This window comes from Dermacentor silvarum, chromosome 1 (assembly GCF_013339745.2).
Source record: "Dermacentor silvarum isolate Dsil-2018 chromosome 1, BIME_Dsil_1.4, whole genome shotgun sequence".
Lineage (NCBI taxonomy): Eukaryota > Metazoa > Arthropoda > Arachnida > Ixodida > Ixodidae > Dermacentor > Dermacentor silvarum.
Genome location: NC_051154.1, coordinates 322,479,992 through 322,552,080, shown reverse-complemented (window position 1 = coordinate 322,552,080; position 72,089 = coordinate 322,479,992). Strand labels below are relative to the sequence as shown.

The following is a 72,089-nucleotide window of genomic DNA, read 5'->3' as shown; positions in this document are numbered from 1 at the left end:
AGGACCTCATATTTTCTTGCCCTGTATTACAGCTAATTATAGGCTATGCTGTTTGTCGTGCCTCGTGGTGCTATTGGTATGGCAGAACATTGCAGTAGTCATGCCAGTGCAAAGCTTGTACTTTTTAGTCTTCAAGTGCACATTATTTCTTGTTTCTTCTGCAAGTGCACTTTTTTACTATTGGAGAACATGTGACTTTTCATTTGTTGTTTGCTGCAGTATATTGCAATGTTCAATTTTAATACATGCATATAGTGCAGTCTTTTTTTACACTGTGCCTTTTACCTCGTACCTTGCACAAAGTTAGTGCATATGATTTAGGTGATTTTGGTGCAATAGTTGACTGAACCACATTTTGTTAGCAGTACATGTGTAATTTGTTTCATTAGTCCTTCTCACTTTGCAAAGTTGAACACAATTTCTCAAGGCATTTCTCCTGTTCACAATACTTATAAACAATAGTTACTGACAATGCTCATGAGCTTTAAGCAAGAACTTTTTTCAATGCCATTTTTTGGGCAGAACGATTTATACATAAACATTTATATGCTTATTGAGTGAGAAGGTGTCTTGTCTAGTCATGTATATATGCCCTGTTAAGTAAAAAGTTATTTTTATATATATCGTCCAATCAAAATTTGATTGGAACTGAAGATATTTCTGCTATTCTGACATTGAAGGAAATGTGTTTTGATCAATGCTGTGATACTTTTGTCCGTTAATAAAGTTTCCTTGAATATTTTTTTGTGTGTGTGTCTCATAAGTTCAAATAAAAAGTATGAAAACCACATTATAGCTCAGTTGAAAACTGCAGACCATCATTTTTTGCATTTAGTACTATCCTGCAGTACATTCTTATTGCCATGGCTTTTACACCAATTCAGTGCTGTGCGCATGCTTCGAGGACACTCCTGCCCTTGTAAGGTTTTCTATATGCAATTTGTCAGCATTTGAAAGTTTGGCATTTTCTTGAACCTATGTCTCGTGTAGCTTCGGCTCTTCTGCTGTGTACTAGTAAGCAATGCCGTGTGGTTTTTGTGCTCAAGAGATGACTGTTCTTTCACACACAAAACATACTCATAAAGGAAATAGTGCATCACTGAGTATGGTGGCCTTGCAGAGCGTTGCTAGCTTTGGCGTATCTTCTTTCTGCCTATTGATAAATCAAGTGCCTGGAATATTTGCTTGGTTTGTTTCCAGTTCAGCAGTAACGGCTGCCACAGCTGAAAAATTCTCACAATTCACTGTGAGTGATATGCTTCTTTATAGTTTTGATCTGCATTTTTCATTTTCAGCATGCATTGTGGTCACTGCTTGCGTTTATTCCTTCTAGTCATGCGATGAGTTATTATCAGTAATCTACAGGTCTCGTCAAGTGAAAGTTCCCTTGCAGGTCGTCGAGATACATATATAGAGTTATCTTTTTTTGGGGGGGGGGGGTTAGGCTATTGTCAGCAATGTTGACCTGACTCATTTTGAGGAGTCGCTCGACAATGTTGCAAAGAGTCCACTGGCTCATTTTGAAGAGTCACTTGACAGTGTTGTCAAGAATCAGCTGACACATTTTGAATGGTCACTTGACATTCCAGTTAGTGTCACTTGACCCACTTAGAATAGTTACTTTTTTCCGTTCTCAAGAGTCTTTTGACTTCCATTCAAAGGTCACTTGACACTCTCAGCAAGTCATCTTACTACCTCAGCAGTAGTTACGTGACCCCTTAGTTAAGAGTTCTTGTGATCCTTATAAGAGTGTCCAGGTGACTATTACAACAGTAGTCGGCATGACTATTGTGTAAAGAGTTATTCGACCACCTTTTATACAGCACAGATAGTCTTGGGACTCTTTGCCAAAAGGTACTTCGGGTGTCTCCCCCAAAGTGTGTCGTATATGTGACGAGTCCAGACTCTTCGAAAGGAGTACGGGATACTCTTTTTTTTTCTTAGCGTGTAGTGAGCATCCCATCCCAATCGCATCTCATCCTTATTAAATAAACTACATGAAAACGGCGTCGATATAACTGACATTACTAGGAAAACGATACTAGACTTCCTAATTTAAACTGAATAATTATTCTCATCAAATACGTTTGGCTATGTGAAGTCACTACTTACTTCCTTTAATTAAGTGTTCTTGCATTTCAATAACATACATGCTAGAATACTAGTACTTTACATGTGTACGTCAACAAAACGTTTTTTTTTACTTTTTTTTTACAATGTGTAACATTTTCGCACATAGGATGTAACCTGCAAGACCATTTATAGACGCCTTTATTTTCTGTCTGCGTTTTCGTATGTCAATAGAATGTAATATAATGCTTTTTATCTTCAGCGAATGAAAATAATCATGTATGTCTCTTATATACTGTATATCCATACATGCCATTTGTACTGACTAAATACACCGCTTTGCAACACTTATTGCACATTTCACCTTACACATTTTCACCTATACTCTGTCATTGATTGTACAGTGCACACACTAAAGTGTACAATTACGTCCCCGTTGTCATGAATAGCGGCAAGAACCTTATCAAGCTGCAAACAAGCAGTTTTAGTTATTATCCCAGCGTTAATTTTTCTAAATGAATGAATGCGAAATAAAGATTGAGATTGGGCCTTCCTTTGGGCTTCGGTGCAAGTTAGTAGCATACTATTTTTTACGACTTTCAGACAAGTTTTCCGCATATTCTTTTGCATCACATGAGCGCTGTGGCCGACGTGAATATTCATACCGGCCCAGAAACCTTTCCACTTCCTACCACGTCCGTGTGCCTTGGCGACCAGGAAAAAGAGACAAATATCTAAGGACCAAGAAAAAGCGCCGCATGCCTTGAATAAGCAAGATGCGAGCAAATATTTTATTGCGAACGCTTTGTTGAACGATGCATGCAGCTCAGACATACAAATCTCGAGATGCATACAGCTCGGACATACAAAATACCGAGTGCTTTTCTGTCACTATATGCTTTGCTCAAAGTTACATGTATTCACGTGAACAAGTTCACGGTACTTACCCGCACACCATGTCTGGGAACCTGCGTGACCTCTTCAAATCGTTTTTTTATTGCATTTTTCGCCTTTTTTGACATCATTGCACGTCAAGAGCATCGTGCAATCACGGTCGCTCAGCTTTAGGCTCAGGTCGACGACCACAACACCAAGAAGGTTTAAAATACGGCCACGCTGCACGACAAAAACCGACAAAAGCAATGCACCTGACTTGCGATCCCAGCGGAGGTAACGTAAAGACGTTAGTACAGACGGAGACGCGGGCATGCGACATGAGTCAGGAGCTAGTCTACGTCGGTGGCACCATCTCTCGGTGGAAACGACCAATAGGGAGAGAGAAAAGCCACGGCCGCTCGAGCACCGTTTGATAGGCACAGAGTTTATCAAGCAGTATGGTTAAACATGCAGACATCAAAAGTGAGATTCTTGAAAGTTAATCCTCAGCTCTGTGCACTTCTGCATAATACATCTTTTTTAAACCATTTTTTGTACACAGTCGTTGTCCTGAGCAGTTGGATTACGTAGGTTTGCAGCTTTTGCTAGAAGCCAGTTATCTGCAAATAAAAATAGGACATTGTGAACATTTTTACCGGCCCATAATAATCATAATATTTAAACAATGGATTTAAACACGAACAAAATTAACTAATGATGGTGCCAGGAAGTTATCTTCCCACTATATCTGTGGACTATAGTTGAACTGTAGCCCTAAACTTTACCAGAAGTTAAGACTTTCAAAGCGACTACTTTCACCAAATGACGAAATGTAAAACAGCGAATATTGGCAGTTAACGACGGTTTGCTATATAAATATTTCTCATTATAATTGCTTCGAGCGGTTGTGTGCGAACGATGCCCCAGTGCTTAAAAAGGTAATGGAAGCTTGCAAGGTAAACGTGGCAGCAAAAGAACTCGCAGTTTCGCCCGAAAGGTGAAGCATTGAGTGCGATAGCAAATTAGTAGACAGTTCTACAAAGTAAGGATACTAGTTTTATCGGCCTTATAAACTTGCGAACATTCGCTTACTGACTCAATTAACAAGCACGGTGTCGCGCGCGCACAGGTAAACAGGAATACATCACGCTCGATGACCGCGGAAACTCGCTGTCAAAACGCTGGAGCGAAGAAGCACGGCACCGCAGCGAGCAAATTGACCTTTGTGGTGTGTCTCACTTCAACGCGAACTAAACGTTGAAAGCACAGCGCATACGAAGCTACCAGCACTCGGTCTGATGTACTTTGTCCACATCGCAGATCGCTGTGAAGGGGAGACCCGCCGCAGTCGCGCACTTTCTGCACGTCGCATATCGATCGCTTTCAAGCAAGATACGGCGGCTGTACGGGTGCGCCGTAAGCAGCAGCCGCTGGAGTAGAACGCCCTACCCTCCTCCATCGCTCCCCCCCCCTCATGCCTCACCCTCCATAGAAGATGGCACGCTTCCGCCCCGCCTTCCTCCCTCGCAGGCGCTAGATTGAGCCGCGATCGTCGGCTGACCCTGACAAGCTTTCACTCGCATATACGGCGCGTGGCGACGACGTTATTGTGTTTGTACTTTATGCGGAATATTGCGGCGACGGCAGCAAATGCGCTTGGAGTGTCCATATAATAGCCATCGCAATAAAAGCAACTCGTAAACACGGCGAACTCCAGCGGGTGCAGCATCGCGATTTGGCCAATTAACAGTCTATCTGCTATACGCGGTTGGCAGGACTTGCGTCAGATCGACGTGTGCGTACGTTGTGCGAATAGCGATTATTGCTTCATGCCGCCATTTTATTCAGCACGATCCCACTGTTCAGCGGTAAAATCATTAGGCGGGTCAGCTTCATAGTTTCCTGTTTCTACGCTGGTTGGTATTGTACTATTTCATAATGGTCCTATATTAAGCTTATTAATGCGTAACCTGTAGATTAAGTGCTATGCAGCGCGAAGCAATACAATTGGCGAGTATAATCTTCGTTTTTCGGTGGCAGTAAACGGCAGTAAATTTAGCGCACAGTATAAAGGTGACGAGAAGGTTTATTTTCTTGTTTATTTATAAACAAAAGCTTTCCTCGTCAATCTAAGCGGTTGCCACAAGCAGGGTACGCGTGCAGAGCTGCGTTGCCGAACCTCTGCTACGAAAAGTGCGCGGGCCAAGTGATAGTCATAGCTCGCATCATCTGACAGACATCGAAAAGTTGCTGTCATTCCGTACATTCACAAGTTGTCTCTTAATATCAGGAATACTGCAGAACGCTTAAAAGATAAAGTTGTGTTTTCTGCGCCTCAGAAACTTATCATATACTGTGAAGTCAAAGGAAGAGTTTCCAGACGAAACATATCTGTAACAAAAAAGGACAGAGCTGCTTTAGTGCTTAGGACACGCTTGAATAGCTCAGCAATTTATTTCGTGGCCTCTGCTAGTAACGTGGTCTATTGCATCCCCCTTTCTTGTGGTAAACCATATGAGGACACAGGGAACGTTGCGCAAATGACCGGCTAAGAGGACGCTTAATGTCGAGAAAGAAGTGCATGATGGTTGGCTTTTATTTCACTGCAGTTCTTGTGACTGTGAACCGTGTTTCGCCCAGAGTATTTTTGCCAGCAGGAGCGGTTCCAAGCCTTCACGTGAAATAATAGACGCAGACAAAAAATTCCGTGACTGATTTGTTCTCAAAGAGCGCATCTGGGCTTGGCTGGACTAAGCAAAAATTAGCGGTAAAGGGGGGTTTGTTGTGGTTATGCCAGTCGGAAGTATTTTCAAATGTGAAACGTTTCGTTACGTAGCCAGATCCAAGGTAAAACGCGAGCCCGCACAAGGTTGCAGAGTTTGTAACCAATGCGCGCGCACAACCATGCGTCCGCTAACTCGCCGCTATTGGCCCGGCGCTCTTCTCGCGGGCACGGGTGTTCGCGCCACAAATATACGTGGCTCGGTTGCGGTAGGTATGCCATGTGGTGCATAGGCCTCTACTTCCACATGGAACAATGGGCCCTCGAAAGTATCAAGCGGAAGAAAAGCGTAACAGTGCAAAGGATCTGCAGAAAAAAATTAAATTATGGGGTTTTACGTGCCAAAACCAGTTCTGATTATGAGGCACGCCGTAGTGTGGGACTCCGGAAATTTGGACCACCTGGGGTTCTTTAACGTGCACTTAAATCTAAGTACACGGGTGTTTTCGCATTTCGCCCCCATCGAAATGCGGCCGCCGTGGCCGGGATTCGATCCCGCGACCTCGTGCTCAGCAGCCCAACACCATAGCCACTGAGCAACCACGGCGGGTAAAGGATCTGCAGAGACGACAGATGTTTGCAATGCGTACCGAAAAGAGAAAACGACGAGATACGCGCGGCAGTGAAACGCGCGCAAGAGAAGCGACGCGCGGCCAAAGAACAGCGGAACGCCGAGCGAATGTGCGCTTGAACAGGACACCGAGACCAAGCGGCACCGATTGGTGTGCTGCCACTCGCAGGACTCGGACGCGCACTTCCAAAAGTGCTTCATCGAAAAAATATTTAGCCAGCTTCACAGACTTGACGTCGCGAAGACTGATTAAAGAGCGGAGCTGGTGGTTTATACTAGCTCTTACTTAGCGTGAACTTGAATTTTTACTTAGCTTCAACTTTTGCTTTTACTTAGCTTTAATTCTTGCTTTCTTAGCTTTAACTTTGCTTTAACATCGATTTGTCTATCTTCACGGTGAGCTACTTCGTAGCGTTGCCGAGAAGCCGCTTCTCTCTCCGTAAACTCTGGATCTCCAACCCTCCTCCGTCGCTTAGCTTCAGCAGCCCTTACTCGGAACTCCGGATCTGCGCGCATCGTTGAAGATTGGGGAAGTGGGTCCAATGAGGGCTCTGCGCTGAGGCATTTTTTATTTAAAATCCAGGTGGCGCCACCATCACTTTCTCCCGAGTGAGCGGCCCCGCTCGTCGGCCGGACGCTTGTCGCGTCGGAGACCCTACCGCAGCTGCATGGTGCTTTGACAGGCGGATACTCGTGGCGGTAACACTGAGATTATTCCCCACCGATCTATTGTAAATAAAATGGTAAAAGAGCGGCGGGAAAAAACGCAAACGACGCAATAACGACGGTGCGTCGAGCAGACGACAGCTACACAGCTCGCGAGCTCACCTCAGCCAATGAGCGCTGCTGAAACAGCCGGAGCGAACGTTTATAGGCCGGAGATTCAGAATAAGGCGACGGCAGCGCCGCCACACTTTCCGCGTTTTTTGCTTCACCCTCGGCGCTTGCTAAGGCGTCCGCTGGACCCACTTCCCCATTCTAGTGCACTCTAACGCCGTAGATGCCGCGCCTCTTCTTCTTCGTCCTATAATGCTCATGGCAGAATGACGCCGCAGTTAGCGCACGCTCTCTTCAGCTCAGGAGAACCCTGCACGTCATGGTTACGTCATTCCTTAATTCTCTATTAACCTCCGCCTCAACTAATGCTTGGCGCAAACTCTCCATCGATCTCTCCACCGCTACGTCATCGCTGCCCTCTTTTTAGCTCCATCTACCTGCTGCTCAGCGCGCGCCTTCCTCCCCTCTCACCCTGGCCCCTCTCCGAACAACTGCGACCCGGCTCGCGCGCCTCCCCCAGCTAGTGCCTTCCTCCTCTCTCACCCTTACCACTCTCTGAACATCTGCGCCAAGTTTCGCGCTACGTTCGGCACGGCTGGTGCTCTGCTGCTGCTGCTGGTGGTGGTGGTGGTAAAAACTTTAATTCGTCAACAGAAAATTATTTATGCGATTACATGTGGGAAGTCTTGATGGCTTCGTGAGGTGGCTGTCAGACCGTGTCTTACGGCGACTTCTAAAGCCCAGGTCACGGCCTGCAGTTGAACCGCAGGTTCCGAGCTGGTCACCGCAGCCTCCCACTGCTCTCGGTTGGATAGCTGCCATTCGGCTCTAGGTTTGAGCTCAGGGCATTCATGCAGGATGTGTGCTAAATCGGCTTTGTCGGCCTCGCATAGCGTACATTCGGGGGAGTGTATCCCTGGGTAGACTATGGATAGCTTGTACGCGTTGGGGAAGGTGTGTGTTTGGAGTTGCCTTCACCTTGCCTGCTGGTTTTTGTAGCTTTAGCTACACTGGCCTAGCCAAGCCCGTTTCCCGCGGCACATAAGGAGCCGTGCTGCGCATGCGCAAGGATCAGTGATGTCACACGGCTTGCGCACCGGAGCCACCGGAGCCGGCACCTCTCGCGCACCCCGCCGCCGCCGCGCGCGACTCACCGCCGCCGGTCTGCGCATTCCAGAGGAGTGACGTCGTAGCCGTGGTAGACGCCCTGGCGCCGGCGCGCGCTCGCTGTGTAGTCGCCGTCTGACACTGCGCTGGAGCCGCTGCGCTTCTGACTGGCGTTTGCCAGTGTGGTATAGCCATGGAGAAGGAGAGCGCAAATGCTGCTCAACAGCGCAGAAGAACGCAGAAGCTTGACTAATCGGATCCCGAAGTAGTTGCCTGGCAATTAGCGGTTGAGCGTAGGAGGAATGAATACATGTGCCACATAATACGTATACCGCGTGTGTGTCATTGGAGCAGCAGTAAGCATGACAATCAAGCTAATCCTTGACAATCTAGACAACCAGGAAAGCTAAGAATAATCAGCTGAAGCTTTGCTAACGCTACGTATATCCTGGCATAGCCGAGCTAAGCCACTGGAACTTTTTTGGTTAAGGATTTGTCAGGGAGTGGGTATTCGAGTCTTTCGTTTTTATTGTATTGCGTAATTTCGTGGTAGGTTATCATGCACTCTTTAGCTCCTCACAGGATCGGTTGGCTCACTGCCCGGTTGACGAGTGCTCGGGCGAAATTGTGAGCCGCTTCGTTCCCGGGATGGGACGAGTGTGCAGGGATCCAGATGATTTTGATCTGGCGGGGCGTGAAATGTGTTTTCTTCAGGATTTGTAGCGCCGGTTCGTGGATTCTGCCTTTGGCAAAATTACGCACTGCCGTCTTGGAGTCACAGAAAACTATTTTGGCTGCGGTATTTGTGATAGCTGTTGCTATCGCGGCTTCTTCCACGTGCCTTCCGAAAATGGCGAGCGCGGTGATTGGTTTGAGGTCGTTTCCTACCACCCCTGCGGAGAAAGCGTCGCGTTCTCCGAGTTCGGCTACGTCTACGTAGACCGCCTCCTCGTGGTTTGCGTAGTGTTTCTGGAGTGCTTTGGCCCGGGCCTGTTTCCGTTTGCTTTGATACTCCGGGTGCATGTTCTTTGGGATTGGGTCGACCATGAGGCGACTGAAGATGTATCTGGGTATGTGCTCGACGTTTGTTTGGGTGCTCTCGTACGGGATGTTTAGTTTCCTTAGGATGTGTCTTCCCATAGGTGTCTTGGTTAATCTTTCGTATTGGGCTGTTCTGTGTGCTTCAACTAGTTCGTCGAACGTGTTGTGGATGTCCATTTTCAGGAGTCTCTCGGTGGATGTGTATGTCGGCAGGTGGAGCGCCGCCTTGTAGGTTTGTCTTATGAGGCAGTTTACCTTTTCCTTCTCCGCTTTATAAAGGTTGAGATATGGGAGGGAGTACACGAAACGGCTGAGCACGAAAGCTGCTAATTTTTTTTTCGTTGCGATAGCAATTATTTGGACTCTGTAAAGCGGATTTCTGCTGTCGCCGTGAGGTTCCGTATGATGTCAACGGCGATAAAATTGTCGCCGAGCTCCGGACGCTGTATGTGCGAGTGAAAGGGCGGGAGGGACGCGCGCTTTCACGGAGAGCGAACGCATCGGAGAGCAAACGCGCGTTCTGCGCCGTGCTCCCTGAAGGGCTGCAGAACTACGCGTCTTTTTCCTCCTTTACAAACACCATATTATAGAAAGCAAACGCTACTTTTTCCGTCGCGCGAAAGGCCGTGGGGGGACGGGAGGGAGGGAGCCGAGGCGACGTTTGGCTGCGGCACCGAATGCGTATTTATATAAAAACGTTGTGAGGCGAGAAGGTGGGTAATATTTCCGATGCAGTTCGACGAGTGTCCCGTTCTAATCTCGTCTAAAACCTCCGAGCCGCCCCCAGAGGCACCGGCAACAGTCACCAACGCCGCGCGTGATCGGTGCGAACTGTTGTGCCATAGTACGTGCCAACCCTATCATCTAGGCGACAGGAACTCCGATTTATCCGCGTCGAATGGATTCGTCGCGGGTAATTGCAAGCAGCACCGGCCATCATCGCCACGCGTCCCTCTCGGTCCTGTCGACGAGTCGCCAAGGGGACGTGACGACACAATACGACGCGGGTGCGTCAGCAACCGCACCGTCTGGGTCCTGACGACGAGTCGCCAAGGGGACGCGACGGCGCAATGCGACGTGGGTGATGTCAGCAACCGCCCCGTCTGGGTCCTGACGACGAGGAGCCGCGGCCAAGGAGATTTAAGGAAGAACGGGCCCTTTGTTAAGGGAGAGAGTCGCCACCGGCCGCCCCGTCGGTCTGGTGCACTCTTACTGCTTTTACCAGCTAATGGCAGCTATTACCAGCTATTACCTGCTATATCTGTACATATTTGTACATTATAAAAGCTTTCGTCTCCTCTTCGTCTGTTCCAAGCCATCGTCGAAGCCTCTCGTCCAAGCCTCTCCTCCTCGACCCCAAGTCACAATAGTGGTGGCAGCGGTGGGATTTGCGAGCCAGTATATCAACAGCAGATGGCAAGCTGCGAGATACGACGACCGAAGACGCCTGCTATACCACTCGATGGCATCTACCGGACCGACCGGCGTCAACCACTTTAGCTGGGTGAGTGCCCGATGTTTGATTTTTATGTCGCCAGACCTCTCTAGCACAGGCAGATGTTAGGAGAGTGTTTTTTTTGGCAGACTATGATTTATGCATTTACCTTCTTAGACAGTGGATTCTTGTTTAAAGTAGGGTAAATTTAGCGCGCCAGCAACACGAGGAACAAGATCGCGATGGAGGAATTCCAAGTTCAGGACCTCATTCAAATTTGCGAGGAGTTGGGCATTTCCAACGGCTCCGAAAAAGCAAGGAAAGCGATTCTCGACGTGATGCGAGCAGAGGACGTGACGACCGAGGAAGGCGAAGAGGCTTGGGAAATGATTGTGGAGCGAAAGCTCGAGGCAAAGGAACGCGAGAGGCGTGAGAGGTGCGAGAGGCGAAAGAGCACGCAAGTCCCGAGGAAAAGGCAAGGCGAGATCGCCGTCGAGAAATTCAAACATGGGCATGGTGCACAGCGTGATACCATCTCCATAGTTAAAAGGCAGGCGAAAGTATTGTTACTTTTCTTGCTAACTTGGAAAAGGTGCGAAGAAGGAGTCAACCGGGACCTCTGGTCCGAGCGGTTGATCCTGCTGCTCCCTTGTAATCTCGCGTGCGTTTTGGAACGCCTGCTTGATGAGAAGCGGGACTACGATGAAGCTAAGAAGGCTTTGTTGAGTCATTTTGATGCTGTAAGTCAGGCCGACTGCCAGGACCAATTTGATAGCCACAATGCCGAGCCTGTCGAGGAGAGACCACGTATTGAGATGGCTACTAGCTCAGTACTCCAGGGAAATGCTATGGTGCCATTGTTGCACACGCTTATCGACGAGCGCGAACACGTTGTGTCGCCCTCTAAAGAAGCCGCTTTGGAAATTGTGGCCGACGACGAAGGCCAGAGAGAAATTCTGCGCCCTTTTGATGTCAGCGATACACTCAAGCTAGTCAAGGAGAGACCGCAGGGCAAGCCGGCTAGCTGAGATGGCGTCGGGTGCAGTCATGTTCTGTTAGAAGTACAGACATCTGCGACGACCACGAGGCTAGCTTGGTTTTGCCGCCCGGAGCTATGTCGTTGCGACGAGAAGGCAGGGCACCTGCGAGTACGAGTGCCGAGACCGCGAGCTTTGCGAGCCGCGCCCAGGGCAAACGACGAAGGCGCAAGCCGAGGAAGTCGGACGAAAGTAGGAGAAAGTAGGAGAAGCGCGCTAACCGCCAACACGACAGGAAAACGTGGAAGAATGTAGCGAAGCGCCGGGTGTGCTCGAAAGCTTGCTTGAATGGCCGCTTCCTTCCTGGAGGAAAGAACGGCGACGGCCTAGCGACGGCCGTGGATGCGCCGCACCCCGAGTGTTTTGGAGGCAGTAGTGTGAATGTCACGGCTACTATAGGTACTTCGTGCAAATCAGCTTTGTTCTGGTGTCGCGAGTGGACAACTCGTAGACCCGAGAATGGTCGACCGGCCTGAGCGCGTCTCAAAGGGTGTGGTTGAGAGCACAAAGTGATTGTGAACGTGCCATGGTAGTTTGAAAGCCCATTCTATTAATTGTCCTTTTAGCGATCATTTTGTTTTTCTGTGTTTTCTTGGGATAAAGTTGAGTCGCGTGTTGAGCGTAGGAAAGGGTGGATATGCCAAGAGCGCATTTTTTAATGCTTTGGTCCTTTCTTTTCGCGAGACACCTTTGCTTTCATGAGTTCGCGTGAGTTTAAGTATTTGTTACTTAGTTTGTGAGGACCCCTTCCGTGCTTCAAAAATGTGGTGCTCGTTTTGCCGAGTGCATTTACACAGCACTAAGCGGCGGGCTCTTTCGGTCGGCATTTGCAAATATCGGATTTCGTTCCGTATACTTCTGCGAAGTGGCGCCAAAGTGCCTAGAATAGCTACGCTTAGCCTTTGCGCCACGGCTTTCGGGGAAAAATTGTCATCTTCGGCAATCTGGAACTAAATTTACTCTACTTTAAACAATAATCCACTGTTTAAGAAGGTAAATGCATAAATCATAGGCTGCCAAATAAACAAAACACTCTCCTAACATGTACCTGTGCTAGAGAGGTCTGGCGACATGAAAAGCAAACATCGGGCACTCACCCAGCTAAAGTGGTTGACGCCGGTCGGTCTGGTAGCTGCTATCGAGCGGTATAGCAGGCGCCTTTGGTACTCCTATCTCGCAGCTTGCCATCCGCTGTTGAGATACTGGCTCGCAAATCCCACCGCTGCCACCACTATTGTGACTCGGGGTCGAGGAGGAGCAGCTTGGACCAGAGGCTTGGACGAGAGGCTTGGACGATGGGTTGGAGCAGACGAAGAGGAGACGAAAGCTTTATACAATATGTACAAATATGTACAGATATAACAGGTAATAGCTGCCATTAGCTGGTAAAAGCAGTAAGAGTGCACCAGACCGACAAGGCGGCCGGTGGCGAATCTCTCCCTTAACAAAGGGCCGGTTCTTACTTAAATCCCCTTGACGGCGGCTCCTCGTCGACAGGACCCAGACGCGGCGGTTGCTGACGTCCTCCGCGTCGCATTGTGCCGTCGCGTCCCCTTGGCGACTCGTCGACAGGACCCAGAGGGACGCGTGGCGATAATGGCTGGTGCTGCTTGCAATTACCCGCTACGAATCTATTTGACACGAATAAATCGGAGTTCCTGTGATGATAGGGTTGGCACGTACTATGGCACAACAGTTCGCACTGATCACGCGCGGCGTTGGTGACTGTTGCCGGTGCCTCTGGGGGCGGCTCGGAGGTTTCAGACGAGATCAGAACGGGACACTCGTCGAGCTGCGTCGGAAATCTTACCCACCTTCTCGTTTCACAACGTTTTTATATAAATACGTATTTGGTGCTGCAGCTTAACGTCGCCTCGGCTCCCTCCCTCCCGTCCCCCCACAGCCTTTCGCGCGACGGAAAAAGTCGCGTTTGCTTTCTATATATGGTGATTGTAAAGGAGGAAAGAGACGCTTAGTTCTGCAGCCCTTCAGTAAGCACGGCGCAGAACGCGCGTTTGCTCTCTGACGTGCGTTCGCTCCAAGTGAAAGCGCGCGTCCCTCCCGCCCTTTCACTCGCACATACAGCGTCCGGAGCGCGGCGACGATTTCATCGCCGTTGACATCATACGGAACATGACGGCGACGGCAGAAATGCGCTTTACAGTGTCCATATAACAAAAAAATTTAGCAGCAGAGCCCCAGCCGTGCCGAACCTAGCGCAAAACTTGCCGCAGATGTTCAGAGAGCGGTAAGGGTGAGAGAGGAGGAAGGCACTAGCTCGGGGAAAAGCGCGAGCCGGGTCGCAGTTGTTCGGAGAGGGGCCAGGGTGAGAGAGGAGGAAGGCGCGCGCTGAGCAGCAGGTGGGTGGAGCTAAAAAGAGGGTAGCGATGACGTGGCGGTGGAGAGATCGAGGGAGAGTTTGCGCCAAGCATTAGTTGAGGCGGAAGTTAATAGATAATTAAGGGATGACGTAACCATGACCTGCAGGGTTCTCCTGAGCTGAAGAGAGCGTGCGCTAACGGCGGCGTCATTCTCCCATGAGCATTATAGGACGAAGAAGAAGAGGCGCGGCGTCTACGGCGTTAGAGTGCACTAGAATGGGGAAGTTGGTCCAGCGGACGCCTTAGCAAGCGCCGAGGGTGAAGCAAAAAACGCGGAAAATGTGGGGGCGCTGCCGTCGCCTTATTCTGAATCTCCGGCCAATAAACGTTGGCTCCGGCTGTTTCAGCAGCGCTCATTGGCCGAGGCGAGCTCGCGAGCTGTGTAACTGTCGTCTGCTCGACGCACCGTCGTTATTGCATCGTTTGCATTTTTCCGCCGCTCTTTTTCCATTTTATTTACAATAGATCGGTGGGGAATAATCTCAGTGTTACCGCCATGAGTATCCGCCTGTCAAAGCTCCATGCAGCTGCGGTAGGGTTTCTGACACGACAAGCGTCCGGCCGGCGAGCGGGGCCGCTCACTCCGGAGAAAGCGATGGTGGCACCACCTGGATTTTAAATAAAAAATGCCTCAGCGCAGAGCCCTCGTTGGACCCACTCCCCCAATCTTCAACGATGCGCGCAGATCCGGAATTCCGAGCAAGGGCTGCTGAAGCAAAGCGCGAAGGAGGGTTGGAGATCCAGAGTTTACGGAGAGAGAAGCGGCTACTCGGCAACGCTACGAAGAAGCTCACCGTGAAGATAGACAAATCGATGTTAAAGCAAAGTTAAAGCTAAGAAAAGCAAGAATTAAAACTAAGTAAAAGCAAAAGTTGAAGCTAAGTAAAAATTCAAGTTCACGCTAAGTAAGAGCTAGTATAAACCACCAGCTCCGCTCTTTAATCAGTCTTCGCGACGTCAAGTCTGTGAAGCTGGCTAAATATTTTTTCGATGAAGCACTTTTGGAAGTGCGCGTCTGAGTCCTGCGAGTGGCAGTACACCAATCGGTGCCGCTTGGTCTCGGTGTCCTATTCAAGCGCCCATTCGCTCGGCGTGCCACTTTTCTTTGGCCGCGCGTCGCTTCCTTTGCGCGCGTTCAACTGCCGCGCGTATCTCGTCGTTTTGTCTTTTCGGTACGCATTGCAAACATCTGTCGTCTCTGCAGATCCTTTGCACTGTTACGCTTTTCTTCCGCTTGATACTTTCGAAGGCCCATTGTTCCATGTAGAAGTAGAGGCCTACGCACCACATGGCATACCTACCGCAACCGAGCCACGTATATTTGTGGCGCAGGGCCAATAGCGGCGAGTTAGCGGACGCATGGTTGTGCGCGCGCATAGGTGACAAACTCTGCAACCTTGTGCGGGCTCGCGTTTCACATTGGATCTGGCTACGTAACGAAACGTTTCGCATTTGAAAATACTTCCGCCTGGCATAACCACAACAAACCCCCCTTTACCGCTTATTTTTGCTTAGTCCAGCCAAGCCCAGACGCGCTCTTTGAGAACAAATCAGTCACGGAATTTTTCGTCTCCCTCTATTATTTCACGTGAAGGCTTGTAACCGCTCCTGCTGGCAAAAATACTCTGGGCGAAACACGGTTCACAGTCACAAGAACTGCAGTGAAATAAAAGCCAACCATCATGCACTTCTTTCTCGACATTAAGCGTCCTCTTAGCCGGTCATTTGCGCAACGTTCCCTGTGTCCTCATATGGTTTACCACAAGAAAGGGGGATGCAATAGACCACGTTACTAGCAGAGGCCACGAAATAAATTGCTGAGCTATTCAAGCGTGTCCTAAGCACGAAAGCAGCTCTGTCCTTTTTTGTTACAGATATGTTTCGTCTGGAAACTCTTCCTTTGACTTCACAGTATATGATAAGTTTCTGAGGCGCAGAAAACACAACTTTATCTTTTAAGCGTTCTGCAGTCTCCCTGATATTAAGAGACAACTTGTGAATGTACGGTATGACAGCAACTTTTCGATGTCTGTCAGATGATGCGAGCTATGGCTATCATTTAGCCCGCGCACCTTTCGTAGCAGAGGTTCGGCAACGCAGCTCTGCACGCGTACCCTGCTTGTGGCAACCGTTTAGATTGACGAGGAAAGCTTTTGTGTATAAATAAACAAGGAAATAAACCTTCTGGTCACCTTTGTACTGTGAGCTAAATTTACTGCCGTTTACTGCCACCAAAAAACGAAGATTATACTCGCCAATTGTATTGCTTCGCGCTGCATATTACTTAATGTACAAGTTACGCACTTAATAAGCTTAATATAGGACGATTATGAAATAGTACAACACAAACCAGCCTAGAAACAGGAAACTATGAAGCTGGCCCGCTTTATGATTGTACCGCTGAACAGTGTGATCGTGCTGAATAAAATGGCGGCATGAAGCAATAATCGTTATTCGCACAACGTACGCACACGTCGATCTGACGCAAGTCCTGCCAACCGCGTATAGCTCTAGACTGTTAATTGGCCAAATCTCGATGCAGCACCCGCTGGAGTTCGCCGTGTTTACAGGTTGCTTTTATTGCGATGGCTATTATATGGACACTCCAAGCGCATTTTCTGCCGTCGTCGCGATATTCTGTATAAAATGCAAACACGATAACATCGTCGCCACGCGCCGTATATGCGAGTGAAAGCTTGTCAGGGTCAGCCGACGATCGCGGCTCAATCTAGCGCCTGCGAGAGAGGAAGCGTGCCATCTTCTAAGGAGGGTGAGCCATGAGGGGGGGAGAGCGAGGGAGGAGGGTAGGGCGTTCTACTCCAGCGGCTGCTGCTTACGGCGCACCCCTACAGCCGCCGTATCTTGCTTGAAAGCGATCGATATGCGACGTGGAGAAAGTGCGCGCCTGCGGTGGGCCTCCCCTTCACAGCGATCTGCGATGTGGAGAAAGTACATCAGGCCGAGTGCCGGTAGCTTCATATGCGCTGTGCTTTCAACGTTTAGTTCGCGTTGCAACCCTTACCAAAAAAATTGTTGAAAAGTTGTTGAAAAGTCATTGGTCAATGTCAACAAATTGTGAAAGCACATTGAGGCTTTGTTGAAACATTATGGAGGAAATTGTTGACAGGTGTTGAAAATTGGCCCGCGACATTTTGTTGAAACATCATTGGGTCGTTTCAATTTGAGAAGTCATTGATGGATTCTTGAAACCATGTTGAATTCTAATATTGAAAGCCCATTGAAGAACTGTTGAAGATGTGTTGAATGTCAATATTGAAAACCTGTTCAGACATTGTTAATATATGTTGAATGCCAATATTGAAACCCCATTGACATAATGTTGTAACTGTGTTGAATGTCAATATTGAAACCCCACTGAAACATTATTGGAGCAGTATTGAACATCAATATTGAAACCCCATTGAGATATTATTGAATCAATGTTGAACATCAATATTGAAACCCCATTTAAGTATTATTGAATGAGCGTTAAACGTCAATGTTGCTTGATGGAGGCAAAAGGTGCTAGGTATCAAAAACAGGACACAAGAGGAAGAACACTGACAACACACACGTTAAGCGCCAAACGTGTGTTGTCTGTGTTCATCCTCTTGTGTCCTGTTTCTGATGCACTACGCCTTTTGCCTCTATTACGTTATAACAACTGGCATAATGTGCAATGTTAGTCAATAGTGCAACACCATTTAAATATTATTGGAGCAGTGTTGTACATATCACTTTTGAAATCACTTGAGAGCCCACTTAAATATGCTGTTTGGTGAGTAGTGTTGAAAACTGCACTAGACTTTTCTTTAAATACCGCTGAGCTACGTTGAGTCTCATAGCATTACCATTGATACCATATTGATGTGGTCCTTGCATACTAGAGGACAAGGGCAAACTTAAATGCAGGCACTTCTGTATTGCAGACCTGGGTCACCCAGGGATCAAAACCACTTTTAGATATAGTGTGTAATAAAACATATTATAGAGCTGCTAGCAGAACCATTATGCCAGTTTTTGAATTGGCTTAACACACAAAATCAATACTCCTTCACGAAATCAACAGCTCAAAATTGATGTGGACAAAAAGCATTTTTTTCTAGATGAATTGTTTATTGAAGCCAAACATTTGTTAACTGTACAGCCATGTGTGGCTTGAGATCAAAAAATCCTAACGCAATCTACAAACTGCCAGCAACTTGATACAATAACGAAATTGAATACTGATGGATGTACAATTTGCGTGGCCCTAAAGTAAAACATTTCTCAAAATTGAAATAAATAGAACATAAATAATATACAAGCCTTACAGTAAAAAACATTTAAAAAGTACTTGCTTTCTCTATTTGGTAGCCAGTAACTTAATAATCATGGCACTATTTGCATGAGCCCACTGAGACTCTTATTGGTTAAATGCTGTGTGCCCATTTTACTAAACGTTATCTACCTCTGAAACGACATGGTAATTACAATAAGTTGTGCCATGGCAGCAGTTTATTGTGCTGTATTGCTTGTTGCACGATCCAGTTGCATTTTCTGCCATCATTACTAGGTTCCTAGGCAGGTCACTACATACCAAGCGATTTATTCACTTTGACTACTTAAGATTTTTATCTGATAGACAGTGGCCATTAGTTAGCTGCTCCCCGCAGGGGTGTCTGCGTGAGCAGGCGTTTGGTGAGTTGCGACACCACGTACCCGAGCACATGGGGGTTGGACCCTCCCGCGTGTAGCCTTGCGCGGCTTAGCCGTGTCTGGGGAAAGGGGGATCCTGGGGGTTGAGCCGATGCCGGGTGTTCGGACCTTTAAGGCCCCCCGGCGGAGGCAACACACCTCTTCGGCCTCTGCTTCACATAGACGGCACCCCTGGGCTGACCCACCCAGGGGAAATCGGCAGTCGCCTTTTCCTGTCCTCCTCTCCACCTTTCACTTTCCTATCCTCTTTCCCTCAACTCTCCTGTCTCCTCCTCTCTTCTTAGTTCTTCTTTTTCCTGGCGGCTAGGGTTAACCTTGTGTGGCTAACTACCCTGAGTTACGCCATAGTGGGTTATAGTTGCGGTATACAGCTGGCGTGGGCGGTACTTGCTTGCAAGTTCCCGACGCGTCCCCTCGTTGGGCTCCGTGGTGGGCGGCTGGTACCGTGGCCGAAAAAGGCATAATTTTTATGGCTAGTTCTTTTTCTTCAACCGATCGCCCTCCGCACAAAAGGGGGCGCACCGATGTCACTGCTCAGTTCTTCACGAAGAACAAAACCAACTTCCCCAGATTCCACGTAATCCATAGTGAGCACTCAGAAATTACTGCACGACATGTCTCTCCTTTCAATGTTACAAGAACCCTAATTGACGCCATAGGACAAGGATATAAAATAAAGAAGTTAGCCAATGGGGACCTTCTTTTGGAGGTGTTGTACCAGCATCAATACGAGAAGCTTTCAGGAGTAACAGCCTTTGGGTACATTCGTATAGCTCACCGATCACCGATCAGTGCTCACCGATCACTGAATACTGTTCGTGGCGTCATTTCTGACGATGGCCTAAAGTATGTGACCGAAGAAGAACTCCTAAACGGACTCAAAGAACAACATGTCACAAATGTGTACAGAATAAAAACCAGACGGGAAGGCAAGGAAATCGAAACAAAGCACTTCGTCCTAACATTCGCATTGAGCATACTGCCTGACTCTGTGGAGGTAGGCTACTCCAAACTGAAACTTCGACCATACATCCCCAACCCGCGACGCTGCTTCAAATGCCAAAGGTATGGCCACGGCTCACAGAGCTGCCGGGGCCAAACCACATGCGCTAAGTGTGCTTCCCATGACCACCCCTCAGACAATTGTGAAGTTCAACCACACCTCTGTGTAAACTGCGAGGGCAGTCATCCTGCTTACTCGCGTGCTTGCCCAACATGGAAACAAGAGAAAGAGATCATCACACTCAAAGCAAAAGAAAATATCAATTTCAAATAAGCGCGGAAGAGACTTTCGTTGGTGCAGAAAAAAAGTTATTCCGTTGTGCTGCAAAATGGCGCGGCAGCACAGCGGCTCCCAGGGCCTGCCCAAGTCACACGCAGTGAGGTTGAGGCAGAGCCTCCAGCGCCTCCAGGTCAGCAAGCCTCAAGGCCTCTCTCCACACGGCGAGGCCCAGCTCGAACACACCCGTGCGTCCAGCACGGACGTCCAGCGTATCTGAGGATACAATGGACACATGTCAAGGCAGCCCTGTGCCGTCGACGTCGAATGAACGGCGGGGCTCCCTAGAACGCCACAATAGAGAGAAGCCCCGAATCACGGGGCCTAACACACTACCTAAGTCTTCTTTTACTCGACACATATAATTGCAAGATGGCTTTCATACACTGGAATTGCAGGGGACTTTTACATAACCTAAATGACACAAAAGACATACTAGCCACACACTCACCCGTAGCCTTGTGTCTACAAGAAACAAACTTAGGTCCTAAACACGAAAACATACTCAAAAACTATAAAGTCTTCCGCCGCGACCGAGAGCAGGCAAGCAGGCTCTCGGGTGGCGTTGCTATTATAGTTAAAAATGGGGTCGCAGCTCGAGAACATCAGCTTAAAACCAGACTAGAAGCTGTGGCAGCCATCCTGCACGCATTCAAAACAATTACAGTATGCTGTGTATACCTGGAGCCACATCTTGGAATAACTATGCATGAATTGGAAGACCTTTTAGAACAGTTACCGAAGCCATATTTGATAGTCGGAGATTTTAACGCACACTCCAGCTTTTGGGGCAGTGACAAAACCGATACAAGAGGCCAAGTTATTGATGATCTTATACTGAGTAATAACCTCTGTCTACTAAACACGGGAAAACCAACCTATTGTTCACCTAGCTCAGGAAAATGAGCTGTATTGATTTATCGTTTAGTTCACCCTCAATTTTTACCGACCTTAAGTGGGATGTCTAGACAACCCATATGGAAGCGATCACCTACCTGTACTAATCAGCCTAACATCTTCACCGGAAGTAATCCCGACGAAACCACGACGGTGGATGCTCCGTTTAGCCGACTGGGCACTGTTTCGAGAAAAGGCCTGCCTAGAAAAAATAAATTCGAATAATCTGAGTATAGACGAACTTAATGAAGCTTTCACTACTGTATTGCCGCAGCGCACCAAGCTATCCCTCAATCCTCTGGAGTAGTAAAACAAAACCACAAAATTTGGTATACGCAAGAATGTAAAGAAGCGAAAAAGAAACAAAACAAATCCTGGGGGACTTTTCGCAGAAACCCAACGGAGGAAAATTTTATCAGTTTTAAAAAAGCAAGAGCAAAAGCCCGATACATCCGCCGCAATGCCGAAAAATCTTCGTGGCAAAGCTACCTGTCTTCCATAAACAGCTCAACTACATCAAAACAAATGTGGGAGAAGGTTCGAAACCTAAATGGCAGCTACTCCCCATTCACAATTCCCCTCCTCACAGCCCCAGGTATACAGACAAGTATTCAAGAACAGGCAGACATTTTGGGGGAATACTTCTCGGCAGTTTCCAGTTCATCACACTATACAGAATCATTTTTAAAATTCAGAAATACCGCTGAGAAACAAAGACTGCCGGTAAATGGCAGCACAAATGAGCCCTACAATAGTTTAGTTACAGTTCATGAAATCCATACAGTACTGTCCGCTGGTAAACAAACTGCACCGGGTCCGGATGAGATACATTATCAAATGTTAGCTCATCTCTCCGAACCTGCCGTAGATGCCTGTTTAGGAGTTTTTAACAAAGTTTGGGTGACGGGGAATATACCTGAAGCCTGGAAGAAATCCATTATCATTCCATTTTTGAAACCCGGAAAACCACCAACTTCCCCCAGTAGTTATAGGCCCATAGCCCTCACCAGCTGTCTTGCAAAGGCATTTGAAAGTGTCTTGAATATTAGACTAACCTTTGTGCTAGAAGTTCGTGAACTTCTCGACATTCATCAATGTGGTTTTAAAAAGGCATGCTCTACAACTGACCATCTTGTTCGATTTGAAAATACAGTTCGAGAAGCTTTTATACACAAACAACACTGTCTTGCTGTCTTTTTCGATTTAGAGAAGGCATATGACACAACCTGGAGGTTTGGAATTCTCAAAGACCTGGCTGAGCTTGGCATCCGCGGCAGTATGCTGAACTGCTTAAAAGACTTCCTATCTAATCGCTCGTTCCATGTACGCCTAGGATCAACCCTTTCAAAGAATTTCATTCAGGAAAACGGAGTACCCCAGAGATCTATTTTAAGCACAACACTCTTTGTAGTAAAAATGAACTCTAGTGGCAAAATTATCCCAAGATCCATTATGTATTCAGTCTACGTCGACGATCTTCAGATAGCCTGCACGTCCTCCAACATATCAACATGCGAAAGACAAGTACAGTTAACAATAAATAAACTGGCAACATGGGCAGACAGAAATGGGTTCCGCTTTTCTCCACAGAAAACAGTGGCCATTATTTCTCACTCAAACGAGGCTTACAGACAGACCCCACCTTACACCTGAACGAAACTGAATTACCTGTCCAAAATGAGCACAAATTTCTCGCTATAACTTTTGACAAAAAACTGACTTTCCTTCCGCACATAAACGCGCTTAAAAAGAAAGCATCTCGATCCCTGAACATACTTAAAGTCCTTTCACACAAACACTGGGGTTCTGATAGGCTATGCCTTCTACAAATTTATCTCTCCGTTATACGCTCCCGCTTAGACTATGGTTCCATAGTGTATGGTTCAGCAAGGAAGTCATACTTGAACCGCCTGGACCCAGTACATAACTTAGGTTTACGTCTTTCAACTGGTGCATACAAGACCTCGCCCATAAACAGTCTGTATGTAGAAACCAATGAACCACCAATTTCAGACAGAAGAACTATGCTCACATGCTCATACATTCTAAAAATCCGTTCACTGCCAAAACATATCTGTTACCAAATAGTTACAAGGTGCCCATCGCGAACACTGTTTACCAACAAACCCCATGCAATAAGACCACTCCTTCTCCGCTTTGAAGAGAGATGCCAAGAATTAGATATAATGGACACATTGCCTCATATAGCCCAGAATACCGATCCACTCCCGCCTTGGTATCGCCTGCCCTCTGTGTGCGACTTCACATTAACACAATTTCAGAAAAAACAAACACCGCATGAACATATATTACAAAAATATTTAGCACTAAACGAAAACTACGCGGAACACTCAGCATTTTATACCGATGGTTCGAAAACAGCAGGCTACGTTGGAAGTGCCGTGATACAAGGCAATTGGGAAAAACCTGTACGCCTACCTCAGTGTGCATCCATTTTCACCGCCGAGTGTTACGCAGTCTCTGTGGCTGTAGAAAAAATAATAAATGAGAACATTGAAAACAGCATCATTTACACAGACTCACTAAGTGTACTCACAGCACTTCAGCCTAGAAATGCAATTACACCATTAATCGGCAACATCCTACATAACATAAGAAGAGCCACAAGCCAAGGACACAACATAAAATTTTGTTGGGTGCCGAGCCACGTCGGAAACAGTGGCAATGAGAAAGCAGATGAATGTGCTGCGAAAGCGCGGCATAAAGAAATCATAAATATGAGAATTCCTTACAAAGATTCCATGAAATTAGTGTTCCATAAACTGCGAAATAAATGGCAGTCTACATGGAAAAAAGAAGTAAACAATAAACTGCATCTAGTAAAACCTAACATAGAAGAATGGAAGTCATGCTCACAGCAAAAACGCTTCATCGAAGTCATATTATGTCGCCTCCTTATTGGACACACGCATCTTACAATTTCCAACTGACAAAACAAGACAAGCCTGTTTGTGAAAAATGCGGAGATGAACTTACCGTAATTCACATATTAATATCATGCACGAAACTCGAAACACTGAGAAAAAAATATTTTACTTTGTTTTACAATGAACACATTCCTTTTCATCCATCATTAATTTTAGGCGAAGACGCACTAGTAAATATGGCATACGTTTTTAGCTTCTTAAGGGAAGCAGGTGTCCTCGAAAAACTATGAATCTGACCCTGCGCTTCATTTCACATTATGATACACCTCATTCACCTTCTCTTCTCCGAGAAGAAGACTGAGGTTTTTTAATTTGTTGGGATCCTGGGGGTCCTTGCCTAGACAAGGACTGTTGATCAGGTGACCCAACTGTCGAAAAGAAACTTCACCTTGTGGTTGGCGCATGATAGCCTTAGTTGCTTATGCGCCATTAAACACAACACACACAACACACAGTTACCGGCTGGAAGACTTAAATGGAACTGGCATGACGAATTTTTTTTTTAATTTTTGAGTGCCGCAAAACAAGTTAGAATGAAAGAATTTTCAAGAAATCAGATTTCATGCGTACATGAAAGAAAGCACATCGCTGCCTTGCCCGAGAACTGTTGTTGCACTCTGAATTTAAGCAAACTTTTACCTCTTAATTCTTACTGTTTTGAAATAGCAAAATAAACCATTACTACAAACATATGTCAATATGTAGTTTTTCTTAAACAGAACCACTCTGACAATAGCACAGATTCCACTTTCCGGTGTAAGTATGAAACCTAATTTTCTGTAAAATTTCTCACTGTGCCTACTTTTACTTTATCAAACAAACTTGAAATGGTGTGCCGTCATGGAACAGTCTTGGCATGAGATGACTCGAGATACCTATGAAATAAAATAGTCAACAAACACTATCTTTTGTAGAAATATATTAAAAATTTACGTAAAATGTACTAAAATACAAAGCGCAACACTTGTGCAATTTATTATTAATCACAACACAGTATTTTTGTCTGAACCATCCAACCTGGGCTTTTCAGGCGACCAGAAACATCATAATAATAAAAAAATGTTGAGGGCTGCAAGTGCACAACACTTGAACTTGAGCTCTTCTGGACACTTCAGGTCCTTTGCGAGAAGTGAGGCCAGAGTGTTCTTAATGTAGGCCATGTTTGTCCCAGGAAACTTGTGACAGGTAAAGCCTGTAAAAAAAGGAAAAACAGCATGAGGTTTAAGATCAATGTTCCACATGCAAAAGTGCGACATACAGTACACCCTGTTATAATGAAACTTTCATTTGTTTTGTTTATTTAAAGTTTTCACGAGTTCAATTCTAGAGAATGACCAGCTTTCAAAGTGGAGTGGCGCCGGAGGACTCCACTTAGTACAATATGCAGAAGGCAAACAGGAAAAACCCACTGTGGCAGAATAACTTCATGAATATCCTTGGTGTGAAAAATGTGAATGTTGCTTGCTTAGGAACAAAATGGTGGAAAAAAGACTTCATACTGTTGGTGAAAAAACAAAGGTAGACTACTGGCAACTAAACAATAAGGTGCTGCACATTTTGATTATGATTGTTGAGTTCTCTCAACAATCATAATCAAAATGTGCAGCACTTTATTGCACTTTTCCTTGCAGGAGTTGCTCCAAATACGGTTATGCGGCCAGAATTGAGTACGGTATATCTCAATTTATTTTACGAGCTCATATGATACTGGAGTGCACTTCTCGCATTATGATGGCCATTCTTATGCCTCTCTACTTAAAAGCAAATACTGCTTATAACGAGGATTTACTGCAGTTGCACGCCAACCTGGTTGCACTAACACAAATAAATGCGAAGAAGAAATACGAAGAAATGTTCAGTCTTACAAGAGAAATATGCAAGTGGACTGGCTCTGCTAATCCTTTGAGGGTCACTGCCATGCATGTAGAGTGGCGGAAAGAAATCGTGTGGTCACGACCATAAATATGAGGCGGCGAAAGAACATATAAATAAGCATACCTTTTAAGAATGAAGTGTCCCCAAGCATCACATTACAGATTCTGTAACCTTCTGCGACTTCTACAAAAATCCTGATTGGGCTGTTGCCCCTTGACTTCTTCTAAAACTGATATTTCTTTTTACTCTATGGTGCCCATCACTGAAGTAGTTTGGGAGTATTCACCTAGTTTAATGTTTTGTGAGTGTCATTACATTTAAAAAAATGTGATTATGCTAGTTTGCCCTGCATGCTACAATAAGCATGGTGTAAAACAGCGGACACTAAGAAACCTTTGTCACTTTGTGACCGAAAAAATTATTTCAATGGGTAAAATTATTTACCCATTATTTTCTCGAAAGGTCACTCTGAAGAACAATCCAGAAAAAAAATATAACGCTTAAATTGGGGGACGTATTTCCATAAAATATGTGATCCTCAAAGGGTTAAACATGAACACCTACAAAGCTCATTCAATATTTGATAAATCTAAACCCATAGTACTTGAGCACTGGTTTATAATAACGCTGAAAACAGGCAATTGCGTCCTTGAAGTAAGAAAGCAGGAGACATTTCCAACAATTTCACAGTGGGAGCTGTGGACATGCCTCATGTTCTGTAAGAAGCTTTATATACTAGCTACCAAGGGCCTATTGAGTACTGATCATTTTATGGGAACGTGAGGAAAGGTCAAACAAATACCTTTATTTTTTCCACATCCTAGAATACAATGTCATAAATTGGATCTTAATAGGTTGAGTGCCTAGAATGGACATTGCTAAACATAGCAATGTTGACAACGAAGTTGGCAACTGTTCCTATTGTTGCTTTGATAGAAACAACCAAACAATTATGCCCCATAACTTAAGCTCCTTCTGCTGAAAGGCTACTGTCTGCCACCACATGGACCTCCTTCAAGACTGGAGCAACTTTAATTCAATGTGGTCTGTTGAAATAGGGGAAACCACTATGTTTTGCGTTACAGAATCTGGAGGGCCATTTTGATTGCTGAAGTTTGGTGGAAGTGCTGTCCCTCTAGTTGAGCAGTAACTGCACTTGAGCATAGCTTCTCCACAATTTCTATATTATAACAACACTTTCAGGCTACTTAAGCACACCTGCTATACCACCAGATTGGTAGCATGCTTCACAGATTGGTACTACAGATTGGTAGTTGCTTCATTGCAACTGTTCATTGCAATGACAGTCAAGTAGTGCAACTAATGTGCAAATACACCTAACTTTGTCAGTTGTAGCCACCAATCACTTCTGGCAGTTAAGGCTGCTTTTAAAATTTAGCACTTTAGTATGGAGGCGTTAGAGACTTGAGATCAAATGAACATTCATTCCAAATAGTAGGCTATTGTAGCACGTAGTGGCAGACACAGGCTATTTGAAAGTCATCTGTTGTGCTAATAGCAAGCTGGTAATTCCAAGTACAAAATGTGAATGCAAAAATGCAATGGGAGAAAGGATTACGGTACCTGTCTATAACAGCGTTGACCCTGATAAGGCCAAGAGCCTCTTTTTGCCTATTGGTGGTGTTGTTTTCGAGAAGTGAGTGGCCCATGAGGTTCTTCTCTGTGAACAAATGGTGAATCAAGGCCCTTGCAAACTTGCCTGGTCCACTATGGCAAGCTGTGCCAGGATCATCTGAATGAGCACTTCTCCAACCTATGTTAAACGGCACATTTAGCTAAATATTAGTGAGGTAGTTTACGGATTTTAGGCACATTTACACAACAGCCACACTCCAAATAAATCACAGAAATACTGCCTGCTTCAGACCTAAAATGTCAACTAATGTCACTAATAAAAACAACTGAAACTAATGTCATAGCTTGTTATCCTGTTAGGATGCCATGTACTTCAGAAAAACAAGGATTCACCCAGTACAAAATAAAATAGTAAGTAAACCAAACCATCGAAAACTTTAATGCAAGTAACATTTTTAGGATACTTCACATACTTTCGGGTGTCTGTCTCTAACTATTTTCGAGCCAATTTGTGTCACTTGGTGGTCAATGGCCTAATGGGTAGGGCTGCTATGTTGAGGGAAGTGGGTTAATAACCATCTCATGGACCAGCTTGGATCTCTGGGTATGACTCAGAGTATGTACCACTCTTCAATGAACCTCTTTCACTCCATCTTGGGCAACTGCTGCTTGTGTTGGCAATCAGCAGTAGCAGCTCAAACACGAAGATAACTGTCGACGTTAATGCGATTACCACTACACATCAGATTCGCTTGCTGTGTCCCAGACCTACTCAGCTGAATGTGTACATAAGACACAAAGGCAGGGTGTGCCAACTGCCCACCTCATCAAATAAATGAATCGACTCGCAAATGAAAGGCTATGCAATATCGCAAAGGACACACTTAATGCTACCAGTTTTACTAAATCTTAAGGAGAATACCTCCCGGCAATACATTCTCCTGGCAACAGCGCATTTGATCATGGTGACGCTAGACGATGAATGGCCAAAGAATTCACCTTTCGCATTCCGGCTGTGGCGTCTCCAGGCTCATTTTGGTTCTGAAAACAGATGGCAGTATTAAAATGTGACGCCACGATAGCTCAAAAGCAACAATCAAAACATCTACATGGACGATTAGGCCGACATAAATGGATGGATATAAATGACTGTTTGAAAACATCAAAGCATGGCTACTCTTGCCAGTGGCAGTGTGAGGTGGGCAAATAATTTATTTTTAATTTCTCTCCTAAATTTTTAAATTATTTTTGCTCATCTACTGAACTGTTGCGGTCACATCTTAAAGGTAGCTCGTTCATATAAAACCAGTGTTGCATTTTTTTACTCCCCGTCTAACTGTTGCTACTGTAGTTTGCTTATTCTCTAAGTATTCCACAGAACTGCTCCACCAACAAACCATTGTTCCAAGCTTATGTCAAAGCGTCATTTAGTTCACAAGGATACGCTCCCCTTTCACTCTCTCTCCTCTTTAGTGTGTGAATTCAAAGCAAAAATAACTTATTGACATAGCTGCCTACTTCTATCTCATAAAAAGCCTTGCTAATTTTTGACATTTGTCGATAACGCCTACATGCCACTGGAAGCACAGTGGGACGACACAGCAGATATGCCCAAGCATCTCGCTCCTTTACTGATTTTCGAACTTAGTTAAATCAATCAGTTACTGAAGGGCCAAAGGCTGAAACTTCACACGATGGCGTTACATGAATGTTTCATCCCACTAAAGCAGAACATAGAATCCCACAGAATCTGCCTTTTCGGTGAATAACAGCGCCTACGCGAAGGCGTTAGCGCGAAGTACTCGATGGCGTCGAAGGGACATAATGGATAAAAAAAAGTTCACCGCGCGCATACCGGCGGAAAACAAACCACACATAACCTGATGATTTCACAGCATTTGCTGGCATCAGCCCTTCTTTATCTCACCTATCACATAGAATCACATATACGCCCTTGCAATTCTTTATTGTTATCGCTCCACAGCGCGTGTCTACCGCACGGCGTGTCAGCGGACTTTGGGCACTCGATCCTGAAGCGAATAGCGCACCAGAATACATTCGAACGGCGAAACGCCCCGCGCACATTTTCGCCGATCCCGACACGCCATGTAGTAGATGCACGTCAATGGACGGCGTTGCGCGAACGAAATATACTTGATTACTGTACAGTTCGGATTATTTCACGTCGCATTGTTTCCACCAAAACGGCAAAGCCCCCACGAGCACTCATTAATAAGGCCATATTTCAATCGGTGCTGGAACACCGTACCAAAAATCGTGGCGCGCACAACATGCCCTGTTTTAGCTGGCTCCACATAGCTGCTTTACGTCGCCGCAAGCGCGCTGTGAAGTTAAATCAGGACAAAACTTCATGCTCAATATCACAAATCTAGTGCTGCACAACCAATTCTCGCAAGGGAAGGATAGTACTAGCAGAGTCCTTCCATGTTTTTTTTTTCTGGTCACGGGACGAAAAAAAAAACGCTAATAACATGGACTTTGCGGCAGTCTCACTCAAAAAAAAAAAATTCTGGGATTTTAAGAGCCAGAACCGCGATACGATTATGAGGCACGCCGTAGTGGGGGACTCAGGATTAATTTGGACCACTTGGGATCCTTTAAAGTGCACCTAAATGTAAATAAACGAGAGTTTTGCATTTCGCATCCGTCGAAATCTATCCGCTGTGCACTGCCGAGCGGTCTCGGTTCGGATTTCTTCTTCATTGCCGTGCGCCTCAACACTTCGGTAGCCTCCGATTTTTAATATTTGCCTGAAAATAAACACCGCGCATTGGCAACAAAGCGCCAGTGGTCCCACTTATCACCCGATGCAAACCTATGGGCTGTTGCACCCCTGCAAGTAAGCGCCTACTCTCGGTTGCGCATAGCGCCAGATTAAGGCCAGTATCTTATCAGATCAAAAACATGAAATTGTTATTGCAAAGGGCTACTTCCGTAGAATACTTAAATTAAAATTAAATTGTGGGGTTTTACGTGCCAAAACCACGATCTGATTATGAGGCACGCTGTAGGGGGGGACTCCGGAAATTTGGACCACCTGGGGTTCTTTAACGTGCACCTAAATCTAAGTACACGGGTGTATTCGCATTTCGCCCCCATCGATATGCGGCCGCCGTGGCCGGGATTCGATCCCGCGACCTCGTGCTCAGCAGCCCAACACCATAGCTACTGAGCAACCATCCGTAGAACACTTAATGACAAAGAAGAGGAAATTGAGCTGCTCCGTGCACTTCCAATTTCTCTGCACAGCGATGCCATTTCTCAATGAGATTTAGGTAGGACAAATGCAGGTCAAACTTCACTACTAAATGTCTTCGGTGCGGCTTTTAGCAACGTATTAAGGCGAACGTGAAGTGTTAGGTGATGCACAGTTGAAAATTTATTGTAATTAGGCAATTGCCTTAGCAAGCAGTCGTTTAGAAGCGTCAGTAAGCCCAGCACTTATTCACGCTGCTCGTGGTTTCGACGCAGAAACGACGAGACTAGGTATTTTGGTTCTTAATGCGCAACTATTTCCATGATGTTAAAATAGTGTAATCGTCAGTTCTGATATTCTGATCATGGCCGAAAAAAAACAGCTTTATAATTCGATTAAGAAAAAAAAATAAAACGTGTTGGTGCAAAAACAACATACAAGCGCGATCATTTATCATGTAAAATAAGCGAAATACAGACAGCACAAAGAGGCGCTTGTATCCGGAACGGCACCCCGGCACGCAACACTTGTTCGGCATCGTTGTCCCACCCAGGCACATCAACTAAACAGTCCAGCAATCGAAAAATAGCGCAGCACATGCACAGAACGCACCCGATCACTCAGCTCGCTTCGAACCGCTCAAGCGTTTCGGTACGCGAGCGATGCCCTCTGTGGCACAGTGGCGCTGCTTCGCGGCAGCTTTGGGCAGCGTATGAACCTCTCCCATAGCGTGACGGCGAAGTTTCGTGACCAGATAAAGATGGAAGGACTCTGGTACTAGTAATGAAAACGAGCACAGAAGCGCGTGGAAGACACGCACGGGCTCTGTACGCACTTTTGCTGAAAGCGTCGCAATGAACGAGCAAGTGGAATTCGAAACACTCACTCACCTTCGATTTGGCTGAGTCGGAGGCGATCATGGTGATCTTCGAGGCAACGTGTAGCCCATAAAGAGCGAGCAACTAGTTGGAATATACCAAAGATGTCACAGCGAGGCAAAGGGCACAGAAAACGCAGCAAACTCATCACGCAACCCGCACACCATACGCCGCACGCATAAACTTCCGGAATGCGCCAAAGAGTCAACAGCGCAAGCGCGCATTCACACAAAAACGCGCATACAAATCCACGCTTTCATAGGCATGAATTGCAATATTTATTAACAATTTTTTAGTATAATGGTATTTCTTAACAATTTATGTGGTTTGCAAGAGTATGAAAGTTTTCTGCTTAGCTTCCTTGAGGAACTATTTTCTTTATCGCGGTAACGCAGTGCGCCGGCCGTCACGTACGGAGCGCGCGGGAAATAGTGCAAAATTCAAACGTCGCAAATGTCGCGCCCTGTGTGCGCGCACAGTTTTCATCGTTTGTATTAAAAAGAAATATTTATTTTAGTACGTGAAGCAACCGACGCGAAATGAACTACGGACCAGCAACGTACACAATTGTCGCTGTTCGTGCTTGTTAGTTTGACATCATGACAAACGGTAGACAGCATGCCGTCCCATTGATTAAACATTTGTACCTGTGCTTCTGCGCTACGATTTGCCACCGGCAAAGTATAACAGCGTAGATTGTGCGTGGTGGCCAAGCAGTTTCCCAGCACACTGGCCAGCACCCCGTCTCTACGTTTTACAGAATAGACCTAGGCTTTCATGTAAAATATGGACACCACGTCGCAGAGATCACCCAAACTTGTTTCATTCTATTGTGCGCTAAGGGCGAACAACTAAACGAAACGCACTCTTTAAAACATATTTATTTATTATGCTTACATACTACTTTTCCCACCATCTAGCCCATATTGAACATGGAGGCAATGCCGTTTTCTGACACAGACAGGGCACTGGCCACTTACAATAAAAGCCGATGGGAATCCAGCAGGTGCCCAATCATCGGTCATTGGTCACTGCTTGTTGGGACGTTTGTCTTGTGCTCCAATTTTGTGTCTACATATATATATATATATATATATATATATATATATATATATATATAGGAAAATCAGAAGCACAACTTCGGGGTTATCTTAGGTTTATTATTTTCCCAACAGTTTCGGTCGGTGGACCGACCTTTATCAATTTTGCGGTCCACCGACCGAAACTGTTGGGAAAATAATAAACCTAAGATAACCGCGAAGTTGTGCTTCTGATTTTCCTAAATACGCTTGGCCCATTGAAAAATCCAGTTACTATATATATATATATATATATATATATATATATATCCAGGGTGGTCATTTTTATGTCTTACGGAATTCTTAGAAATCGCCTGTGGCAGGTAGCATAATTCTTATCATTGAGCTGGGTGAAGCGCTGAGGCGGACATTAGTAGCACGAGCAATCGAAACATAGGTTCAACTAATTAACAATCAATCACTAATTATCTTCTTATTTTATTACTTTACGACACATATTGCGATTTACGAATTTGAGCCGGTGAGCTTGTCAGGCGTATCTACTTGGAATGAATTTCCAGAATGACACCAATTTGGAGATATGCGCCATCAAACTCGCCGTAAAAATGCACTGTTGTTACACTTACTTTGTTACCAAAATGCTGTTTTATATATTAAAGCACAAAAGTAACTAAAACGCCCATGTATTTCGTCCCACACTTTGGGCAATAATATCTCGAAACTGGTGTTATCCTGGAAATTCATTTTAGGTGGATGCGTCTTGCAAACTCACCGGCCACAATTCATATATTGCAATATGTGTCGTAAAATAATTAACTAAGAAGTTCATTAGTCATTTTTGTTAATTATTAGAATATTAGCTTCAATTTCTTGTGTTACTAATGTCCGTTTCTTCGAATAACCAAGCTAAGCGATACGAATTATGGTACCTGCTACAAGCTATTTATGAAAAAAATTTTTAAAGCTTATAATTTTGAACACCCAGTATATATAGAGGGTGTCCCAACTTTCTTGCACCGACACGTAAATATATGCAAATGCCACATAGCTGGACAGAACCAAGGTAATGTTGTTTGCCGTCGCCTACAGATACTCAATTTTTGCATGAGATAAATAATTCGATAATCATTATAATTAATAATTATTATTCAATTATAATAAATAATTAGCTTCTCGGATATTATATTCAGATGAAAAGTGTCAATCAGAAAATTATATAGCAACAGGAAAAACTCCCTATAAAGCTTTCTATTGCCCAATACGTGGTACATAAAAGTGTTTTCCGAGCGTGAAAGAAGCCCGCGGATACACGCATAGTGCCTCGAGCGGCTAGTTTTGCGGCAATTTTGCGTGTATTCGCGGGCTTCTTTCACGCTCGGAAAAAAAAAGAAAAAGAAAAAAATCAATTTTATGCTGCACGTATTGAACAATAGAAAGCTATATCGCGAGTTTTTAGTGACAGGAGCGTCGAGTGCCATTTGTTCTTTGGACAGTACTTCCGCTTCACCTCCCGAGATGATCAGGTGAAAATAAATCGAAAAAATAGTACAGTACAAAATTCACGAATTTCATTATAGATATAATATAAGAGCATAAGTTTAGCTATAAGTTGAGTTACTCAAGTGTCTGGAATAATTAGAATTAATTAGCTGAGACGACCGGGGACGCAATCCAAGTAAATCAGAAAAATAAAAAAAAAATGGTTCAGTTCAGAATTCATGACTTTCATTATAGATATGATATCAAATCATAAGTTTTGTTGCAAGCTGACTTGCTGAAGTGTCTGGGATAATTATAACTAATTAGCTGAGACGAGATTAAAAATAAATCAGGAAAAAAAAGAAAAAAGTAATACAGTGCAAAATTTAAATTAAATTATGGGGTTTTACGTGCCAAAACCAGTTCTGATTATGAGGCACGCCGTAGTGGGGGACTCCGGAAATTTAGACCACCTGGGGTTCTTTAACGTGCACCTAAATCTAAGTACACGGGTGTTTTCGCATTTCGCCCCCATCGAAATGCGGCCGCCGTGGCCGGGATTCGATCCCGCGACCTCGTGCTCAGCAGCCCAACACCATAGCCACTGAGCAACCACGGCGGGTTACAGTGCAAAATCCATCGGTTTCTTTATAGACATGATATCAAAGCATAAGCTTAGTTCAAATTGAGTTACTGAAGTGTCTGGAATAATTATAATTCATCAGGAATCAATTATTACTGCTTACCAAAGCACAGAACACCAACGCTGGGATGCGAGTGCCAAAAAGAAACACCTAAGTCAAAGTTTAAGGTTGCCTACTCTTTTAAGCATGAAATGCTTTAGCTCCCGTTGTCGGCGATCTTCAAGTGACCTTGAGCCAAAAGCCAAAGCTCATATCCAGGCGCTCAAAACGAGAACATGCCGGCAAGTTGAAAATGAAATTTAGTCACCCGCAGGCACGAGTACAACTGTGGTATGGACGTAGAGTGAAACAACGTACCGTACATGCAATACATTGTACTTGATATAAACAAAACATATGAGCAAACAAAATAGTAAATAATGTCTGCTTGACACTGGCTTTGCCACACATCAAAAACCACTATGACAAGTTGCGAGAACAAAACGAGATCATCCGAGCAACCAGTCAAACTTGAAAAAATGCGGTCTCTGGCACAAACCCTTTACTAAACATGCTAGTTACTCTCCAAACAACTTACAAAAAATATTGCTTGCGAGTTCTTCCCAATGTTTCTTGGCAAAAAATTAAATTAATTAAATTATGGGGTTTTACGTCCCAAAACCAGTTCTGATTATGAGGCACGCCGTAGTGGGGGACTCCGGAAATTTGGACCACCTGGGGTTCTTTAACGTGCACCTAAATCTAAGTACACGGGTGTTTTCGCATTTCGCCCCCATCGAAATGCGGCCGCCGTGGCCGGGATTCGATCCTGCGACCTCGTGCTCAGCAGCCCAACACCATAGCCACTGAGAAACCACGGCGGGTTATTTCTTGGCAAGCTGTAACTTCTATTACGCTGAAGTTTTATTTGTAATTTCCAATAGCGACGTTCAAAAGGCAGATAGATACAGGGGCAAATAAAGTGGGCCGATCCTGGAGGCAGTGCAGAAAGGGTCCAAGATCAATGGCACCCCTTTCATGTGGGCCAATCCTGGAGGCAGTGCAGAAAGGGTCCAAGCTCAATGTCACATATCCCCTGTGGGCACGGGGACCTGTAACGCTTCTTTGAACTACCCTGTCATACGTGGGACCCAAACAAAGTGAACAGCCCTTCCTCTGTCGAGAAAATGAGTGCCCTTATAAAAATGACTATTGATATGTTGTTGGCATATTGTTGAGGAATTGTTGACACAATATCCTTTCAATAATGCCTCAATAGTTATTGAACCTACACAACAATACCTCAACAATAAGTTGTTGAACGCTTCACAACAGTAAAGTCATTGACTAATTGTTGTTGACTTATTGTTGAATAATGTTGAGTATTATTGAGAATTGTTGAGCAATATTGACATTGAATATATATCTGAAACACAAACACGTAGACGTGTGTGTGTGTGTGTTTTACACATATATATTGTTTTATTGTTCACTTAATTACCACAAAATATATAGAGTGTCACATAACTTGAACCAAAGGTCTATCTCTCGAGTCGTAACTGGGGGAGCTTGTGGCAAGACGACGCTGTCGCAGGCTTTCTTTTCTTATATTGCAGATAAAATGCTTATGATAGTGTGACAGGCAGAATGCGACGTACTTTTTTCAGAAAAAAAATATGTAACTTCATCGTCATTACAGAAGGTTGTCTGTCTTGTGGTACTTTAAAATCAACTTTTGTCAAAATAAAAACACAAAATGATTGCACATTATGTTTCAACTTTATTTATTTTTTCACATAAGTACGTTCACTATAATATGAGGAAGCTGTAACGCCATGCAAAACTAATGTAGAAATCATTTCTTCAAGTAATATACAAAAATCATACGAAAGATTCACAAAACTGCCGCACGTACCTTTCGTTTTTTTTTTCTCTTGAGTGCACGCGCGATACTGGCGATCATGTCATCATACGCCAGGACAGAAAAAAAGAAATGAAGTTCTATTACAACACAACAGATCATTGGCCTCGTTTTAATGACATGCTAATGATACACGCTCAGAAAATGCACTGAAGTGAATGTCATAGGCGACATTTTCATGACTACACTAATTAGCACAAATGAAGAGCAGGACGTAACTGTACGTTCACCTCTTGTCTTTAAAGACACGGAAGACCATCTTCGAAGTGTTATTGCACCAGAGCACGATGTGCGATCGGGGAGAGCCGTGAGACATCGTTCGAACAGCAGCAGGCCACGAACGGTGCCATCCTTTGCCAATTAACACTCCTTTACTTTTCCCCTCGGTGGCATCGGGTGCCACACCACAGGACGCACAAAAACCAAAGGGACTGCTTCTCACACCACACACTGCGAGCGAGTACCAGCAGCGCGAGTCTGCCCACACCGGCCACCATTCGTCGGTCAGAAATCGTAACCCAGCAGAAGACCCAGCTCTGACGGAACGGTTCGGCACGCCTCATTCAAGGAGAGCGAACCGGCTTCCTCACTCCGAAAGAAACGCCGTTCACTTACTGAACTACGGCTCAATCACTCTTCAAAAGAGCGGCTCAAAAGATCCAGCTCGTTCCTGAGCGCTTTCTAGGAACGGTTCCTCACGCTCACTGAACGAGAGAGAGCCCAACCGGCTTCCTCTCTCCGAAAGAAACGCCGCTCACTTACTGAACCACAGCTCCCTCGCTCTTCAAGAGAGCGGCGCGCTCCTGAGCGCTCAGGAGCGAGCCGGATCTCTTGAAGAGCGAGGGAGCCGTGGCGAAAAGAGCAGCGCGCTCAGGAGCGAGCTGGATCTCTTGAAGAGCGAGGGAGCCCTGGCGAAAAGAGCCAACAAAAGAGCGGCTCGCTCCTGAGCGCTCAGGAACGAGCCGGACCTTTTGAGCCGCTCTTTTGAAGAGCGAGGGAGCCGTGGTTCAGTAAGTGAGCGGCGGTTCTTTCGTTCTTCAGCCGAAGGCGAGGGGGTGAAGGCGACTCTTGCGAGGAAGCGTGGGTGGGCAGTTGCTTTCTCGTACCGCTAATAGATCGCGCGGAAGTCGCATCCAGCAGAAGACACGGCTCTGACGGAACGCATCGGCATGGCTCTCTGAACGCGAAATAACCGGCTCCCTTTCTCCAAAAGAACCGCCGCTCATTTTTACTGAACCACCGCTCACTCGCTCTTTAAAAAGAGCCGCTCACAAGATCCGGCTCGCTCCTGAGCGACCCATCTCTATTATATAGACTGTTAATTGGCCAAATCGCGATGCAGCACCCGCTGGAGTTCGCCGTGTTTACGAGTTGCTTTTATTGCAATGGCTATTATATGGACACTCCAAGCGCATTTGCTGCCGTCGCCGCAATATTCCGCATAAAGTACAAACACAATGACATCGTCGCCACGCGCCGTATATGCGAGTGAAAGCTTGTCAGGGTCAGCCGACGATCGCGGCTCAATCTAGCGCCTGCGAGGGAGGAAGGCGGGGCGGAAGCGTGCCGTCTTCTGTGGAGGGCGAGGCATGAGAGGGGGGGGAGAGCGAGGGAGGAGGGTAGGGCGTTCTACTACAGCAGTTGCTGCTTACGGCGCACCCGTACAGCCGCCGTATCTTGCTTGAAAGCGATCGATATGCGACGTGGAGAAAGTGCGCGACTGCGGCGGGCCTCCCCTTCACAGAGATCTGCGACGTGGACAAAGTACATCAGGCCGAGTGCCGGTAGCTTCGTATGCGCTGTGCTTTCAACGTTTAGTTCGCGTTGAAGTGAGACACACCACAAAGGTCAATTTGCTCGCTGCTGTGCCGCGCTTCTTCGCTCCAGCGTTTTGACAGCGAGTTTCCGCGGTCATCGAGCGTGATGTATTCGTGTTTACCTGTGCGCGCGCGACACCGTGCTTGTTAATTGAGTCAGTAAGCGAATGTTCGCAAGTTTATAAGGCCGATAAAACTAATATCCTTACTTTGTAGAACTGTCTACTAATTTGCTATCGCACTCAATGCTTCGCCTTTCGGGCGAAACTGCGAGTTATTTTACTGCCACGTTTACCTTGCAAGCTTCCGTTACTTTCTTTAAGCACTGGGGCATCGTTCGCACACAACCGCTACAAGCAATTATAATGAGAAATATTTATATAGCAAACCGTCGTTAACTGCCAATATTCGCTGTTGTTACATTTCGTCATTTGGTGAAAGTAGTCGCTTTGAAAGTCTTAACTTCTGGTAATGTTTAGGGCTACAGTTCAACTACAGTCCACAGATATAGTGGGAAGATAACTTCCTGGCACCATCATTAGTTAATTTTGTTCGTGTTTAAATTCATTGTTTAAATATTATGATTATTATGGGCGGTAAAAATGTGCACAATGTCCTTTTTTTTCAGATAAATGGCTTCTAGCAAAAGCTGTAAACCTACGTAATCCAACTGCTCAGGACAACTACTCTGTACAAAAAATGGTTTCAAAAAGATATATTATGCAGGAGTGCACAGAGCTGAGGATTAACTTTCAAAAATCTCAGTTTTGGAGTCTGCATGTTTAACCATACTGCTTGATAAACTCTGTGCCTGTCAAACGGCGCTCGAGCGGCCGTGGCTTTTCTCTCTCCCTATTGGTCGTTTCCACCGAGAGATGGCACCACCGACTAGCTCCTGACCACGGTGGAAGAATATTTAGGTGTTGGACACTGCGCGCGAGCGAGCGTCCAGATTATGTTCGGCCGCGCGCGGGCGCACCGAGTAGCTCTGCTGCGAGCAGATGTTTCGTCCAGTCTAGCCGTTCATCCAAGCATAAAAAAAAATGAAAGTGTTAGCCCACGTGCATCCCCTCGATCAGATGAAAATAGTGACTGCACCAGAAAATGTATTTCATGCTTATCGCTGCTTCCATTCACACTCAGAAAACCGTTCGATCATCGCTGCGCAAATTCAATGTGGCCGCGATATAAATTAAGAAATGAAATGGCGCAAGCTTCCGATATGCAATGCACTAGAACAAAGCGGCTGTTCATGGCTAGAACTTAAGATGAGAATGCACATCAGCTATGTAAAAACTCTTTCAAATGGGTATTAGGCGGGACGAAGGCAGGCGTCAATCTTGATCGAATTAGAGCATCACTACCACAGTTTACTGATGAAAACCTGAGCAAATGCGTTTTTTTATTGCAATCCCACTTAACATAGACCGTGTATATTATTCATTGAGCTTTCGTCCATTGAGGACTGAGTGGCTCTTGCAAGATCTAAAAAAAGAGGTGACTTCCTTTTTTCTTAAATTGCATATGAGAATGTGCCAATGTTAGCGTGTTTGCAATGCATGCTACAGCCTGTCCACAAATACACTTACACCCACCACACAATAATCCCATAGACCTTTTTTTTGCATAGACACAATACGAAAAAACTTGTGCATGAAGCAGCTCGATAATCTTAATAGGTGATAACCATCCCAGAAGCTTGCGGTCTCATACACTCCCACAATGGAAAAATGTATAAAAACATGCAAGCGTGTAATATACACCGCACGCGCATTGTAAAAAAAACATTCAGTATCCAGGATGGAACAAATTTGAAAATCAGGCACACATCTGCACAGAAAACAGCAGTATCTTACAGGGTGCACAAATATTTCAAAATATGCAAGTGTCATGTAGCTGGACAGAACCATAGTAATGTTGTTGCCGTCCCTTGGAGATACTCGGTTATTTTTTACATTCCGCCTAATTAGATAATTAGTCGTATTTATTGATCACCTTCTCAATTATTATAATTAGATTAAAAGTGTCAATGAGAAAATTCTAGAGCAACATGAAAGACTACCGATACAGCTTTCTATTGCTCAATACGCGCTACGTAGAAGTGTTTTTCCGAGCATGAAAAAGCTCACGAATACACGCAAAGTGCCTCGAGCGGCCAGTCGAGCGGCAATATTGCTGTATTCGCGGGTTTCGTTCACGCTCGGAAAACACTTTTATGTATCACGTATTGAGCAACAGAAAGTTCTATTGGGAGTTTTCCACGCTGCTGTACAATTCTCTCGTTCATACTTTTTATCCAATTATAGCATTAAAAGAGTTGATTAATCAATTACGAAAATAATTATGTAATTAAGCGGAATAAAAAAATAATCGGAGTATCTCCAAGCGACGGCAGACAACATTACCTTGGTTCTGTCCAGATACGTGACATTTACATATTTTCCAATCTTGGTGCCTGATAGTAAACCACCCAGTATATATCTTTTACATGCAGCAAAATTTGCACAAACTACTGCGGCACACAGGAGGTTCTCTCTTCCGCAGCGGCTTTCGAGGTTTATTTGACCGTGTGAGGTTCTTTGAACAGTTTGGAAATAAGGTGGGAATCCTTTTATCGAGCGCTCCGCGTAATATTGCCACGTGTCTAGCGCGGCGATGACGATGTCGCATGCCCGCGTCTCCGTCTCTACTAACGTCTCTACGTTACCTCCGCTGGCATCGCAAGTCCGGTGCATTGCTTTTGTCGGTTTCTGTCGTGCAGCGTGGCCCGCGTATTTTAAACCTTCTTGGTGCTGTGGTCGTCGACCTGAGCCTAAAGCTGAGCGACCGTGATTGCACGATGCTCTTGACGTGCAATAATGTCAAAAAAGGCGAAAATGCAAAAAAAAAACGATTTCAAGAGGTCACGCTGGTTCCCAGACATGGTGTGCGGGTAAGTACCGTGAACTTGTTCACGTGAATACATGTAACTTTGAGCAAAGCATATAGTGACAGAAAAGCACTCGGCATTTTGTATGTCCGAGCTGTATGCATCTCGCGATTTGTATGTCTGAGCTGCATGCATCATTCAACAAAGCGTTTGCAATAAAATATTTGCTCGCATCTTGCTTATTCAAGGCATCCCTATTGAAAAATTTGTACGCGAATTGTGCGAGAAATGTGCGAGAAATGTGCGAGATGTATGCATATCGCACAGATTTGACGAGAAGTGTGCGATGTGCTACGCACATTCAACGAGATATCGTAGAAAATGTGCGAGATCTGTACGCATGAGCTGCGTAGACTTCACGAAGTGTGCGAGATCTATGCGAGGTGCTACGCGAATGCATGTGCGAGATGTACGCATGTGCGAGATGTGTGCGATGTGCTGCGCCAACCTAACGAGATTCTGTACGAGGTGTGCGAGATAGCGTGTGATGTGTACGCACTGTAGTCATATGAGCAACGAGATCTTGGCCGATGACTACGAATTGCATACAAAGTGCATGCACCTAAGTCGTAGTGTATACAAAAGCTCGTGAATGACAGCAAGATTTTATGATGAATTGTTTGTAGCACATGCAAGGACAATCAATGTGCTGTATGACGACGTCGAACCATTGTGCCACATATAGCAGCATAAACTGCAGAATGAATAAGAGCGCCAGTGTTGAATTTCTGCAATTTCATATAATGGACACACACATCTCCATCAAAGCTCATGTCAGTCCTAATGATGCAATGATTTTCACTTGGGGACATATTCTCGGATAATCACTTACGGAAATACTATTGCCTTCGTGTGACGCATTGCTCAACCAGCCAATAAGCGCGCACTGACAGTGATATAGCCAAAAGCTGTTGTCTGAGAGTACGTCCCTTGTTCAGAGTGGATCACCCGAAGCTTTTAATGCAATATAGGGTTGAGTACCTTCACAGTTTCGGAAAAAAATGCTATAGGTTTGTTTCTATGCAGAATAAAAGAAGCTGGCAATGCGATTATAGCTCACTGAAAACACATCCAACACGCACGAGTTGGCAAATGATTTTATTGCATGCAGTTTGATCAGTAACAGAAGATGCACGCGCTTTGTCACAGCCTAATCATATTGCTTGCGTCAGAGCTGTCAGCCAGAGGTAGCAATGCAGAAATTTCAAGCTGCACATTTTCCAAACAGCTAAGTGTGCCCCCCCAAGAGACGAGTAATTCACGAAGAAAGTTGGGTTAGTTGGTGTTGATGCAGTTGCTGTGACTAGTGCGAACAACGGAAAAAAAGGTGGGACAGGACAGAGCCCTCTCTCCTATCCCACCTTTTTCCCGTTAGTCTTGTTCGCGTTAGTAATTATGTCACAGCCCCCACAAGACTATCAAATCTGCTAGTCACTTTTTATTGCCCATATTTTAAGAGGTTGTTAGTGTCTGTTTATGCCAAACTGTAGTAGGCAGGCATAAACTGGCCATGCATGCCCACATGTAAAAAATAAAAAGAACCACAAACTCAGTGTACATAAATTGGTGAATAAATAGCCAAAATAGCAGTCAAAATCTATCGCACTTTGAGAGAAAAAAATAACGAAATTACATAACCATCAATCACTAACGCTGTCATACGATCAGCACATTTTGCCCAATTGCTGCTTGAAAAATTATTTGCACTAAGTCTTTCACAACTTGTGCACTGTATGCTGAGAGAGCTTGACGTAGTAAAAAAACCTCGTATTAGCCGCTCAACAGCGGCAAATACGAGTTTAGCGTGGCAACGGAGCATTATCTGTGTATATAATACACAAAACAGAATTTGAAATTCACGGAGAAATAACTAAGTAGTTCGTGCAGTGATGGTTCAGAGCAAGGCAACGCTTTGCGATCTGACCTCGAAACGACCAAAATGTCAATGTCCCTACATTCAAGCAGGGTCGTTAAATGACGAACATGCAGCATATCCTGGCGTTCGCGCACGCCGGAAACATACTAAAAAACACTTTTGCAAATCGCTGACACAATAACGACGCATATCAGACGCGCGCACGCACGCACGCGCACACGCACGCACGCACGCACGCACGCAAACACACACACACACACACACACACAACACAAGCAGTGTCCGAAAGCACTCGCGACAGACAGTGCGGTCGTTCTCGCGCGTTGGCAAATCGAGCCGGCGTGGCAGCAGCGTCCGATGCACAGACGGCACTCTTCATGAACTATACACATCCGCAAAACGGCACACAAGCCAGAACAAAGAGCGTCGACGACGCCACTCGACACCAAATGCGTCGTCGATAACGCCGCATTAAAACACGGGCACCTTGTTGAATTCACAAACATTCACAAACCAAACCACGATATGCTGTGATTTAACGGCCCTGACCGGTTGATACGGCTGCTCCGCAGGTTGCTGTCCTCGATGTTGACAGAAAGGTTGTTGAAACACGCCGCATCACTCGCATAACATGTGAATACCAGACGCCACCATCCATGCGATCACGATTACCATGGAGCACCGTGCCGATACAGTGGTGCCGAGGAGCCAGAGACCAACGTTGCCTGAGACGACAAAACGGTAGACGACGATGTAAACAATATGGCCGCCATGACGTTTATCCGGCTCTTGCAAAGCTTCCGGTGCCTCTATCTTGACGAAATGACATCATTTTCCCGTGTTCGGCTGTCAAAATGTTACCAGTCTAGAAACGTTGGGCTGTCGGTATGTGAGCGCTGCATGAATATTTTCCTTGCGGACGGTGGATGTGGTAGTTTAATCATATTTACGCTTTGCCGAGAGAAAATGTGCTCCTTTTTGTGCGCATCAGCGATCGCTAAGCCCCTGGGCCTGTGCGACGCTGCTAGCTAGCTGTATCTTTCGTGCGGTGCGGCGTTGTTGGTCATCGTGGTTCGGTCCATTCGCGCTCTTTGTTCCCGGCTCATTTGCAGCCTCTGGTACTCTCGCTGATCTAGCAGTGGTTCACAGTGCACGGAACAATGTGTTGGAAATTGTACTATTACGTTCATCCGCAATTTAACAGTGTTTATGCCGGAAGGACAGTTCGTGCAGTCGATGCCGCTGGACCTGACACGAAGGAGCGTTTGCCGAGTATGTCTCGAAAGGTAAGTCCGGCGCTTGGCGCATTTTTATAGTTCGTGTAGTGTGCCTTGTTAGGCGGAGCACAAGATGATTAGTACAGCGACAAAAATTATAAAAGTGATTTCCTAATGTTTGTTATTAATGCCGTAGTACACATTTAGCCAACGTTTTATGAAAATTACCCTCAAACAAGATGTTGCCAACAGCTTCATATATTGTTTCTCTGCTTTCTGTTATGAAATACACTAGCGCCGAGTATCGTTGGCACCATTCACTGATGGCACCATTCACGGCGCAGATGACTCTCATAGAGTCAGGCAAGGCACCAGTGTTGATGTTTGTTCCCTTGCCCAAAACAGCATGTTTAGGTTCAGTGTAGTTGTAAGAAGACAAGTTAAACATTACTTTCATGGTTTGAGTGGCCGCATTTTTCTTAGAGCACTGAATTTCTTTTCTTGCAACTGCCTGACCTGGTGTTTCCTTAGCGTCGGCATGAAGTTGGCATGGAGTTACGCATCCGGGAACTCGTGAACAATGACCCTGTAGTTGACACTTTGCGAAGAATACATCGGCTTCCAAGCCCTTCATTTTCTGTTGGCATACTTTTACTTGTACTGTTAGCAATTTCTTCTCGGCTTGCTGAATTATCCTGAGGCCCCACACTGACACTACTGATGTTTTCAATTGAAGACTTTTCAGGATAAGACTCCTGGCTTTGCAAGTGTGGTTTAAAAAAAGACGGCACTTACAGGTGGCTATTCAAGACCTGAGTGAAATGAACCGGCAAGTCTTGGTTACATCTTGTGTGTAGTCCTGTTGGAGTTAAACGTTTTACGAAAAATTGTATCGTCACTAACACGATGATAAGCACTTGGTCATTCACCACAACTTCATAGTCATTACCTGGCTAAATGAATTTTCGTCGAACCCTTGATAATACCTTCTACAGAACTTATGTACAAAACATTGTTACCAAGACTTACTGGTTAGTCTAACTCGCGTCCAGAATAGAAATCTGTAAGTGCCACCTTTCCTGCAAAGAACCTTATCCTGAAAAGTCTACACTTGAAAGCATCGGTAGTGTCAGCGTGGGGCCTCGAGATAATTCAGCCAGCTGGGAAGAAATTACTGGCAGCAAGAGTTCAAAAGTGCTCACAGAAAATCAAGAGCGTGTGAACTAGAGCAGACCATTATTCGGGTCTTCTGGGACATACAGCTTAATGTCAACTTCACAGCGAGACTAACGGACCACCTGTGCGGGCAGTCACAAGAAAGCTTGATGTATTATAACCAAAACAGCCTGTTCAAACCAGGAAGTTATCTTGAGCTTGTCTTCCTACAAGCCCACTAAACCTGAAACTGCCATTCTGCGCAAAAGACAACTTCAACACTGGCACTTCACCCAACACTGACGAAACCCCGCAGGGGCGTCTGCGCAAGCAGGCGTTTGGTGGGTTGCGACACCACGGACCCGAGCACACGGGGGTTGGACCCTCCCACGTGTAGCCGTGCGTAGCTTAGCCGTGTCTGGGGAAAGGGGGATCCTGGAGGTTGAGCCGATGCCGGGTGTTCGGACCTTTAAGGCCCCCCGGCGGAGGCAACACACCTCTTCGGCCTCTGCTTCACATAGACGGCACCCCCGGGCTGACCCACCCGGGGGAAATCGGTAGTCGCCTTTTCCTGTCCTTCTCTTCAATCTTGGTCTTTCTCTCTCACTTTCAATCTATCCTGTCTTCTTTTCTCTTCCATTTACTTCCAGCATTCCTGGCGGCGAGGGTTAACCTTGTGTGTTATAACCACCCTTGGTTATACATATTTGGTTATAGCGGGTACGTACAGCTGGCGTTTGTGGGATTTGTGTTTACAGGTCCTACATCGTCCCCTTGTTGGGCTCCATGGTGGGTGGCTGGCGTTCCTGCCGAAAAATTATTATTTTTGATGGCTTTTTCTTTCCCTGCATTACCTGATCGCCCCCTTAAGCGGGGGCGCACCGAAGATGTATTCAAATTTTTTGGCCGGCAAACTGAAAATTTCCCTCGATTCCACGTAATCCATTGTGAAAATCCCGAAAAGGCGGTGAGAACGATCTCACCTTTTCTTGTTTCAAAATGCCTGACAGAGACAATAGGGGCCGGCTACAAAGCTACTAAATTGGCTAGCGGCGACCTTCTTCTTGAACTCCGAGATATCAAACAACATGAGAAACTGCAGAACCTCGTATCAATTGGAGACTTTCTTGTCACTGTGACCCCACACCGCACTATGAACACCAGTCGTGGTGTTGTTTCGGATGATGATTTGATGGAGTAAGTGAGGCAGAACTATTAGAGGGATGGAGTGACCAAAATGTGATCAATGTCAGAAGAATCAAGATGAGGCGTGACGGAAAAGAAATTCTGACCAAGCATCTCATTGTAACCTTCGGCTCAAGTGTACTGCCCGAGACTATCGAGGCAGGCTACATAAAGCTCAGAGTCAGGCCGTATATCCCTAATCCCCTGCGATGTTTCAAATGCCAGAGGTTTGGCCATAGCTCACAGAGCTGTCGAGGTCGAACTACTTGTGCCAAATGCAGTGCTTCTGAACACACATCTGAGTCGTGCAACAATACTCCACATTGTGTAAACTGTGATGGCGAGCATGCCGCATACTCGCGGTCCTGCCCATCCTGGAAAAAAGAAAAAGAAATTGTCACGATTAAAGTCAAACAAAACATTTCGTTTAAAGAGGCACGAAGGCAGGTGTCCTACCTCCCAAAAACCAGCTTTGCCGATGTGACGCGTCAGGGGGCAGCGTCGCAGCGGCTTCCGGCTGCCGTCCGGCCCACACGTAGTGAGCCGGCGGTGAAGCCATCTGCCCCCTCGGCGGCTGCAGCTAGCACTGCTCCGCCATCCCAGAAGGGGCCATCGACCTCCGGGCTGGTGGCCTCCAAGGTCTCGTCCCTCGAGACGAGGCCTTCACCGCGAACAAACCGTTCTCAAGAGCGGGTGTCCAGCGCTCCGCAAGAGCCGATGGACACATCTTCCAGCCAGACGGCGCAGCCAGCGCCAAAGGAGCGGCGAGAATCCCTCGACCGCTCCAAAAAAAAAAAGCCCGCATCACAGGGCCCGACAAGGGCTCTGTAAATTAAGCTAGTGTTTTCACACGAGACACACAGCACAAACATTGTCTGCAACATGAACACACAGATACTACAGTGGAACGTCAGAGGATTACTTCGTAACCTCGACGACATCACAGAACTCATACATAAATTTAATCCGAAGGTGCTGTGTGTCCAAGAAACACACTTAAAGCCTAACCAGTCCAACTTTCTGAAGCAATGTGCCATTTTTCGTAAAGATCGTGACAACGCTTCTGCCTCGTCCGGAGGTGTAGCCATAGTTGTAAATAAGTCCATTGCCTGCCAACAGTTTGCCCTACACACGCCTCTCGAGGCTGTATCCGTGCGAGCAATTTTATTCAACAAGCTTATAACCATTTGCTCCATTTACATACCACCCAACCATCACCTGAGTAAAACGGAATTTTACAGCCTCATCGACCAGCTCTCAGAACCATACATTATCACTGGTGATTTTAATGCTCATCATACTCTTTGGGGAGACTCGCGATGCGACGCGAGAGGTCGGCTCATCGAAAACTTCCTTGTTAACTCCGGTGCGTGCCTGTTCAATAAGAAGGAACCAACATATTACAATATCCATCATAGTTCATATTCATCAATAGACCTGTCAATTGGCTCTGCCTCACTTTTCCCTGATTTAGATTGGCATGTAATTAAAAACCCATTCGGAAGTGATCATTTCCCAGTAACCCTAAACTTAGTAACCGAACATGACTCTCTTCCCCATGTCCCTCGCAGGAAACTGGCCTCAGCTAACTGGGAATGCTTTAGGGAATCCACGTACTTATCACAAGATTTTATAAATAATTTTACTATAGATCATGCCGTATCATATTTTACTGCTTTTATCATTGACGCCGCTGAGAAGTTCATTCCTCAAACAAGTGGCACTTCATTCAAAAGACGGGTCCCCTGGTGGAATAACGATTGTAGACAGGCACGAAGGAAACAAAATAAAGCTTGGGGCAAACTACGTGAATGTCCTACGGCTGAAAACCTAACAGAATTTAAACATGTTAAGTCCCAGGGAAGAAGGACGCGAAGACAGGCTAAGAGGGCAAGTTGGGAGAGGTTTCTCTCAGGTATCAATTCGTATACTCAAGAGGCAAAAGTATGGGACAGGCTAATGAGGCTAAAGGGAAAAGAAATCCATCCGTTGCCGCTAGTGAACGACGAAGCGAACAGCTTGGAAGGCCAAGCTGACGCTCTTGGCGAACACTTCGAGCGCGTGTCCAGTTCGAATAATTATTCTGACGCATTCCTTAAGCACAAACAAATCGCAGAACGCAAGGCTATTGACCGTAAATGCAGACAGAATGAACCCTACAACATGCCATTTAACATCGCCGAATTGAGAGCCTCCTTGACTGCCTGTCGGAGCTCTGCACCTGGACCCGACAGGATCATGTACGACATGATTAAACACATTCACAGTGATACTCAAATAACGCTACTCGCACTTTTCAATGCTATATGGGCTGCCGGATACCTACCTACTGCATGGAAAGAATCCCTTGTCGTTCCGATTTTAAAACAAGGTAAAGACCCCACATTAGTAACAAGTTACCGCCCAATAGCCCTCACAAGTTGTATCTGCAAACTCTTTGAAAAAATGATAAACCGTCGCCTTTTACACTTCCTTGAGTCAAACAAAATTCTTGATCCATATCAGTGCGGCTTCAGAGAAGGACGGTCTACAACCGACCATCTCGTGCGCATCGAAGCAAACATTCGTGATGCTTTCATACATAAACAATACTTCTTATCCGTGTTCCTCGATATGGAAAAGGCGTACGATACGACCTGGCGTTACGGAATCCTACGCGATCTGTCGGCAGTGGGCATCCGCGGTAATATGTTAACCATTATTGAAAGCTACCTACACAACCGCACATTCCGGGTTAAAATAGGTAATGCACTGTCGCGTCCATTTATACAGGAAACAGGTGTACCCCAGGGAGGCGTGCTCAGCTGCACACTGTTTATCGTGAAGATGAACACACTTCGTGCCTCATTACCACCGGCTATTTTTTATTCTGTCTACGTGGACGATATACAAATGGGCTTCAAGTCCTGTAACCTGACCGTGTGCGAGAAACAGGTACAGCAGGGGTTGAACAAAGTGTCTAAGTGGGCAGACGAAAACGGTTTCAAAGTTAACCCCCACAAAAGTTCCTGTGTTCTTTTCACAAGAAAGAGAGGCCTGATTCCAGATCCTTGTGTAGGACTGTGTGGACAGCAAATACCTGTGAACAAAGACCACAAGTTTTTAGGCATTATACTTGACTCTAAGCTAACTTTCATCCCATACATCAAATATCTCAAAGCAAAATGCCTAAAAACAATGAACCTAATGAAGATTATATCTCACACAACATGGGGCAGCGACAGGAAGTGTCTATTGAACCTTTATAAGAGTCTGATTCGTTCACGACTAGATTATGGGGCTGTAGTATATCACTCTGCCGCCCCAAGCGCACTAAAGATGCTAAATCCCGTTCACCATCTAGGTATCCGACTGGCCACAGGCGCTTTCAGAACAAGCCCTATTGAAAGCTTATATGTAGAATCGAATGAATGGTCACTCCATCTGCAGAGATCATACACCAGTTTCACATATTTCCTCAAAGTACACTCTAATCATGAACATCCGTGTTCTAAGACCGTTAACGATTTGACGTGTACTACACTTTTTCATAATCGACCCTCTGTGAGACGGCCTTTTTCACTGCGTGTGAGGGAGCTTAGCGTTGAAATGGATGTCCCACTCCTTGAACATCGCATAATGCCTCCAGCTAAACTGCCACCTCCTTGGGAGTGGCAGGTGATAGAATGCGATATATCTTTTGTAAAAGTTACAAAGTACGCAGCAGACCTCGAAATTGGAATGCATTTCCGTGAACTCTAATCTAAGTATTCGTGTGCTGAATTCTACACTGACGCATCAAAGTCGCACGCTGGCGTATCTTACGCGGCAATTAGTCCCTCTTTCTCTGAATCGGACGTATTGAACCCTTATACAAGCATCTTTACTGCAGAAGCCTATGCGGTGCTGTCTGCGGTTAAACACATTAAGAAGTTAAAACCACAGAATGCAATAATATTTACGGACTCCTTAAGTGTCGTAAAGGCACTAATGTCTATAAGAATACACAAAAATCCTGTTTTTATTGAGCTTTACACATACCTGTGCAATATTTATTCATCTGGTAGACATGTGACAATATGCTGGGTTCCTGGCCATAGAGGCATTGAGGGTAATGAACTGGCAGACAAAGTGGCCACATCAGTTACATCTCAAGCAATTAATCTTACCGCTGCTATTCCTGCCATAGACCTCAAGCCTTTTTTGCGAGCGAAACTGCGAAACCACTGGCAACGCTTGTGGGACGCCGCAACAAATAATAAGCTCCACTTGATTAAACCACAGCTAGGCTTCTGGCCCTGTACAACAAAAACACGACGAACTGATGTCCTATTCTGTCGTCTCAGAATAGGACACACATATGGTACTCACAATTTTCTGTTGACTGGTAACGAGCCTCCAACCTGTGGTCGATGTGGTGAGAGGCTGAGCGTCCTCCATGTCCTCCTGGAGTGTCGGGAAGCCGAAACAGAGAGAAGGAAACATTTTCCTCTTGCATACAGCTATTGTGTCCCGCTCCATCCGTCCATGTTTCTTGGTAAAGAACCACTTTTTACAACCAAAGCAGTCCTCGCATTCTTGAACGATGTTATCCTACATGTCATAAGCCCAATAAATTCGTAGCGCATCCTCTCGCCAGAGGATGCCGCTGTGACAGTAGTTCAGTATAGCACCTGCCTCCAGGCCCTTGTGGTTCAGGGACTCTGTTTAGGCAGTAGTGCTTTTGCCAATTACAACATGTGAAATAACTTGAATATCGTCACTCTTTTTTCAATGCATTCTTCACTTTCATAGTAAACGTCATTGATCATTGTCATAACCTTATTACATGTAGATTTTACGCTCTTTACAGCGAATATTTTTAGGCCCCTTTACAGCCATGCTTCATCTAACGTTTTATCCACGCCTGATAATTCACTATTCATGTACCACTGACACGCCATTATCATCGCCTTGGCGCTCTTTGGCCACATCTGGCCCTTGCGCCAATAAACCCTACTAATCATCATCATCATCAACAACACTGACGAAAGTAAGCTGCATCGTGTAACGTGCCAGCAGTAAGCTCTTTCTGAAGCAGGAGAAGGGCCCACGAGCTTACCTTCCATGGTGTAATCCAGGAACCTGTCTCGGCTCCAGAAAGGGAGCTTTTTTGGCTTGGCTTGGGTCAATGACCATAAAATTATCATTACCAAACAGAACGCATTAACAGTTGCAGACTCAGGGTAATGTCTTTAGTTGCTTGATTTTGTGGACAAAAACTGATGAAAGGGTGCCCAATGTGACTAGTTATCCTTTCCAGGAGTCCGTGATTTCAAGAAGTTTGACAATCATTTCATTGGCTAACAATCGCAAAGCATACTTGTGCTGTCATTTGAAACAAAACCATGCACTTTAAGGAAAGGTGACAATTTCTTTAGGTGTGGGGAGCACCTGCACTGCATATATAATTTTGGTTAAAAAGAAAGTAAGGCGGAATGGGCCATATAAAATTAATGACAATAATTTTGGCATAAGTAGATCTTTGCTCAAACCATCTGAAAGTTTCTTGTTTTAGAAAGTATTAAATTTTGTTAAACGTAGCTGCTGTCAGATGATTCTATATAAGCATTTGGCCTTATGCAATACTATTTGCTTTAAATAAAATTTTGGGGTTTTATTTGTCAAAACCTCAATATGATTGCTGAATGACATATTGTAGGGCAAAGGCACAAATACACAGATGATATACGAAAACATGTCACAGGTGCTGCTAATAACTTAATTCGAAACACAACAGGATACTGTATATATACTCTTCCGAATGCACAGGCACACTAGCCACTTCGGGAAGACAACAGAGGGCGATTATCCGTGCTAACGCAATCATTTTGAAGATCTAAAGAAAGCAAGTTCCACCTCGTACAAAACAACAGAGGTCTGACTTACACAAGCACTACTTTTTTATGTAAAACACTTTGAGTAGCTTACATGCAATTTTATCTTTACTTCTGCCTGGGATCTTCACATCATGAAATCTCGCACGACAAGGGCAGGCTTTTTTTGCTGATAGATGCGCATTCAAGTCTGTCGTCATGTTTTTAGCATGCTCCCTCATTCAATCATTGATGCAGCAGCCAGTTTGTCCTACATAGGACTTTCCACAAGGCAGTGGGATTTCATAAACCACACCGGGACCACATTGCCCGTAAGGTGTTACATGTTGTACTTGGCAGCTTACCTTAGATCTGCCCATTATGCGGGGACACGTTCAGGCCAGCCTATTGGGAACAGAGAACAATAGAGGCACTCCATGCCTGTTCGCCACTTTCTTTAACTTGTGGCTCAACTTATGCACATACGGTACAACTTGCGGTCTTGGGCCACTCGGCTCACCAGCTCTGGCCTCATTCACCAGTGTGCCCGCTTTTGTAGTGTTCTCTTTTCCCAATATGCTGGCCCAACTGTGTCCCCGCATAATGGGCAGATCTAAGTTAGGCTGCCAAGTACAACACGTCACACCTTACTGGCGATGTGCTACCAGAGGGGTTTATGAAATCCCACTGTCTTGTGGAAAGTCCTATGTAGGACAAACTGGCCGCTGCATCAATGATCGAATCATAGAGCATGCTAACAACACGACGAAAGACTTGAATGCGCATATTTCAGCACACTGTAAAGCCTATCCTTGTCGTGCGAGATTTCATGATGGGAAGATCCTGGGCAGAACTAAAGATAAAACCGCACGTGAGCTGTTGGAAGCATTTTACATAAAAGAAAAAAAGTAGTGCTTGTGAAAGTTGACCTATGTTGTTTTCACTTGCTTTCTTTAGATCTTCAAAATGATCGTGTTAGCCCTGATAATCGCCCTCTGTGCTCGGCCCGAAGTGGTTGGTACGCCTGCGCGTTGTGAGGAGTACATATACTGTATCTTGCTGTGCTTCAAATAAAGTTGTTAGTAGCGCCTGTGACGTGTGTCTGTGTATCTTCTGTGTATTTGTGCCTTTGCGCTATGTCGTTCAGCAAACAGCAACTTGCCTAACACCAAGTCCTTCTGCACAATATGATTATGGGGGACACTGTAGTGGGGAACATATGGGGGTGGTGTTGCACTTCGCTGCCATCAAAATGTGGCCGCTGTGCATGGGATTTTATCCTACGCCATTCGGCTTAGCAGTGCAATGCCAAAGCCACTACGCCACCACGATTTTTAGTTTTGCTGGCAGAATAGCAGTTTCCAAGTAATTTAATTAGCTCGACCTGTTGATGCTGCTCTCTAAAAGTAGATTTTATGCATGTTACTTATGTTGCTTCAGTACTAGTAATTATTATTACTCAAATAATGCCTTTTTTTACTGTAATAACACTTGTTTCAGTGATCTTCTAATGTAACAGGTTATTCTACGACACTATAATGCACGTTTCCTTAGGAGTCATAAGCATTGCAGGAAAGCTCAGCTCAGACTCGGCAATTTATTAAAAATAAGTGTATTTTTAATAAATTTTGGTCAGTATCGCATGTTCTGAATGCTAAAGCATTCTTACCTGTGTGAATGCCAGCTAAACTGCTTTTGCCTATGTGTTATCTTATTGCATGTGTGAAAAAAAACTGTTGGTTTTTGTTTACTTTTTCAGGTGCGCGGCAAGCTCTCACTCAAGCAACACATTCCAGTGGTCTTCTGTCAACAGACTGGGTGTATTGAAGTACCATTACAAGGTCCAATAAACAACGCTTGCGAGATGTGTGACATGCTCTTGCTTAAAATCGGAGGACTTCACTATTAATGTAAGCTTGAATAGGTGTGCTGAAGAACCTGTGTAACGTGTACTTGTTTATTAACAAGTACAAACCATTACCTCACCTGACATTTTTTTTCACCTCAACATAACTCTTTACTGTAAGTAAGGTCAGCACAAGTGTTCATGCATGAACACTTGTATTTACAAGAATTGTATTTCCATTATTATACTAAATATGAATATGAGGTGCGTATCTTTTTCAGGGTGCATACTCTCGCAGGTCGTACAAGCTCGTCATCTTCTACGCACTCAGCTCGTAGAAACGAACTCGTTCATAATGTACGAGAATCTCGTTCAGTGACAAGAACGCGATCTCGTACACATGTGTGCGAGAAATGTACACGATGATTGCTGCGTAGACTGTACGAGGTTCTCGTAGACTCAACGAGTTCTCGCAGACTGAACGAGTTTCTCGCACAGTCTACGGAGCAATAATCGCGTACACTATTTCTCGTACATTCTCGTTCACATTTTTTTTCAATAGGGATGCGGCGCTTTTTCTTGGTCCTTAAATATTTGTCTCTTTTTCCTGGTCGCCAAGGCACACGGACGTGGTAGAAAGTGCAAAGGTTTCTGGGCCGGTATGAATATTCACGTCGGCCACAGCGCTCATGTGATGCAAAAGAATGTGGGGAAAACTTGTCTGAAAGTCGTAAAAAATAGTATGCTACTAACTTGTGCCGAGGCCCAAAGGAAGGCTCAATTTCAATCTTTATTTCGCATTCATTCATTTAGAAAAATGAACGGTGGGATAAGAACTAAAAGCTGCTTGTTTGCAGCTTGACAAGGTTCTTGCGCTATTCCTGACAACGGGGACATAATTGTACACTTTAGGGTGTGCACTGTACAAACAATGACAGAGTATAGGTGAAAATGTGTAAGGTGAAATGTGCAATAAGTGTTGCAAAGCGGTGTATTTAGTCAGTACAAATGGCATGTATGGATATACAGTATATAAGAGACATACATCATTATTTTCATTTGCTGAAGATAAAAAGCTATATATTACATTCTATTGACATACGAAAACACAGACAGAAAAAAGGCGTCTATAAATGTCTTCCAGGTTACATCCTATGTGCGAAAATGTTACACATTGTAAAAAAAAGTAAAAAAAACGTTTTGTTGAGGTACACACGTAAAGTACTAGTATTCTAGCTTGTATGTTATTGAAATACAAGAACGCTTAATTAAAGGAAGTAAGTAGTGACTTCCCATAGCCAAACGTACTTTATGTGAATAATTATTCAGTTTAAATTAGGAAGTCTAGTATCGTTTTCCTACTAATGTCAGTTATCTCGACACCGTTTTTATGTAGTTTATTTAATAAGGATGAGACTAGAGATGGGTCGCTCAGGAGCGAGCCGGATCTTGTGAGCGGCTCTTTTTAAAGAGCGAGTGAGCGGTCGTTCAGTAAAAATGAGCGGGGGTTCTTTTGGAGAAAGGGAGCCGGTTCTCTCGCGTTCAGAGAGCCGCGCCGATGCGTTCCGTCAGAGCCGGGTCTTCTACTGGGTTAGGGTGCCTCGATGCCAGCGCCGCCGTTCAGGGTGGAGACAACCCCGCTGGCGCTGCCATATTGAATCACACGAGCTCAGACTCGGCTACGCTTGCGTTCATAAATAGTGTTACTCGCGGCGCACTTCCAAGTGCTTTGCCTTGATGAGGATTTTTTTATCGGTATCGCATCTGCACATCTTTATAACCAATAGCCGTTAACTCGTCGAAGGTCCAAGACGTAAATGTATGGCGCTGGGAACATGCCCCAAGTTGCCTAATTCAATCACATTTAATATGCTGTGTGTATGTTTGAAATACGCACTTTTTTGCGCTTCTATGCTTGGCATATAAGGTTTGCGACCCCCTGTGTGTGGAAGTTTTTTTTCTTTTTCGCTGTTGTATTTTGGTTTACACGTCACGCCTCCTTTACCGTAGCCAGCCACTCGCGCACGGCGGTTAGTTTCCCTTGCGTTGCGCGTGCTCTTCGCGTTCGTTGCAATTATTTGACGATATCTACGTGCAATTTTACGTTTCTTGCCCACAAAACTGTGTGCTGACAGGATTAAGCTGGTGTAAAAATAACTGCGACGTGAAAATAAGGTTTAGTTAGTGCTGTAGAGAAAAATGTCACGTAACTTGTCTGTGTCAATCTTGCGTAGTACACACAAGAAACCAAACGATGCACAAAAATACATTTACTTTGTAATGTCTAGTACAGTCAATCATGAAAGAGGTATGTACATGAAAAATTATATGTACTGTGTGGCGCCTGAAGGTTATGTTGAAAGACGAGATAAAAAAAATTCGCAAGGTAGGCTCGACACACACAATTCGGGATAGGGAGAGTTTTTTTAATTTATTCATTACATGGGGGGGGGGGTTCAAGTGAGTACATCAACCTTATTATACACAATATAAATCGAAAACAAGAATACAAACAAGAAAACGCAACCGCGGGTAATATTAATCAAGATATCCAGCCAGAATACATCAGCTACCATCGAATACGTCGCATCAGCCAAACACATCGATGGCGAGTACAGAACATTTTATAAATAACCATTAGAACACTGATAACTACATTGAAAAAAATAAACAACACTGCATACATATCGCGTACAAAAACCGTAAATGAAACTAAGACAGTCAAATGCATATTAGCAATGTTTTTCACTTTGAAAATATAGTCCATGATTATGTAGGGCTGTTGACTTTAACAGACGGCGCCCATCCTGTCGATTTTCCTCGTACTGGTCCTCTTCAAAGTGTTTCTAAGTACAAGTAAAACAACAAAAGTGATTATTGATATGAAAAGTTGCCTTGTAAATACAGAGAACACATTACAGTGCTTAAAAATACAATTTTCGCAGAAGTAATGCTGTATTACCTCACTTCACACGTTTCGAAGAAATGCACAGGCTACAACAGACACCATGCCAGAAAGCGCCGAAACATTTTGGTCCCATGATGCCCCTTAACTCTACTACACCTAGGCATACCGTGCACAGTTATTTAAAGACCGTCACAGTACCCACTACGACCGGGAATGAGCCCGAATGACCATCGGCTTACTAGCACCACGCTACAAATATATTAGTCTAAAAAATCAGCTATATATAACGTAACAAACTGAGATCCGCAAGATATATGCTGAGAAATCAGAGAAAATCCCAATGCTTCGCTTGTCACGTACGCAACAGACGCTCTTCCAGAAGAAGCACTGCGTTCTTTAGTCCCAAATAACCAGTAGCGAAAAAAGAAACTGAGGAAAAAAAAGAAACAAGAGACACACGATATGTGCTTCCCGTGAAAAAGTAAAATAGGTTGTTTACATGACGATTTGTAGCTTATGTAAGACTATTTCGCGGCGAAGCATCTTCGTCAGTCCTTAAAATAAGGGTACTACTCGCATAGACTGCGCCGATCAAAACGGCAAAATCCTGTGCGACGCGCGCTCGCAAACCATAGGCTACTCAGACAGCATCGGTGCAGTGCTTAGTTCGTGAGCGAACGTAGGTACGTGAGCGAGGATCAGAGAATACATTCTTATTTAAACGAAAAACACGGTGCGATAGTCTAAACTTTCTTGACACTTACCTCGCAAATGTAGGAGCTACCCGTTGCCTTCCAGTGATACCGCTTTACTTGGGCTTCCCATCTCTTCCTTCGCTCTGGGTCCCGGGGGAAGCGTAACAACGAAGCCATTTACGCGTCGATCCGGTGCACTTGGGAACACAACAGCCCGTCATATCAACTCGATGCACTTGACAAGCTTGTCATTCATGCAGCTGAACACTGTCCAGCAAGTAGAAGCGTCAGCGAAGCATCCGCGCGCACTGTGTCTCGAACTAAGCACCGGCACCAAGCAATCGCAACCGCTCGCTGTGATTCAAGATGGCGTCCGAGCGAGAAAGCGGCGGCGCGGGGGTGGTCAAAGGATGGCACCACCCTGAACGGCGGCGCTGGCATCGAGGCATCCTACTGCTGGGTTAAAGCCCCTTGATCTTGAAAGTAGCGACACTCTCCTCCCCGCCGCGCTTTCCTCCTCCTTCCTCCTCGCCCGCCGGCTGCGCGCGCTGCGCACGGCACGCTATTGCGCCTGGGCTCCCGCGGACGGGCCGCAGAATTCGATGGAGGCGCATGATTTTGGGCGAGTTGCGCCCCCAATGGCGTAGAAAATTTTGAAAAATGGTGATAACAGCATGGAGAATTCTAAAGGCAACGTTTATGAGGAGGTTGGTTGCATCTTAAAGCCGTATGAATGACACAGACTGATGTAAAAGGAGCTTTGAGGCGAGTTTTATACTCCAGTTATTATTTCTGCCACATGATACGCTGCTTTACTTTGTGCATCTGATCTAGTATTGCTTGTGGCAAATCGCTCTGTGTTTGGAAGTTTTTTCTCGCATGTGCGCGCATGTGCACCGCAGGTATTATATTCAGCGTGCCTTCTTATAATGAATTACTGGCGAGTGCATCGTCCGTCCATGTGTTTGTCTCAATGTCAAAGTAGCTTTTGCGCCGTGGTTTCTGCGTTGAATAGGGCGGTTGCGCAATTTCAGTGCGATGAAGCGATGCCGGCAACCACTCATTGCCCACAATAACTGAAGCTGAGGAAAGGTATTTACAGATTATTCTTTAGGCGTCGGTGTCAATGAAGCTTAAAAATACTCGGTATATCTATCGGAAAAGGCATTCTATATTTTTAGGCAAGCGAAACGCCTCTGGATAAGGTATTTTGATAGTTCACACCGACATAGCGTTAAGTTATGTAGTAGGAAAGTTAAAATTGTGATTTTGATTAGCGGGGGCCCTATTGCCGACGCATTGTAGATTGCGGGCAAGCATGCGGTGGCGACAGGCTCTGCATAAAGAATCATAGTGTCGTTGGCTGCTTCGTTAAGCGACCGAGATCATTATTGCTGAAATTATTAGAGGCGCGACGAGGAGCAAGCAGCAGCAATCACGACTGTCAGTTCGAGGTTCATGCCGCTGTGGAGGGGGTTTCCTGTGCTTCACGACAGGTCGGTGGGAGAAAATTGTTGGAACTGCGTTGGGTTTGAGCTTTCTTTTTTTCAAGTTCTTGTAATATGCGCGGCTCGAATTGATCTTCAGTGAAATGTAGCTAGAACATTTATCTAAGAATTAATCACTCAGGCAGGATGAATAAAACGTCCTTTATAAACAAGTGGCTAATACACTGCAGTGCTAAACATTATTGCCTACGTAATATTCCCTGCATTGCTACATCATAACCATAATCAGTATTTATTGCTCAACCTTCGTAATCAAAGCGCATTGATACAATGACATCGGCTCGGGTTACATGTATGGAAAAGGTTTACCCACAGAACAAAACCGAAGGTGATTGTAACGCATTCTCTATTAAAGCGAAGATTCCTGGCCTCCGCCTAGAAGTCAACAGCAAGGGTGCGCGATCGCGTCGTGCACATTGCCTGTATCCTTGAGAAAACCAAATAATAATCGTCACCCACTCACGCGTGCATGGCAGCCCAGTTCAAAGCAAATTCAAGAACTGAAAAAGATTACCAAGTGTCCTTAGCTATCGCCTAAAAGACGCGAATGCGAGTCTTGTAAAATCTACTGTAATTCACCTCAATCCACACTAATCCACCTTCACGCACCTTATTCGACCTTAATCCACTCTAATCCTCCTTAATACACCTTAAACTACCTTAATCCACCTAAATGCACCCTAATCCTCCTTAATCACCTTAATCGATCTTAATCCTCTTTAATCCACCTTATTCGACCTTATCCACCCTAATCCTCCTTAATCGACCTTAATCCGCCTTCGTGCATGTTAATCGACGTTAATCCACCCTAATCCTCCTTATTACATCTTGATCCACCCTAATCCAAATGAATCCTCCCTAATCGACCCTAGCCCCCCTTATTTAACCTTAATCCGCCTTAATCCACATTAATCGACCTTAAATCACCTTAATGCAATCATTAATCAGTCATGAATTTACTTTACTAATAATTAATCTATTATACACGGCTGGACATGATTTGGCTCACTTCTGGCCTTCATTAGGTCACGTTACTTTCTGTACCTCAAACGCTCACCTTGAAACATATCCAACGAAGGGTCTCGCCTTAAAATGTGGGCTAGTTGGCGCTCATCACCTGCAATACCACGGGTATACTTCCTACAAATTTTTTTCAGGCCCTGCATTCATTGCGTATAAGTCACTGACACACACATCGAAGCTGTAAATAGCTCCTCTACAAGCTGCTATTCCGATTTTCAGTAAAACAGGCAACGAATCCTAACAATCACGAAAAGTGCGATCGAGAGGCTGTATCTTCGGGTATATTTGTTCAGTGGAAAGCAGAATCTATAATGCTGCATTTCCGATTGAAGAACAGTTGACGACGTGCGAGGTGATGGAGTCGCAGCAGAATATGCATCATTCTGAGGAAAACCCCATTTTTATGCAACGTACAAATTGCCCCGACAAAAAAGCTAATGAGCAGGCCGGAAGAATTGAAAAAAATGCAGCATTAGGGGATGCTTTTGATATGAGCAAACCTCGCAAACAATACTGTTCCTTGTCGGAACAAAATTCTTTCGGCCAATGTTGTGCAGCCACTGCTATTTGCGCAAGCCATCACAGTTTCCTTGCGGTATCGTAAAAACTGCATAACCATCATCACGCTTCTTGCTGGTGTTATATGCGCAGCGGCACGGCATAGCGATAGGAGACAGTTCACGAAACAGCGTGCAATGTTAGCGTGCCACCGAGCTCAGGCGCAAAATGGCGCGAACGAAAAAGCAAAACACAAGCAAAACGCAAGCTCCGCTCGTTTCCAAGGGCAACGGCAGGGAGAGCAATCATCGTGCAAGAAAACGGGTGCAAGACCGTCTGCCGCGGAGGGAACTCGCGAGGTGCGAGGAGGAGGCGAGGAGGTCGCGCTCCGGCGGCAGAGTACGAAGAGTGGCGGTACTTTCCTACATCAAGGGGTTTTATGCTGGGTACGACTTCCGCGCCACCTATTAGCGGTACGAGAAAACAACTGCCCTCCCGCCCTTCCCCGCAAGAGTCGCCTTCAACCCCTCGCCTTCAGCTGAAGAACGAAAGAACCACCGCTCACTTACTGAGAGGCCTCCTGGAGACGTAACCGGAGCAAGACGTGTTTTGTGTTGCTCCCCGCGCCGCCTTTGTTCTTCTCCCACGACCGCGCCGTGTGCGCAGCCCTTATCAGGGCTCCTACGGGAGTTGAACTTTAGTTACTTAACTGAGTTATTGTATAGGTAGGCGGCTACATTCATCATGTAGCCCCCCAGCCCAGCGCCATCACCATGGGCGACCAATTGGACGGTGACTCCGGTTTTGCGCCAAGCGGCACCCCCGGCTGCTCGCGAAACATGGAGGCCCTCCTACAAGCTTCCCGAAGGCTCTTCCTCCGTGATGAGGAACCACCCGAGGCCCATCAACCCGCCTCCAAGAACGGCAAGGCTGGAAAACGGAAGCGCGCAACCAAGCGCCTTCCCCCCCTCCCGCCTACGTTCAAGCACGTCTGGCCCTGCGAAGGCCCAAAAACGCAAAGGCCGCAAGGTCGCAGCAGCCTCCCACGACGCTGCAGCTACCCCAGACGCACCTGTGAGCCACGATCTCGCCCCCTCCCAAGCTGTCGAGATACCAAATAGTTCTCTCGTGCATGGCGAGATCGATTCGCCCCCTGAGCAGACACAGTGTGACGAAACACTGCACACTCCCTCACCCCCCCAGAACTTGGATGCATCCGTGGCCTGGGCGGCCGACGAGAAGAGCCCGCAGACAAGTGAGCTCTCTGCCCCCTCCTCGCCCGCCACCACCACGAGCCTACACGAGCCCTTCCGAGAGCTCCCCCTCTCAGCCGTCTAGCGAAAGCTCTCCCAGCAGCCAAGACACTCCAACCACCACCTCCTCTCCGGCGCGCACCCGTTCCCCCTCCCCGGCGGAACATGAGACCGCCGACCTCCCCGAGAAGGAGAAACCTGCAGGGCAACAACCCCAGCCAGGCCACGTGGTCTCCCCATGTCTAGAGAGAGAGGAGCCTGCCGAACAGCATCCCTCGCCCAAGCGCTCAAAGGGAAAGAAACCTCACCGCCAACACCCTCCCCCGGCAGGGAAAGCCCGCGCCAGCTGCGTGCTCGGCCCTCTCGTCCCTCTCGTCGAAGATGCCTTCCCCCTCTGCCCCCCCCCCCCAGGCAACCCGCCCCTTCCCCTCCAGCCCCAACGTGCGGCTAACGGCTCGGAAGCCAAGGGACCTCAGGCAGAGAGGAGGAATGCAAACCGGCCGGGTGACTCACTCGCCGCCGCTATGACGCGGCCCAGCGGCCCTGCCCTCCCGCGTGAGCCAGCCGGTGCCCCGCCCCCTCCACCTAAACGAAACCGCCGGCGCGGACGCCGCCGACAACGTTTCAGCCGCGGCCCTGCCCTCCTGCCAATTGCGGGAACCTTGCTGATGATGATGATGATGATTTATTGGCATCCCCTTTGAAACGGGGTGGCGACAAATAGTCACCTAGCCTGCTTGATTTAATCAGGTATACTACACATGTTCTTTATCTAGCATTTTTGTATACCTTTTTCAAAAATTGAGCTTGTACCGCTGCCTATGATTTTAAGAGATCAGGTCGTATCCATCTTTTCCCTGCTTTTTTTCCACCAGTACTCTAATCGTCTCTTGCTGATCTCTACGGCTGATCTGTTTATGTTTCCTTCCACTTTAAACCCAAGTGCTTCTGGGAGTTGCACGTTACCTACGGTTCTCGCTGGGTGGATCCCGTCGCATTCCATTAGGATGTGCTGAGTGGTCTCTGGATCTTTACTGCAGCATACACATGTCTCATCTAGTTCCGAATATTTGTTCCGATATGTTTTCGTCCTTAGGCAACCGGCTCGAGCCTCAAATAGCAAGGCACTGCCCTTTGTGTTATCGTACAGATTTTCCCTTCTAATTTCTTTCTTCTCATTCTTTTAAATCTCCATTGTCCTTTTCGTTTCCATTCTTTGCATCCAATTCACGGTCTCTATTTCTCTCACTTTCTTTCTGATGACCCCTGGTTGTCTATTTACAGTTTCGATTATCCTGTACTTGGTTGCCAACTTCCTTGACCTCTTCCTCCATTCTGTGTCCACGCTTTTCATGTAGAGATACTTGTGCACTTTAGCCGCCCATTTATTTTCATCCATGTTCCTGAGCCTTTCTTCAAAACTAATTTTGCTTTGTGCTTCTCTGACTTCAAAAGAGGCCCAACCCATGTCTCCATGCACTGCCTCATTTGTCGTATTACCGTGTGCTCCCAAAGCCAACCGGCCTACTGATCTTTGGTTAACTTCCAAACCCGCCAATATATCCGATTTTAAGCATATAATGGCATTTGCGAATGTTAGCGCTGGCACCATTACTCCTTTCCAGATTCCACGCACCACCTCATACTTATTGTGGCCCCACAGTGCTCTGTGTTTCATTAATGCTGCATTCCGCTTCCCCTTTATTTTCAGATTATCTTGGTGGTTGCTTGAGTAATTCTTTCCTTCGTTTATGTGTACGCCGAGGTACTTATATTGCTTCACTATGGGTATTACTTGCTGTTGAATTGACACCACGAAGTTACTCGTGTGTTCATTAAAGATCATAATCCCTGATTTCTCTGTGCTAAACTTAAGGCCTAGATTTGTCGCTGCGTTCCCACAGATATTCGCAAGTATCTGTAAATCTTTCTTATTGTCCGCTAGTAGCACAATGTCGTCTGCGTACATCAATCCAGGGACCTTCTGTTGCACCATTTGTTGCGATACCATCCTTTATCGCCCCCTAGCTGGAAAGGCAAATTTCCTTGCCCACTCCCAAGAGGCCATCGCCGCACAGCTCTCTCGCGTTGCGGGGGCTCACCGTGTGCGCGTGAATTTCCGACTAAACATCGTGGCCGTTGACGTTGCCCCTGACGCCTCACTTGACCCCCTGCTCGCTGTCACAGCTATCTGTGACGTTCCAGTTCGTGCCACCACTGCCCCAGCTGAGTCCTGCACAGGTTATGTTTTTGGTGTCGACCCATCCATAAACAATGACACACTCCTCGCCAACATTGTGTCTGATGTTGCCGTCCTCAGTTGCTCCCGCGCGGGCAACAACGTCATACTCCGATTCGCGGGCAAGAACCTCCCTACCGAGGTATCTCTCTACAAGCTCCGCCGTCGTGTCCTCCCCAAACGCCCCCGCCCTAGACAGTGCCACCATTGCGGTGCTTACGGCCACGTAACAGCGGCTTGTACGTTTCACCGGCGCTGCCTCCGATGCGGCGGCGAACACGCCACGCCTGAGTGCACCGCTAAACAAGCCAAGTGCCTCAACTGCGGCGGCCCTCACGTCGCGACAGAGCCGCGCTGCCCCAATTGGCAGCATGAAAGGAAAGTTGCAGAGACACTTGTGTCCTCTGAACTTCCTATCTCCCGTCGCCAAGCAGCTGACCTCGTTCGCTCCACGCGACACCCTGCCTCACAGAGGCCGTCACAACACGCCGCCTCCCGTGTTCCGTCCTACGTTCAACCAGGGCGGAGCTACTCTGAGGCCGCCGGTGACCACCCCACGAGGCCCCCTGTCGCGGGCAATACCACAACACCTGCACCCCGGCCTCCCGTGACGTCCCCTGACTCCCGCGATGCTGTCATCGCCCTCCTCTCTGCCGCACTTGCCTATGCGACAGAATTTTTGCCGCAAGACTGCCCCGCACGCCCACTCTGCGCGGCTGCCCTCGCCGCTCACCGAGCACTTGCCAATCATGGCAGCTAGACCACAGTGTGCCTCCCGGCCGCGCATACTGCAGTGGAACTGTAGCTCCCTGCGCCGCCGGCACGCTGAGCTCGCAGAGCACCTCCCTCTGCACGACTACGATGTCCTGGCCCTTCAGGAAACGTATGCGCGTGCAGAGGGGGTCTCGCTACCGGGCTACATCGGGTACAGCAGCGCGTCTGAGTGTGCCCTTCCTGAATGTGATGTTGTCCCCTGCCCTGACGACTCACACCCCCCTGGCCGTCCCCGTGTCGCCATATACGTACGAGCAGCCCTCCCCCATGTGCGAGTTTCCACTGACCACCTCTGCTCTGCCATGGTTGAGTGTGTGGCTGTTACTGTGCGAGTGCGCGGCATTGACACCTCTGTTGCCAGTGTCTACGTGCGTGTGTCCAAGACCCGTGTAGACTACTCCTTCCTCGCCCGTCTCGTTGCCCACCTCTCTCCTGACTCTGTTGTGTGCGGTGACTTCAATGCCCACCACCGTGACTGGGGCAGTGCTAACGACAACGTGCGTGGAAGGGACTTGGCGTCAGTCATCGCCACCGCTGGCCTCACCGTCCTGAACAATGGTGAACCTACTTTTGTTCGCCGGAACGGGGTCGCCACTGTGCTCGATCTTGCCCTCGTCTCCGAGCGCTGCTCTTACGCCTGGCAGCGCGCCTCGGACACTGCCGGATCGGACCACTTTCCCATTTCCCTGTGTCCCACCAAGCCCAGCCGCGGTGCCACGCGCATTTACGCCGTTGTCCGGTGGCCCCTCTTCCGTGACTTTTGTGCCACCCATCCCCGCACTACCGACTATTTCGCACACGTCGCCGACTGCGCGAGACGTGCTACCACGCGCGTCATCGTCCCCGCTGGCACGCCCTGCCCTGACATTAAGCTGCTCAACGTCCGCGCAGCTCGCCGCCGTGCTCAGCGAAGTGCCATCCGCTCCGGTGCCTCTGCGGACTGGACCATCTACAACAGGCTCGATGCTGTCTGCAGGCGGCACGCCAGGCAGCTCCGACGACGCAGCTGGGCGGGCCTGTGCTCTTCCCTCGCTGACCCACGCAACCAACACCGTGGCTGGCGCATCCTCACTGCGCTCCTCAATCCCAAGAAGCCTCGTTTCCCTGTCCTAGCCATCGCAGTGGCGCACGGCATCACCGAGCTTGCCCTCGCCGAACAGCTGGCCGACGCCTTTGCCGCCCCAGCTGCCAATCCCACACTCGGCGCCCCCGCTGTCGCGCTCCACGCTCTCTACGTGGCTGTCTTCGTACGAGGAGGGGAGCAATTGTCCCACGCGCAGGCAATTGCAAGTCTGTGCAACGACGAGTTCACTTTCCAAGAACTTCAGCGCGTCCTCTGCCGTGTCCGCCGCCGCAGTGCTCCTGGGCAGGATGGGATTACGCATCAAATGCTGCGCAACTTGGACGATGACCAGCGCCGCCTCCTTCTCAATGCGTACAACGACGTCATGCACAGCGGGTCCCTCCCTGAGTCCTGGCGATGTGCTATCGTCGTACCTGCACTGAAACGTGGCAAGCCCCCCCCCCCCCCCCCCCCCCCGCAGCCTCACTTCTTACAGACTCATCTCCCTCACATCTGTCCCTGGCAAGACGATGGAGGCAATGGCTCTATCCAGGCTGCAGTGGATTGCTGACATTCGTGGTGCACTTCCGCCCGAACAGTGTGGTTTCCGTGCCCATCGCTCCACTGCTGACTGCCTTGCCGCCGTCGTGGGCACCTTGTAACAGGCGAGACGCGACGGACACGCTGCCTACCTGCTGCTGCTGGACGTCAAGAGCGCCTTTGACTCCCTGCCTCACACAACTATCATCTCGGCTGTACGCGCCCTTGGTGTGGAGGGCAAACTCCTTGCATACATCCAAGCTTTCCTCAGCGACAGGACATCGGCTGTCCGCGTTGGCCAGGCCATCAGCTCCCCCCGTCCTGTGACTTGCGGCGTACCACAGGGGAGTGTGCTCAGCCCATTTCTCTTTAACCTCGCACTTGCGCCCATCAGCGAGTGCGTTCGCAACAGTGGGCACCTTCCTGTGCGCGTCGTAGTCTACGCCGACGACGTGGCTCTCTTCGTCCGTGGCCCTCGTTCGGCCATGGCGGAGATGCGTCGGCACCTCCAGACGGCTGTTGATGCGGTCGGCCATTTCCTTCGTGCCATTGGCCTCCGCCTGTCGGCGACCAAATCGGAGGCCCTTATGGTCCACCCCCGTGCCACCACCCGCCTCCACACTGGCCGCATCATCATCGATGGTGTCTCCCTTCCTTGGCGACCCATCGTCCGGTACCTGGGTCTCACCATCGACCACCGCCTCACGTGGTCCCCGGCGGTGAAACAACTGCGTGCAACCATGCGCCGTGTCGAGGCCGCAGTGCGTGCACTCCTCGCCCGAGGCGATGGCTGCTCCCCCTCCTTCGCAGCGGGTATGTACAATGCCGTCGCCCTCTCCTGTGTGTTGTACGCGCTGCCGCTCTGTGACCTGCGACCATCTCAGTGGCGACACATCGATGTCGACCATCGACGTGTCCTCCGAATGTGTCACGGCCTCCCCCGAACGTCTCGTGTTGCTGAGACCCTCGCAGAGACCGGCGCCTGGCCCGTCTCCCTTACAGCCGATCTCCGTGCCCTCGGCCACATCGAGCGCCTCTCTCGTGCCCCGGGAGCCGGCCCCATCCTGTCTTGCCTGCGCGAACTTCATAAGTCTCGAGTGGAGAAACTCCTTGAGCAATATGACAGCATCGTTGTCGACGACCCTGCCACCCCTCCGGACTGGCCACCACCAAACAAGCGTGTGCCTTTGCGAGTGTGCCTCGACCTCCCAGGCGTCCGCTCCAAGCACCGCACGTCTCACTGCGCCATCGTGCAGGAGGCTGCTGCACGCATTCAGGACGACCTGGTTGGGAGAGCACACCTTTACACAGACGGCTCTGTGCGTCAGGACGGTTCTGCCGCCGCCGCCTGTGTAGTGCCGCACCTTGACATCGCCAGACAGTGCCGCCTCTCATATCGCGCCTCCTCCACTACGGCTGAGCTTGTCGGGCTCCACCTGGCAGCCGACATCATTGAAGAGATGCCATTTCTCAACAGAGTGGCAATTTTTTGCGACTCTAGGGCCGCTCTTCACCAGCTCCTCCTTGACGAACGCGCGCCACTCCTGGCTCAACGAGTAGCCTGCAGACTCCATACACTGCAACAACAGGGGTGCGACCTCCGCCTCCAGTGGATACCATCCCATGTCGGTATCGCCGGAAACGAGTCTGCAGACGACATTGCCAAGCGCGCCCACGAGCCCTCTTCGCCTCTCTCGCTGCGCGTCAACTCTTTCGACACCGCGCGGCGAAACATCAGACGGGAGCTCGCCCTCCAACACCCGGACAGCCGCGTCGCACAAGAGCGCCCGCCACGCCCTCTTCCGGAATCCGGTTTTACGAGAAGAGAGCGCGCGTTCCTCCTCGCCCTACGGACTGGTTCCGTCTGGCCAAACGAACGAAAACATCGCCTCCGCGGCGCCCCCTCGCCCCTCTGCCAAGACTGCGGCGCATCCGAAAAGCTGCAACATCTCCTCTGCGAGTGCCCTGCATTCTCCACGGCGCGCGCCACCCTCGCCCGCATCTACCGTGCGCACGGCCTCCCATGTTCCACAACAGAGGAAATTCTGCACCCCTCGGGCTGCTCATCAAGTCACGCGAAGCTCTACCGTGCCCTCCTGAGCTTCGTTGACGACACCGGCCTCACTGGCCGAGTCTAAACCCTGACCTCCCCTTTCCCGCGCCTCCGGCGCATCTGACGCTGCTGCTGCTCCTGCCTCTGCGATCTTTCTCTTCTCTAACTATCAGTCCCACTTCCCCTCTGTGCAACGCGGTTGAGGTGTCCTCTATTGAGAGACAGTTATCGCGTTGCACTTAACCCAACATTTCACCCCCTTTCCCCAAAAATCTCACTCCTCACTTACTGAACCACGGCTCCCTCGCTCTTCAAAAAAGCGGAAAGATCCGGCTCGCTCCTGAGCGCTCAGGAGCGAGCAGCTCTTTTCGCCTCGGCTCCCTCGCTCTTCAAAAGACCCGGCTCGCTTCTGAGCGCTCAGGAGCGGGCCGCTCTTTTGAAGACCGCGGGAGCCGTAGTTCAGTAAGTGAGCGGCGGTCCTTTCGTAGTGAGGAAGCCGGTTCTCTCTCCTTGAATGAGCCGTGCCGAACCGTTCCGTCAGAGCTGGGTCTTCTGCCGGGTTTCGATGTTTTTCGATTTCTGACCGACGAATGGTGGCCGGTGTGGGCCGACTCGCGGTACTGGCACTCGCTCGCAGTGCGTGGTGTGCGCAGCAGTCCGCTTGGTTTTTTGTGCGTCTTATGGTGTGGCACCCGATGCCACCGAGGGGAGAAGTAAAGAAGTCTTAATTGGCAAAGGATGGTACCGTTCGTTGCTTGCTGCTGTTCGAGCGATGTCGCACGACTCTAACCGATCGCACATCGTGCGCTGGTCCAATAACACTTCGAAGATGGTCTTCCGTGTCTTTAAAGGGCCCCTATACCACCTCAGATATTTTTTGAACATTTCAAGTAAACGCGCATAGAGTTCAGAATGCCGTCACGACCAAGGGTGCCAAACGCTGCAGCGCTATAGCACTGTAAACGGAAATAACTCTCAGGTGGGAGTATAATGCTTGTCCTCTAGCGACCCCCCGGTTGGGAGTTTATTATGCTCCGAATGATCGGAGTATAATTTTTACTCCGAGCGGGCGGAATTTTTGCGTGGTGCCTTCGGAGTTTTTTTTTTTTTTTTCTGTCATTTTTATTTTTTACTTCGAGCTGGACGGAGTTTTTTCGAGGTGCATCGGGAGTATAAAAAAGACACGTCAATTTGCGTGGAGAATTTTTATGTAGAGGCTTCGGGTCAAATTCCGAAATATACACAGAAGCATAAGCCAAATTCTGCGAAACAAGTGAACGAGACCAAACAGACCAAGCAATACATAACACAAACATTTGAGAAACACCCGACGAAGAGCTGTGAAAGCCATCCAACGCACACTCGACACACAACAAGAAGCAACCCTGCCAGTATATATAGCCACGATAATGTGGGCCTCGAAACGGCCTAGCGAGCAGCTGTAGTGTTTCCAGAGTTACGACTCACAGGCTCGCACATATGAGATCGGTCTCTCTGAAAACAACATGAAACATAAATCCACACGGAACTGTTAACTTAGAATATTGAAAAAAAAACAACGTTCATGGCATAATTTTTCAAAATTAGAATGCCATTCCGTGAGCGCTGAAGCGACTTCGCACACTGCCGGCGTCCGCGGCCAAAAAGTAGTGCGTTAGTTACAGTACGCAAGAAAAAAGTACGTGCGCGTGCTTCATGACAAAATTAGCTTCATGCGAAAGAATTGTGGCTGGATAACAATTTATTACATGTGAGCATGACCCGTAGCAGCCTACGTAACACCGAAAATTGCGTAGTCATACATTTTTTTGACCGCACTACTTGCTCCGCGTCCAAATAATGTCTCTCGGCTGTGAAACGAAGCCATATCGCTCATCTGGCAAACGAATCCTCACGCTCGGAGCCAGCAGGTATGCTCCTAAATCAGTATGTTGGATGGAGCTGGTGTTAATGCAATATCCGAAGCAACGACGTGATCAAAACAGAACTGCGCGATAACAATTCAATTCACATCGCTCAGTAAGAAGCTTTATTCACAGTACGTACTTACGTCCTACCGTATTTCTTGGGCGAGGATATCCGTACACAGATTCATAAAAGAGTTGCTTGCACCACGGTCTAACTTACTGGCAGCACAGCACCGTGACGAACTCGGAATATGGCATTCATGTGCGGCTATCACGGACGTTGTCGCTCGAACCGTGACTGCTGTTGCCATTGCTACGCGGCACTTTACACCGGACGTAGTCAGAATATACTCAAAAGGACATAAAAGTGGTATTGAACTCGCTGAGGAACACAAGTCAAGGTCACGCAACACGGAAGCACAGCCAGAAACCCGAGCCGACATCACGAGTCAACCGGCAGCTTCGTGGTCACAACTAAGCCTTTTTCCGCACTTGAAATCGTTGCTCTTGCATTCATCGTTGCCAGCAGAGTGATCACAGCTAACGCACATGAAGATGAGATGCAGTGAGCTTCAGACAGGCCTATAACACTTTCTGGAAGGAAGTATAGGAAAGAAAATCGGCGAAACGCTGGCACGGAACGACACTTCACAGATGTAAACAAACCGTCAGCCATGAGCACCGCCGACTCCGCCGAACGCGGCCGGTCGCTGGCGCGGCGCACAGCCTTATGGGAAGCACCACGTGACCAACCTGTTCTGGCAGGGGAGTTTTTTAAAACTCCCTGTGCGGAGTTCCCGGGGAGAACAAAATTTTGAAGGCGGAATAAAATCACGTCATGTCCGCCCTTATCCTCCCACAGGTTGTGAGCGGAGTGAAACGAGGGAATGCCGTTGTATTCCTCCCATACATCGGAATAAATATTGAAGGATGGGAGTATATAGGGCACATCACCTCCTTAAAATTCCCATGTGGGGGTATTTTCGTTTACAGTGTACGCGCCGCGGGAGCGCCACAAAAAAAAAAAAAAACACCGTTCTCCTCCCCTCGCCTTTCCAGTATCCCCAGCGGCCGTCAAGATGTCAGCAGGGGGAATCTGGTGATGTCAACTGCGGAAACGATGTCCATTGGTTGAACAAGAACCTACGACTTCCTGTTGGTCTGCTAGCAGGTACGCGCGCTTTCTGCTCTTCCTCGTCGTGTTGCTCGTTTGTGCGCCCTTGCGAATCGGTCCCGCAACG

At 46.9% G+C, this 72,089-nt stretch overlaps 1 long non-coding RNA gene across 1 annotated transcript; it reads right to left on the bottom strand.

Moving 5' to 3' along the window:
- Positions 1 to 27,368: 27,368 nt before the first annotated feature.
- Positions 27,369 to 31,628, bottom strand: LOC125942280 (uncharacterized). The gene is made up of 3 exons (XR_007464957.1): positions 31,478 to 31,628; positions 28,370 to 28,411; positions 27,369 to 27,548 (listed from the first exon to the last, which is right to left on the bottom strand). It is a non-coding gene; the product is annotated as an uncharacterized LOC125942280 (long non-coding RNA).
- Between the last annotated feature and the right edge of the window lie 40,461 nt (positions 31,629 to 72,089).